General features: G+C 40.9%; 1 protein-coding gene and 1 pseudogene across 4 annotated transcripts; one reads left to right on the plus strand and one right to left on the minus strand.

Moving 5' to 3' along the window:
- Nucleotides 1–6,549, plus strand: part of LOC115039964 (dual specificity testis-specific protein kinase 2-like) — a 17,587-nt pseudogene extending 11,038 nt beyond the window's left edge.
- Nucleotides 6,550–20,403: 13,854 nt separating this feature from the next.
- On the minus strand, nucleotides 20,404–48,002 carry LOC115040780 (zinc finger protein 638-like). Of its 4 annotated transcripts, none has more exons than XM_029497818.1 (25): nucleotides 47,905–48,002; nucleotides 41,082–42,717; nucleotides 39,411–39,472; nucleotides 38,925–38,951; nucleotides 38,225–38,418; nucleotides 37,817–37,933; nucleotides 37,288–37,415; nucleotides 34,898–35,113; nucleotides 34,301–34,399; nucleotides 34,100–34,137; nucleotides 33,974–34,020; nucleotides 33,679–33,710; nucleotides 28,635–28,754; nucleotides 27,642–27,773; nucleotides 27,457–27,498; nucleotides 25,055–25,192; nucleotides 24,738–24,902; nucleotides 24,197–24,607; nucleotides 22,854–23,294; nucleotides 22,604–22,768; nucleotides 22,150–22,345; nucleotides 21,779–22,057; nucleotides 21,101–21,241; nucleotides 20,861–20,982; nucleotides 20,404–20,666 (listed from the first exon to the last, which is right to left on the minus strand). In XM_029497818.1, the coding sequence occupies exons 2-25, from the start codon at nucleotides 42,426–42,428 to the stop codon at nucleotides 20,616–20,618; spliced, it is 4,710 nt and encodes a 1,569-aa protein (XP_029353678.1). In that variant the 5' UTR covers nucleotides 42,429–42,717; nucleotides 47,905–48,002; the 3' UTR covers nucleotides 20,404–20,615. The 4 variants fall into 4 exon arrangements, with proteins under 4 accessions (XP_029353678.1, XP_029353687.1, XP_029353670.1 ...); XM_029497827.1 differs by having other exon boundaries at nucleotides 21,101–21,217; nucleotides 41,082–42,801; nucleotides 47,905–47,997; XM_029497810.1 differs by having other exon boundaries at nucleotides 41,082–42,801; nucleotides 47,905–47,997.
- Between the last annotated feature and the right edge of the window lie 24,087 nt (nucleotides 48,003–72,089).

Consider the following 72,089-nt stretch of genomic DNA (forward strand, 5'->3'; position numbering starts at 1 on the left):
ACTTTGACAAGTTTAAAAACACAAATCTCCTGAAACTTAGGCAAATGTGCTGATGCCCTGTTAGTTAGTTTAAGATGTGTGGGAAGATTTTACTTGGATGAGCCAAGCACTCTAAACCCCAGCTCTTAGCGCTGGGGCCTGTATCATGAAGCTGGTGTAGTGGCAAAAAGTTAAACTTTGGAAAAAGAGTCTGCACACATCAGCTGTCTTTCTCGAGTTTAATAGCATTTAATGTATGGAATCACACAAACACAACCGTATGGGGGATCTGTTGGGTCTCTGTAATTAATTTTATGAAGAGTTTGGTCTAGACCTGCTCTATATGTAAAGTGCCTTGATGCAACTTTGTTATGATTTGGCACTATACAAATACATTTAATTTAATTTGATTTTATTTGATTTAGAGGTTACCTCACTAAACTGAAATCCAGCTTTGTGATAAAGGCCCCTGGTCTCAGTCCTCCAGCACCCAGTAGCCAAAAGTGAACTGATGGCCACCCTCTCTCTGGATAGGTGGATGTGTTTGCATACGGTATCATCCTGTGTGAGATCATCGCCCGCACTGAAGCTGATCCTGATTTCTTACCCAGGACAGAGGTAGGAGTCTGCATTATGCGTGTGTGTGTGTGTGAGTGTTTTGTGTACACACTAAGACACTAATTAGCTGGTGTTTCTTTCACATTAGAAACTTGGATCTGTGGAGTCACAGAGTAAGATGATCATATACATTAATAGTTTATCTAAAATTAAAATGGTGGGTATCATGATGCCATGAGGGGTGGAGTAGCAGTTAGCATTTTAGCCTCATAGCGAAAAAGTTTATGGTTGGAATGCTAAGTGAATTTCCTCCAGCTTCTGTGGATTCCTCCCACAAGCCAAAAACATTGTATGTTTTGGGTTAATAAAATTGCTTGTAGGTGTGAACATGTCTGTATGAATAGATGCTTGTCTTGTTCTCCCTGTGCCTGCGTGGGTGTCCTCCCACCCTCCAACAACATGCAGTTAATTGTCAATGAGTGTCAATGTGAGTAGTTGTTTGTCTCTGTCTGTCTCTGTGTGTTGGCCCTGCGATGGACTGGCAACCTGTCCAAGGTGTAACCTGCCCTCGTGTCTCTTATTTAACCTGATCAATTTAGCAATTTTTTGGCCTATCTGCACATTGGGTCATGACTCACTACTTGGTCCGATGATTTTATAAACACTAACCGGAATAATTGGAATGGAATGGAATGGAATAATTTTGACCTAAATCAAGCTTAATTTAACTTTTAATAGCCTACTTTTGGCTTTGTTGAACCTACTGAGCCATAGTGCTCATCCTTTACTACTGTGACTACTGTAACTGGTGTGGTTGTGAGACACTAGTTTATTCCTTTGGTGCCTAAAGTGATGCCACTTTCAAGGCCTCCCCCCAACCCCTTCCCTGAAACACTGTATATATATATATATATATATATATATATATATATATATATATACACAGAATCTTTTAATAATCCAAAGTAATTTAACAAAGAAAATAGTTTTTTCAACTTAGTTATTGTAATTTCAAAGAAAAAAAAAACAACAACAGAAAAACTGCATGTACAGCAATATTGGCACCCCTCCTTATTATTTGGTTGCACACCCTTTGGCAACAATGACAGCCTCCAAACGTTTCTTGTATCCATCTATAAGCTTCTTGCACTTATCAGGTGGTATTTGCTCCCACTCTTCCTTTGCAATTTGTTCAAGCTCTTAAACATTTGCATTTGGTTTCTTTTCCCCAGTGGCACATTTCAGCTCCCCCCAAAGATTTTCAATTGGATTGAGATCAGGACGTATTGCTGGCCATTGTAAAACAGTAAATTTTACCTTTTCAACCATTCCTGTGTGCTTTGGGTCTTTGTCCTGCTGGAGGACCCATGATCTTGTACGGTCAGGTGTGATTCGGACCAAAGATGCAGACGCTGGGATGGTGGCAAGAATAAGGTTTATTTGTGCTGAAGTGATGATGGAGGGGAATGGAGTCGGGGAGAATGGGGAGATGCTGGTGAGCAGGGGAGCTGATAGTAGAGTGCAGGTGGAGTGGAGACAGTTCCATTGAGGAGGAGGTGGAAGGCAGGTGACGAAGAGTGGGAAGCGAAAGCGGGTCCAGGGAGGCAGCAAGCAGGCAGGTCTTCCTGAGGAGAGATCGGAGAATGAGGGTTGCTGGAGAGCGCAACGAGTAGCAAAAAAACACACTAAGAATAAATCGATGAGAAGGTTTACAGTTCACTGGTTACTGCTTAGACAACTGTAACAATCTGGCGATGAGTGAGTGAAGAGCCGGGACATTTAAACAGGACTGATGACAAATGAGACTAAGGTGTGTGATAAGGACTTGCTGCTGTTGCCTGCGCCTGGAACCACACTCCCTATAGAGGGTGATAGAACACACGGGGCCGGGATAAGACCAAAACATACCACACGTGCATAGAATGACTCATATGACAGATCTTCGCCACAAACCAAGTTTTCTAACACTGGGTAAGACTTTTAACTCTAAAATCTCTTGATAATTTTCAAATTTCATGATACCTGTGATACGGTCAAGGTCTCCAATAACAGATGTAGCAAAGCAGCCCCACAGCATTATGGATCCTCCACCATGCTTAACTGTTGGTAGGATGTTCTTTTCCTTAAAGGCTACATTGCGCCATCTGTAAACATACTGTTTGTGTGCATAGCCAAAAAGGTCTTTTTGTTTCATCTGTCTATAAAACATTGTCCCAGAAGGAATGTGGCTTGTCCAGGTTCTCTTTTGCAAAGATCAGTCGTTCCTTTTTATGTCTTATCTTCAGCAATGGTGTCTTCCTCGCTCTCCGCCCATAAAGCCCTGCTTCGTTTAGTGTGTGGCGTATGGTACTTGTTGAAACAACAAACCCACACTGTTCCAGGTTGGCCTTCAGGTCTTCAGATGTTTGCCGTGGTGTTTTTTCCACCATTCGCATCAACCTTCAAAGACTTCTGTCATCAATTTTTCTCTTCCCCCCATGTCCAAGGAGGTTCTTGACTGTTCCATGCTTGGCAAACTTCTAAATAACATTATGCACCATTGAAACAGGGATACCAAGGTCTTTGGAGATGGCCTTATACCCTTTGGAGGTCTTGTGTTTGCTAATAATAGCATTTCTGGTGTCCTCGGACAGCTCCTTTGTATTCACGATTGTGACAAAGGAACAGGGAATAACAGGTAGCCACAAAACATACAACATAACATACATTGGCTAATTCATGTCATATGGGAACAGGCTGTCAGGTTTTGAGCTTAGTCTGTCTAATGTTCTGTCCTTGTAACTTCCTGCTTTATTTTTGTGTTCCCCATTACTTTACTTCCTGGTTGTGTCCCATGTTGATTGCCTTCCCTGCCCTAATGTGGATCACCTGTGTCTTGTCTAGCACTGTATTTAAGTCCAATTTTCAGTCTAGTCCTTGTCAGATCCTTGTTGTTTTGCCCATGTTTTCTCGTTCAGTTTATGTTGTAGCTTTAGTTCAGATTAAAGTCTTTTTTTTTTCCTCACCTGCCTGGTTTCTAGCTCCTGTGATTGGGTCCTCACCCTGCAATGCACTCGCACCACGTTTCCCGTTGTAACAGAAGGATCCGACCAGAACAAGGACAAAGCGGAGTCTATGCTTGCCTGCGGCCCTTTTTGGGGAGCCTGTCTGGCCCGGGACGGTCCTCGCTTGGTTCGGCAGGCACTGGGGACCGAGCGGCTGCCCGTCCCGCCTGCTGTTCCCCAGCCCACGGGACTTGGTTTTGTGGGTCTCCGGCTTTCTCCCCAGGAGGATGTTCGGGAGGTGTGGATGGTAGAGGTTGGTTGGATGTCGTCCCTGCTGCAGGAACTGCAGGGGCACATGCGGCGGACCTCCGGCCCACCCATGCAGCCACCTCCCACTCCTGACCCTGTGTTCCTGTCCAGGCTGGGCCGCCGCAGCCACCCTGTGTTCCTGTCCCTGCCTCGTCTGCGTTGCCGCCGCCTCCTCCTCCCCCGTCTTCCAATGGCCCTCCATCCCATGTTTGTTTTTTGGTTTTGGACGTCTGGTAGCCGTCCTTTAAGGGGGGGTTACTTTCAGGTTTTGAGTTTAGTCTAACTTCCTGTTTTATTTTGAAGTCCTGGTTCTGTTGTGTTCCCCATTACTTTAATTCGTAGTTGTGTCCCATGTTGATTGCCTTCCCTGCCCTAATGTGGATCACCTGTGTCTTGTCTAGCACTGTATTTAAGTCCAGTTTTCAGTCTAGTCCTTGTCGGATCCTTGTTGCTTGTCCATGCCCTGCCTTGTTGTTTTGCCCATGTCTTCTCGTTCAGTTTATGTTGTAGATTTAGTTCAGATTAAAGTCCTTTTTTTTTTTTTTTTTTTTTTCGTCACCTACCTGGTACTGGCTCCTGCAATTGGGTCCTCACCCTGCAACGCACTCACACCGCGTTGTGACACAGGCAATTTATCACAGGTGTGGTGATTTACCACACGTGAGTCAAATTAGGTTTCCATACTGATTTACAGCAAAGGCTGCCAATACCAGTGAAACAGCTAGCTTTACATTTTTTATCTCTTCCTCCCATAGTTTTTTTTTTTTTTTTTTTTTTTTTTTTTTTAAATATCTTTTGCACTAAACGCAAGCTCTCTCTAGAAAAATGTTGTTTCACTTCACTTTTCACTACCAATTATTATAATAAATTAAAAATTGATCTCTATACTATTGTCTCTGTGTTGGCCCTGAGACTGGTGACCTGCCCAGGGCATACCCCACACCCCACCATGGGCTCTGAGAGTTAATGGTGTGTGTGACTGATTTTTCTGAAGTACTTTGTGGTGTCTGTGAAAATAGCTCTATAAATAAGCTTTGTGTTTGTGTGCAGGACTTTGGTCTGGATGTGGATGCATTTGAGAACATGGTTGGGGATTGCCCCCCTGCATTCTTCGGCCTTGCTGTTACCTGCTGTAATGTAAGAATACACTTTCACCACAGCGCCTTTTTCAAATCTCCAGATAAGATACCGATATTAATCAGGTGCTCAGTCAGCATTATATATGTGCACGTATTTCAGATGAGTGCAGAAAGGCGCCCTGCCTTCATTGATATTGTCTTCACACTGGAGGGCATGGACAGAGGAGAAGGGAGAGAAGCCCATCACATTTGGTTAGTCAAAGCACCAAGTCAGTGGGTTTTAAAACCAACCTTCTTTGAATAATACTTGTGATGTGCCACGCAAAGGTGTTAATTGTTTTTGACTTGCACTGCAGTCCAGTTCATGATGAAGATAAGATTTGAAATAGTGAATGTCATGCTTTGACATTTAGAAATTGTGATGACGTGAGCAGAGAAACGAAATAGCAATGAAAGGGAACACCACAGCTACTTTGTCTGATCATCAAGGGCACCAGACATCCACTGTGATTAAACCAGCCTGATGGGACTGTGATATAGAGCATTGCCCAAGTGGCTATTAGAAGATGGTGAACTGTGGCAATACCAGATGAACATGGTCAGACTCAGAAAGCAGAGCTTGGTTTGGCTAAGGCTAGCTTATGTAGACTAACATCTTATAACATGGGCTGAGCACTCACAATCTAGTCTGTCCGAGAATAAGAATGACTTTTAAACTGCTGCTCTGCACTGACTGAATTGTGTGTTTAACATTTTTTGCAGTGTGTGTTATTTATATTTCATTGTCCCTCCTCCTTGTCTACCTCAGAGTATGTCACACTGGGCATCAGCCCCTACCGGCGCCGCAGCTCTCCGTGTAACCCCCGTGACGGCAGCCAGCAATGGCAAGGCTTGACAAGGAGCCAGTCAGACAGGTTAGACCCAGCAGCTCTGACACATCCTCTTTTCAGGACCCCTGTGAGGGTCAACCCCTTCTCTCTTAGACAGGATCTGAACGGGGGACGGTGTAAACTCAAACAGCAAATCTGTCATCTCCCTTACCTTCGCGCTTCCAACTCTGTGTGACCCGTTTGTCCCCCCACACCTCCTCAGAGGGTCACAGGGAATGCGACCACCACAGAGATCACTACCCTGTACCCCAGAGCTCAGTTGGACTGTAACCTCACTTCGAGACTTGAAGGGGAAAGAGGAGGAAGAAGAGGCAGAGGATTTGGAGGACAAAAGCTGGAGGACCAAGTTCTCAGATACAGTGGAAAGGTTGCTGGATGATCAGATGGGAATAAGTGAGAGGAGAGACCTGATACAGGAGGAAGAGGGAAGAAGAGCGGATTCAGGCCTTCCTGTTGAGGTGGAGATGATGTTTCTGGAGTGTTTGGAGGAGGAGGAGCATGTGAGGCTCACAGAACCCATGGACTGCACCAAGTCTCCAGAGCCAAACAACCCACCTCGAAGAGGTGTGTCTTCACATGTTTCCTGTGTGAATGTAAACATTTTGATGACACTGTTTTAACTCAGCATCTGAAGCAGAAGGGAATATTTACTGTATAGATCATTCCACACACTGTGTGGACATGCGTCTGAGTGGAAAGGTAGAGTGGTCACTCCCATTGTTTAAGTTCAACAATGATTCTTTGCTTTATTTCCATGTTTTTTTTTTTCTTCTACAGTTTACACAGTGTACACTATTCTGGTAATAAAGAAACATCACTGTGAAAAACTGGTGTCACCATTTATGTATTTTAAAACCATTCATAAACAGTTGGAATCAACATAGCTGCTGGAGTACATACATAGCAACATCTCACCTTATTCTTTCAGTCACCTGTTGAGCATTAGAAACCCATTTTTAAAAAGTGGGTCCATCGCTGACCCTAACCTGAACCCTAACCCTTTCCATAATGTTAAAATTTCAGAGTAAAATGAACTCAAAATTTAGTTAATGAAACTTAACACTACAGGTTAAATAACTATGGAGAGAGTAAATATGATTCTCAGCAGACTTGAAAAGTAACCTGTTGCAGAGCGGCCCGTACAGCGGCTACGTGTCGTGAACCTTGACAGCACCAAACATACAGGAAGAGAAGGGGAAAAGAAACATGAGGCACTCTGCTGCGTGGTATCACACTCACTCATCCCAACTAGCCTCAGCTGTGTGCAGGAGGGCTTTTTATTAATCATACCCACCGCACAGGTGGCTCATGTGCAGAGGGGAAAAATAAATAAACAATAATTGAGAGCACTATTCAACATAAATCTACTGTGGTGACAACTTGACTCTGATTCTAATGCTGTTTAACACTGCATTGAGTTATTGAAGGTTAACACTGGAGAGTCATATAACTCTGATAAGTGTTAATTTTATACACTACTGTGTTGATGATTTACTCTGCTGCTGTGAAAAAACAACTCAGATAGAATCTACTTGTACCATTGAATAAAACAAGTTACCACAAAAATGCATTTAACGCTTCACTTTTTATTGTACAAAAGCACTTAAACTGTTCACGCTCTGTACTTAAAAGATAAAGTGAATAGTTGTGAAATGGCTGTGACTGCAGTGCCAGGCACCCCAGTACAGCAACTTGTTCTCATTCACTTTTGGAAAACCTTCGGAAAAACACAAGCCACAATGTAACAGTACTTACTTGCCATGCCATTGCAGTGCTCCAAGTGAACTTTAAATATAATATTTATGAGGTTGATGGTTGAAGGTGTGCCTCAAGTCTGCATAAAAACACTACATAAAAAACAACAGTTAACTTTTGGTCAGCCCAACAACGCCACTACTTCAGAACACTGACCCTAGGTCTGCATAAAATGGCAACACAGAACAGCATAAGGCCATAGATGTCGTACCATATTTCATTCAAACATCAAATGGTTAGAAAAAAAAAAAAATAATTTACGTGCAACGCGTTTATAGAACCTTGTCTGGCTGCAGCTTGACCTTATAAGCGTGGTATTGGTTATCAAAACATATGGTTTCCATCAATTTTCCACATAGTAATCACCACAGTCATCTTTTACAGCAATCGTGTCAGTCTTACCAAATACAGGCATCTCACATGCTACATCAGTACATATAATGATACCATGATATTTTATCCATTGGCAAAAAACACTGGTTGACAAAACAGTTCCAAATTTTGCAGCAGTCGCTGTACCCTGTTTTCACTCATTAAGTGTCACTGATTTTCCTGGAAAATTAAAATGAATCTTTCCTTGGTAAAAGATGCATTGGCATATAAATCAAATCAAATCAGTTTTATTTGGATAGCGCCAAATCATAAAAAAGTTACATCAAGGCACATATAGGGCAGGTCGAGACAAACTCTTTGTAAAATTATTTTAAAGAGACCCAACAGATCCCGCGATGAGCAAGCACTTGGCAACAGTGGCAAGGAAAAATTTCCTTTAAGAGGCAGAAACCTCGGGCAGAACGAGGCTCAGGGGGGCAGCTATCTGCCTCGACCGGTTGGGTTGAGAGGGGGAGAGAGAGAGAGAGAGAGAGAGAGAAACATTCGGGTTTTCAAGCCTGAGTTTGATGACTGCGAAGAGTCTGATGTATATAACCCAAAGATATGGTCAAATTAATCAGATATAAGATGAACGGCTTAATTAAGTTAAAAATCTCTTTTCAGAGGCTAGTCAGTCCTGGGTCTAATAGACAGGTTGATGATCAGACTATAGAAGCTAGCTCTGAGAGATTCAGAGGTGAGAATGATTCCACATGTACACTAGGCATTGCAGTTGATTCAGGAGTTGCTGTATTCAGTAGAAGATTATTGTCGAATGTAGGTAAGAGCTGATGAATTCTTTCTCTGACTGTGAGCATTGTATCTGTAAAAGAATCCTTAGAGCCTAGAGCTAAGAGGATCACTGGTTCAATTGAGCTATGACTCTCTGTCAGCCTGGCTACAGTGCTGAAGTGAAACCTGGGGTTGTTCTTGTTTTCTTCAATTAGTACTGAGTAATATGAAGTTCTAGCACTGCAGAGAGCTTTTTGTAAATAAGTTTTTAAGCTAGTCAAAAGAGTGTTTTGGAAAGATTGTTAACTTGTCAATTTCAATGCCATATGTTAGAACAAGCTCAAGGATTTGATTGTAGATGTGAGTGGGTTCATGGGAAAAGCCAACTGAGTCTAGTAGGGAAAGAAACCCAGAACTAAGGCTGTCGCTTTCTACATCTACATATTTTCTTACATATTTTGAAATCTCCCAGTATAATGATTTTATCTGTGCTGAGTACTAACTTTCTAAACTCAGAAAACTCTGATAGGAATTCTGAGTACAAACCAGGTGGACAGTATACTGTAACTAACAGTCTTTCCAACTCAAAGTGGAAAGGTGAAAAACCAGTTCTAAGAGTAAGGCTTTCAAAAGACATACAGCCAGATTTTGGTTTCGGGTTGATTAATAGGCTTGATGGGGAGCCAGTGGAGCTGAACAGAATGGGTGTGATGTGATAGATGGATGGGGTCCTTGTGATGACTGAGCTGCTGAATTTTGTACCAATTGAAGTTTATGGAGAGTTTTCTGAGGGAGGCCAAACAGGATAAAGTTACAGTAATCAAGCCTGGAGGTAACAAGGCTGTGGACCAGCTGTGTGAAGTGTGAAAGAAGGGTGGAGGCAGTTGATGGTGAAGGGATGGAGGTAGGGTTATGGGGTTATGTTGTTGATATGTGATGTGAAAGAAATTGTGCTGTCAAGGATCACACTCAGGAGAAATGGAAGAGTTGTCAGTGGATAGTGTGAAATTGGGGAATTTGGATAGAGTGGATCTGGTGCCCTGCAATGGACTGGCAACCTGTGCAGGGTGTTCCCCGCCTTAGGCCAGAACATTGGATGGGATTTTTATTTATTTATTTACTTAGTTGGATCCCCATTAGTCACTACCTAGGTAGCAACTACTCTTTCTGGGGTCCACAGAAGTAAAATACATCACAATGCAGAACAATCATCTATTTAAAATACAAGACAAAAAGAAATAACTTGAAAGAGAAAACAAACAACTATAAAACATATAACTGCCAGACTCCTCCCTCTTCAAGAAGTTTGGTTTCCTCTACCTGCTCCCTGTACAAATAACTTTAACTGTGGCTTATGTTTAAGGCTAAAATTAGCTCCAAATACAATACTTGTTTTTTTTTTTATATATTAAGGACCAACTTATTACTCCATGCCCACATAACTACTGATTGTAATTCCCTATCCAAAACACTAGACAATTCCTCACATGATACTGCTTGTAAATATAGTGTTGTATCATCTGCATACATAACTGCCTTTGCTTGTTTTAAAACAAGAGGAAGATCATTGGTGAAGATAGGGAATAATAAGGGCCCCAAACAGCTTCCTTGTGGTACACCACATTTCAACTATTTCAAATTTGAAAAACCACCATTGTAAAATACATACCGTTTCATATTAGACAAATAACTGTTGAACCAACATATCATGTGAGGTGCAAATCTATAACATTTAAGTTTATCCAACATTAATTTATGGTCTAATACATCAAAAGCTAAACTAAAATCTAGTAGGAGTGCTCCCACTAAGTTATTATTGTCAATATATTTAAGGTAATCATCTGTCAGCTGTGTTAACACTGTTCCAGTTGAGTGTCCTTCACGATAAGCATGCTGAAAGTCAGTAGTTAAATTATTTTGCTTTAAAAAGTACTGTATTTGTTCACAAACCATATTTTCCAGCAGTTTGCTAAGAATAGGAAGTTGATTGCGTTCCCTGCCCTAATGTGCTTCACCTGTGTCTTGTTTAGTCACTGTGTATTTAAGCCCTATTTTCTGTTTTGTCCTTGTCAGATCCTTGTTGTTGCTCCGGTGTCGTCTGCGCTGTCTCCAGCCTTGTCGTTTGTCATATTCGCATTGTTCTCAGCCTCATTTGTTTTTGTAGTTTTTGGTTTAATCATTAAAAATTCACTTCTGCACCTCAACCTCAGTCTGCGGCTACTACATTTGGGTCCTCATTCCCACACTCCAGCACCCCAAATGTGACAGTTACTTTACTCACTCACTCACTGACAGGTCCAGTCCATCGCAGGGCCAACACACAAGGACAAACAACCAGTCACGCTCGCATTCACACCTACGGTCAATTTAGAGTCTCCAGTTAACCCATACATGCATGTCTTTGGACGGTGGGAGGAAACCAAAGCACCCGGAGGAAACCAACGCAGACACGGGAAGAACATGCACAGAAAGGCCGGGAACCGAGCTTTCTTGTTGTGGGGCGACAGCGCTAACCACTACACCACCGTGCTGCCCAGTTACTTTATTTAATTCAAATTTCAAGGAAGACTTGTCTTTCATAAGTTGTTTAATTCTGCACTCATGGGATGGGATGTAATTAATGGATGACAGTTGTCTCAAATGATCCACTTTATTGATAAAAAAAATAATTTAGACAATTTGCAATTTCATGTGGTTTTGTTAGAAATGTCACCTGTAGCAATGAAAGATGGAGTTTGGGACAGCTGTTTTCTCATTATTCTATTTAGGGTGCGCCACAGTTTTAACCCATCATATTTACATACATTCATCTTTTTCTTTTTCCTATTAATTTTAGTAACTTGATTTCTCAATTTACAATATGTTTCCCAGCCATCCTTAGTCACAGTCCTCTTTGCAATACCCTTTGTCACATCTCTATCAACCACTTCGCAGTTCAGTATCGAACCACGGTGCCCTGAGATTTTTTACTGTATGTTTTTTGATAGGTGCATGTTTGTCCACTATAGGGAAAAATGTGTTTTTAAAAGCCTCAATGGCATTATCAGGAACATATTGCTTGTATACATCAGACCAGCATATATTATTTACATCACTACAGAATGCATCCTGACTGAATCTCTTACATGATCTTTTGTAAATTACTTGTGATTTCCTGTTGGGTACCTTTACTTTCCTAGTTATAGCTATTATGTTGTGATCACTACACCCAATGGGGCCGATGTCCTTGGAACACATATCCACAGTATTTGTGAAAATGTGGTCTATACAGGTAGATGTTCTCTTGCCAAAACTGTTTACATAGATTCTTGTTGGTTGATAATATTTGTGACACTGGAAATTAAATATATCTAATCGCTGACCTAAACATTAATTGGATGTCACATGACTGTTATAAATCAAAAGTAGTTATAAATCAATCATGTCACACAATTCACTCAGATACATGCTGTTTACACATGGTGGCCTGTAACAGCATCCAAACGATAGTGGTTTGACATATGGTAACTGAACTTATAACCACAAGGTCTACACACCAGCAGACATGAGGTCTTGTCTCATCTTTGCTGGAATATGACTGAATGTATATGGCGACCCCTCCTCCATGCACATTCCTATCTTTTCTATAAACATTATAACCTTGTATACTTAGTACATCATCTGAGAATGTATAATCAAGATGGGTTTCTGAAATTGCTAAAATATGAATATTATTTGTTTGCAGTACATTTGTTATTTCACCAAGTTTGTTCCTGAGATACCTTTAAGGTATTTTGCCCTCTCCAGCATTGTTTCCTTATCCTTATACCTGAGAAATTTCACCACAATGGGTCTAAGCCTGGTGGAATTCTCATTCTTATGTCTTCCTGTTCTATGTGCTTTTTCCAGAATAATTTTACTGTTATCAAGTTTTAATTTCTCTGAATCAACTGTCTAACTCTCTCTTCAGAGTCACTCCATTTCTCATTCGGAGACTCAGGGATGCCATCCACCACTATATTACAATATAAGTAGTTGGCAGTAGTTTTGCTACAGTTACAATTCATCCACCTCCTTCTGAGTAAACCGAAGACTTGTTTTCAAGTCTTGTACCTCCCTCATGACTTCATCCACTCTTTGATCAGTAGAGGACATGATCATTTGTGTGAAATTTTTATAACTGTGTTCTTGTTGCAACATTAGTTCTTTAAAATGTGTTCTTTCATGTTCAAGCAACTCCCGTACCTGAGTTAGGGAGATTGTATTCTCATTGCCATTATTCCCATTCTTAGGCATAATAGTAGTAGTCCCAGTTACTGGCAGCTAATAACAGCAAGTCTTAGCAGCAGTGTGTGTCCTGGCAACCGTATGTAATGATCCAAACAGGGTCAGTTCACACCTGCTTCATTGTTGTGTGCAACCACTGTAGGGAAACCTCAGCTATCTTCTACAGACTGTTGAACAACTCTCAAGGCTAAAGCCCAATGGAGGATGTCAAGAGCTGGCCAGATGTAAAAGAGCCAGTTAATTTCCCTCTCCCAAAGGTTCAATGCAGATCGGGGGCCTCAGCTAGAAATATGGATTGGCTTCAGCAACCCCTGCGATTCAGAAACAGAAAAGTGGTAGAAGATAGACAAACCTGAAATGTTACTCATCGGCACCAGATCCATCCATCCATCTATGTTTCATTTGAGGAAGTTGAATGAAAAGGAGACAGTTGGTGAGGGAGGAAGTTGGGAGGGTGGAGTCAGATTTGGTGGAATTATAGAGCTGGGATAGATGTAGCCATGGTAAGTAAATGATGAAGAACCCTGGGGCACACCTGTGGTGACTGGGAAAGGGTGTGATGTGAATGATTTAAATTGAATGAACTAAGAACGGCCAGAGAGGTAGGATTTAAACCAGTTGAGGGGTGTTTGTGTGATGCCAATAGATACTAGAATAAGCTGCCAGGAAGAGATCATTGGCTGTTTCAGTACTGTGGAGAGGGCGGAAACCAGGCTGGAATTGTTGATTGTGAATTATTGCAGGACAGGTGGGAATGGAGCTAAGAGGAAATTATCTTTTCAAGAATCAGATAACACATAACTCAATACAAGATGCATAGAATTAGTTCGCTCACTCCGATATACGCATGCAATGCACTCAGAACACATCAGACACATATTTCCACGCTCTCTGGCTCTGTTCACCTGTGCAGCACTTCAGGTCAATGGTAGCTCAGAAACTCTACTCCATCTTGGACTGCAGAATCCTACTGTTTTTATTTTATTTATTTGTTTGTTTATTTAACAGGGACACTGAGCATTAATAATACTGTTGTAAATGTGTCAGAGTTAGCCAAGAGGCTATTTTTCATTTGTTGTGACTGGACAGATGTTACAGAGTCGCCGGAAAAACAGAACAGAATAAATTATGAAAATGATATTGAAATTACAAAGTTACTGAGGTCATTTATAAACATTTGGAATAATTAATAAAATTAAGAAAGAAGAACATATATAATGAAAAACATCGTTCAGGACATCCTCAAAACATGCAACACAGAGACTCATGATACAAGTTATGCAAGGCAATAAATACATGAAGATATTAATGTTAATTGAAAATGTAGATTGAATTAGTCTACATTGAGCTGCATTGTTAGACAATAACTAGAACATGCAAAGCAGAAGCACAGACATAAGACACAAAAAGCATGCACAGTATGTAAAATATGACACAAATACAAAATCATAATAAGACATGCATGCGGGTACATGAAGGCAGACTGACAGTAGCAAGATGGCAAGATAGTGACAGGTGACAGAAGGCAGCAAGGGAAGTTCAGCACAGACAGACTGAGGACAGGACAAGTGTGACTAAGTCTTGGTGCTGACAAAGCTGACTAATTAACCATTTCTTTAAATGAGCTCTAAATGAACTATACGTATCCAGTTCTCTAATAGTTGCTGGGATGGAGTTCCATTCTAGTGCAGCTTTAACAGGGAATGCAGACTGATGATGCAATCCCCTCTTGCTGCACCTCTTGTGAACCCATATGCAGTTGTTGACAAACTGTCTGAGCGGAGGAGACCATGAAAATGAAATGACCATGGAATACGGATACATTTTAGCCGCCTCTGTTGACATATAATCTGGAATGAACCTGAAATTTGAGAGATTGGATTTGACCCGGTGACAGAAATTTTTCACCTGAGCCCTGAATGAAAGTTTGGAGTCAATCAAAAAAACCAAGGTACTTGTGTTCAGATATAACCTGTAGCCTCTCCCCCGACACAAAGACATCTGGCTCTACATTAGAACTGTTACTAGAACTGTCTTGGTGAAAAACATACATAGTGTTTTAGACACATTCAGTTGCAAAGAGCATTGCTTTAACCATGCTGTAACATAAGCCATGCAGTTTGTGAGTTTATTATCAACTTGTGTCATGCTGCCACCATGTACATAGATTACTGTGTCATCAACATACATTTGGATGTTGGTGTCAGGACATACAATTGGGAAATCATTGCTATATAATGTAAATAGCAACGGGCCCAGGATGGATCCTTTTGGGACTCCTGTGGACAGACAGTATGTCCCCTATTGTGCGTGGCCTCTGTTACATGCTGAGTCAGCCCAAAGTTGTCCAAAGTGTTACTCAGGTCTTTGGTCCTTTTGTCCTGAGAGTTGTCCACATGGATGTTAAAATCACCAACAATAATTATATGGTCAAAATCAACACAGATCATAGACAGCAGTTCACTGAGGTCATCACATAAGTCTGCACAGGGGGTCTGTAAACATTCAGGATACCGGAGTACCCAGAGGAAACCCATGCAGACACGGGAAGAACGTGCAAACTCTGCACAGAAAGACCGGGAACCAACCTTCTTATTGTGAGGCAACAGTGCTAACCACTACACTGCCGTGCTGCCCAGTGATAAAATCATTAATTGAAAATGTTTTCCCAGCCAGCTAAAGGCCTAATATTTAATAAAGCCAACTTAAGTATTTTAGAGGTATTATTTGAACCCTCATGTTTGGGAATAGTCTGTGGCTCACGAGGTATGTTTACTTTATTTAAAGATCTTTTAGGCCACAACTTTCTGTGTTTTGACTGGGCCACATTTCTCCTTCTGTCATCTAAAAGTACAGACATTTTAAAACTTTCTAATAAACAGGGTTCCAGCCTGTCCTGGGAAATGTCACAACTGCCATAATCCTCGTAGCCCGGACCCTCCACACATCAGACTGCAGAGACAGAACATGATGGAGGTGTGGAGGGACAGGAGGGTTTGGGGCTGGGTGCCTTCGGCTGCTCTGGTGGGGATGGGGCTCTGTGGCGAACCTTTGACTGCTCTGGTTGGCGGTTTATGAGGGACAAAAAGAAATTGGGCTGGGGGTAGCTCTGAGCCCAGCATCGACCTGTTCCATCATCTGCTCAGTGAATTTCAGGGAAAAAGTGAGAGTGAGGAGTGCAATGACCTATCACGGGTTTGGGGGGCTGGGGAAGCTCCTGGTCCCTGGTCCTGGTCATTGTTGCTGTTGAGAGGGTTGGGGGCAAATAAGGACCCCTCTTCTTGCCTCTGATGTCTCTCCTTTCCGAAGCTCTTCCCGGGTGGGGGCAGATGGAGCTTCTCCTCAAGGTTTTGCTGGGCTTTGTTTGTTCCTCTCTATGAGATAACTCCTCGTTTAGCTCAGCCTTGGCGCACAGATGCACAGATGGACAACGCAGGAAAATATTTTGGAGGGGAACAGTTTCATCCCTGACTTTTTCAGATTAAATCCATTTGCCTTAAAAATATGCCTGCGTTATCAAAAAATGTTAAAATTATTCTTGATATGAAATGAGTGGTCAGCACATGCCGATAAAAGTCATTTATTCAGTGCCAACAGCCTGCTGAATCTTTCCTCTCCTCTTTGGGTGGTACAGGTCCACTACAACTGCATTCAGAGAGTTCACTGTGTTTAATAATCCAGTAAAATCTGTATCAGAAGCTCAGATTGTTTCTTGGACACATCATTCGACCCTGTATGCAGAACGATGTTTGTCAAAGTTGGATATTCATCTGCAATTTCAAGAATTCTGTCCTTCAGATCGTTGATCATATGCCTGGGAAATCAGAGCACTTTAGTGTTCTTACCGCACATCCTTTGTACAGATTTTATGGTAGAGTCACGTACGAGTTTCAGGCCCAGCCTTTAGCTTTCATTGTGGCCTTTTACTTTTTAACAGGTTTTCATTCCGTGCCTTGCTGCTTTGGGATGGATGGTCATCCAATAGAGATCCAGAGTCCTTTGATAGTGGCGCTAATCTGTTCTGCACTTTCACACTCGGTTGTTTTGGAGGTTTGTTGTTAACCTTTCCACTCACAGTTGTCCAGTTCTGTTTCTTCCCATGTACAGGGGTAGAAGAGCTCCTTTGTCTCGTAGGAAGTGAAGGCCAGTCGGTTTCATAGACTTCAGCTCACTGTGCCCTGCCTGTGATACGTCCTCCCACTACCAGGGTACATGATTTACTTTTTGGCTTTGCACCGAGACAGTTCCAGGGAGGATTATCACTCAATGATTTATTATAATGCACAGAGTCTGCTATCTTGGTCATCTTATCTGTGCTCCTTAGCTGTGTGTTAGCTTGCTCATCTCCACTGTTTTGAATCAATGGCAAGGTTGTTTCATTTTAACACAGTCCATTTACCTCTGCATTTACTTCTAAGCGAATGAATTTTCATCTCCAGTGCTGCAATCTTTTGCAGGAGGCTGTAGTAGTCATTTTGGGGCTGATCAACTGGTAACCTGACTGCACTGGTATCTTTCTTCCCCATTTCCTCTCCTTCAGAGCTGGAGGTATATTGTGTACTCGTATTGTATACTCCATCTGATGTGAAACATGAAAAAATGCAATGCCATTTCTGAAAATGTATCCGTCTTCTCGCTCACTGCTGGCTCCAGCCATGAATGGTTTGATTTTAAGAGCTTCACACATCTTTCTTAAATCATAGATGTAGACAGCAATCCATTGCCAGTTTTTTGTCTTAAAACGCTTGCCCTGTCCACAGATATGGCTGTTTGGACTTTGGCTGTTCTCACGCCTGGTCCCTGAACCAAACTGTGGTTCTCCACCTCTCACTGTGGACCCTGGCCTCTAACCTTAGTGTTTGTGCCAGGACAAGATTTTGAGACAATTTCAGTGCCAGTTCTCAACCTTCAGATTCTGAATCTCTGATTCTGATTCCATTAATGGTAATTTGAAAATAATCATTAATTTTGCACTTTCATTACTCACCTGCAGTGTTGGGATTCTGGGATTCTGGATTCTGGGTGTCTGTATTCTGCAACAGAATATATTTTGAAAGTATCCTTTCAAAATATATTCTGTTGCAGAATACAGAACACTTACCCAAAAATGTAATTTGTAACATATTCTGTTATAGCACTTTTTTTTGTGTAGAAATTTGGCTAACTAAACAGGCCTCTTCTGGTGTGTTCTTCTGTTCCAACTGGCTCAGTGTGTTAGGCCCAAGTCTCCCCAAAAGTACAATATATTATAATTTGCTGTAGAGGATAAAGGATGATAAGGACATCTTTATGTAAAAGATGTTTTGCTTGGTTAGAAACAAACAAACAAACAAACAAACAACAAAAAAAAAAAAAAAAAAACTGAAGAATTTAACAAATTTCATTTATTCAGCTGTCAAGGTGCAGAATTGATACTTTTGAGTTGATACATGACATGGGGGGTATGAATGTGTGCGTGTGTCTGTGTGTGTATGACCTATTACGCACACCTGCCAAAGTAGAAATGATATTTCCCGCGCTGTGGAGGCATTCATAGTTAAACAGCTCTTTAACAGTGAAAGTGACATAGAGGAGAATGTGTCTGAGACAGAGGATTGTGTTGAGGAAGTCCCTGATTTGGAGGCATTCTCATTTGATGAGAATGAGAGTGTTGACCCTCTTGTCGTCACCAGCAGACATGATCCCCTCCAAAAATGGGCACCATGCACAAAGATGCTGCCCTGAGCAGCAGAGAAGACAAAAAAAACACAAATGGTGCTGGACTACAATGAGACAAAGGGAGGGGTGGACAACCTGGACAAGGTCACAACTACATACAGCTGTTGACACATGACTGCTTGTTGGCCCCTTGTCATCTTCTTCCACATCATTGATGTGAGTGCATACAATGCATTTGTGATATGTTGTGAAATAAACAAGGACTGGAAGAGGGGAAAACTTAGCTGAAGGAGGATTTTCCTGGAGCAGCTTGGTAATGGACTGGTGAAACCTCAGATTGAGAGAAGATGGTGCCTTCCAAGAGCATCAACAGCTGCTGCAGCTATTGTGAAGGGCGTACAACTCCTCCAAAGGTACAAACCGCAGGCAAGAAACGTGGCAGGTGTCAGGTTTGTCCCACCCGAAATGATTCTAAGACCAGCATGACCTGTTCATTATGCAAGAAATATGTCTGCAAGGAGCATGCACACACTCTCTGCACATCCTGTGTAAAGTAGTGCAGACTAGAAGCTTGACTGTGGGCCTAAAGAATGGTTCCGTGTTCTGACTATCTGACTGATGTTCTCATTCTGATTTTCTGTTTCACAAAGGGATGAATTTTCCAACATGTAAACCCCCTCACAAACATCAAAAAAAAAAAAAAAACTTCTTTAACTCTGCCACTGCCAGTCCCAAGCCCGGATAACCAAAGAGGAGGGGTGAGTGAGAGGGGTGGGGACGTGGGGGATGAATCACTATCGTTCATTCTGTGAAAATCATGAATGTGCACCCCAAATTAGAAAAGATTTGGATGAAAGATTTTCAAGATAAATTATTTCTATATTTCTAATTTCTAGTCATGTCTGTGTTCCGGTTTTGAAGATTTTAACTGATCATACTGTAAGAGAAATGATGGGTATATTTTATAATTTCATCCAGAGGGAGTGTCTCGCCCCAGGTCACAGGTTTAAATATATTAAAAAAGTCGTAAAAAAAGTCGCAAGTACAGAAATTGATTTGATGACTAATTTAGAACTATCTCTATTAATGTCACAGTTAGCTGATGTTAGCCTGCTACCACTGTTAACTAATTTTCCTCTTTGACAGAATCCACCTTACGTCCATCTTGTTTGTGTTATAACAGTGTTTGACCAAATTTAATTCAGCTGCATCTGCAGCAAGTATGTTTCTCTGCGTGTATGCAAGCGAGACGCTGTCGGCGGTCATGAAAAAGTGGACTGGAGTTTCATTGACATGTATTTTCACCCAAAAGATATATATAAAAATGGATAAATGGATAAAGAAGCCTTGACACTGCTCTAAAAAAGCATCGAGTGGACACACAGATGTACTGATCATCAACATGATGTAAGTGGAGGGGTCCAAACTAATAATTTTAGGAAGTAATGGTAAGTTTACAATTCTGGATGTGAACAGGTTCTTTTTTCAAATGTCTTGGCTTGGTTCTAGGTCCCCCCTAACTGATAAACTAACACAATTGATAATATTTTCCATTTGGATGGTTGCAGTAGACAGCCACCCACCCTGACTGTGTTAGGGGCTACTTCCTGTTAAAAGTGTGGTTTCCCTACCCACCGTCACCAAGTGTTGCTCTTTCTACTCCTGACCCTGTAAAGTCCTTTCAAATAGATTGTGGTGACCTCATGGCATAACCAGCTCACATTGTCTACCATTTTAAAAGCATGCTGTTAAAACAGCGAACGAACATTATCAACCTTGTTAGATAACAAAAAGAAACAAATGAGTGACAATGGATAATTTAGTCCAGACACTTTATTGATTGTGCACGTTTCATACAGGCTTCCAACTATATATATATATTTCTATTAATTTCCTCTTAGTTATACAAGCTAGATACACAGACAAGACATGAGACATATCAACTCCTACATACAGTCTGGACCTTCAGTGGAAGAAAAATGCAGAAGGAAGGGAATGACAAAATTCAGTTTTCAGTCAAGTTTTGTGGCCATTCAATAGGGTTTGGCAGTGTCATTCACTGCTGTGGTGGTCTGCAGGTATTTCTAAAAAAAAAAAAAATAATAATAATAATAAAAAAAAATAAATAAATAAATAAAAGACACTGGAGTTGTGGCCTTGTGAAAGTGGACACATACTACCTTCATTAAAAGTTAGGGAGTTAAGGACTATTATATTTCCCATATATATATAAATGCTTTGATATAGTATCATGAATAAAATCAATGTGTTTGCTCACCTGTAGGTTCTTGTAGTGTTTCACCGTTTTGCAGTGGTTGATCTCTACCTCTTTGGTTCCGCTAAAGAATCGATTACACACCTTACAGAAGAAACCGGTTTTTGGGACTAAGAACTCCATACCTTAGAGGACAAACCCGCAAGGACATATATGTTAACTCTATCAGCTCTTGCTTTCACATAGATGACGTGAACAAACATAAAAAGCACAAAACCACAATAGTGAATAAGTTCCTCATACCAATTGGCTTGCTGGGGTCAAAAGGAAGGAGGCCATAGTCTGTGCTCATGGGAGTTTTATTCTGTAGTTTCTTTGCGCTCAGCTCTGTTTTGGGTTCAGACAATCTCTCTTGCTTTCCTGGGAGAGACATAAACTTATAGTCTTCAGGAAGTGAGGCAAGAAGAAAAACAGGGAGAGAGTGAAAGGGAAAGAAAGAGGGAGAGGTGAATCCCCATGCAGTCTAGGCCTGTAGCAGCATAACTTGCAGAGCAATAATTAAACTTTAACAATATGACTGTAGTCTTTGTCATAAAAGAAGGTTTTAAGCCTGATCTTGAAAGCTGTGAGACTTTGACTTTAACCCCCTGGACCAGCTCCATAGAAGAGGAGCCTGATAGCTGAGATCTGCCTACCGATTTACTCTTGGAGACCCTAGGAATCACAAGTAAAACTAAATGAAAAAAGCCAAGTGACCTACTGGGACAGTAAGGAACTATGAGCTCTCTGAGATTTTATGGGGCTTGGTCATTAAGAGCTTTGTATGTCAGAAGGTTTTTAAACGCTATTATGAATTAATTATGAAAAATTGTGCTGCAGCATTCTGAACCAACTGAAGGCTTTTCAGAAAGTTTTTGGGAATTCCATACTACACTGAGGCAGGTGATCCTAAAGCCAGAAAAGAGCTGAAATTAACCGTACCTTTATCTGCAACAGAGACCTCTGGTTGCTTGATCTCCCGATCTTGCATCTCCTCCTCCTCCTCTGTTTTGCTTGGTTTGGTCCATACCTTGACCTGGTTTTGATTGAGATTGCTCTCCTTTGTCTTATCTCTCAGACCCTCTGCAGTCAATTGCCCTGTGGCTGGGCTGTTTGATAAGGACTCTACTGGGGCATCTTCAGGTGGGCTGCCTACCCAAGCAGGCAGGGAAAGTTGTTCAATTTCTGAGGTGGACTCATCAATGTATTCTGGTGGTTTTTCTAAAAATAACACAATGTTTTAATGGATTTTTTAATGGATTTTTAAATTTCATAATAATTGATTGTGTTTGCTTCAGTTGATGGGGCTGTACCCGCCGCTTCTTGTCGATATGATGGCTTGTGTGTTTGGCTGGGAGGAGAGTCAGTCTGTGAAGTCGGGACACAGGCTGCTGCAGCGTTGAGGATCAGTACTGCACTCACAGTTTCACACTCTAATACTTCCAATTTCTCTCGGGTCACAGCTGCATCTGATGTTGTTGTTGCCATAGCAACCTCCATGGGTGTGGCCTGGAGGGAGAATACCAGAGAAATCATTATGGTTATCGTTATGGTTTGACACAAATAAATTTGCTTTTCAACTTTGCTTCGCTTTACTTTACAGAGTTATATCAAGGCACTTTACATGTAGAGCATGTCTGGACCAAACCAAAATTAAGTTTAATTATTAAAGAGACCTAACGTATCCCTCCATGGGCAAGCACTTGGTGACAGTGGCAAGGAAAACTTGAGAGAGAGAGGAAGGTTGGGGGCACAGGAGTAGTTTACCCTGCAAGTGACCTGTGGGTCAGAAGTCACAGCATCCTTTTTGCCTTCTGTGGTCTCCATGACAACACCAGGTGAAGGAGAACATGGAAGGTTGGTAACATCTCCTACTTCATCTACTGTCACAAAGTCAGTCATGTTAAATGGGAGCTCCAACCCTTCTTCCACCTGTTTGCACCAAATAGATGTAAGGATGAGACAGTGGAGCAAAGATTTTAGTTTCTACATGTTCAGACAGACACCAGTTCCTCACCGCTTTATTGTTGTTACTCTGTCCACACCTCCAGCTCTGCTTATATCCCTCTGACCTGCAGGATGACTTTGATCCTGACAAACCATCCCCATTTGCTCTCTTTCTCTCCTTTCTGTCCCACTCCCTTCTTTGCTCCTCCCATTTCTCATTCTCTCTCCTTGCCCTCTCCTCCTTATCCCAGGTCCTCCTCTCCCTGTCCTTCCTCCCTCTTGCCTTTGCTTCCTTCTCTTTTCTCACTTCCCTCTCCTGCTTCTTCATCTCCTCCGTGTGGCTCTTTGTCAGCTCTTTCATATCCTCTGCTGCCTTGTAACTGATCAATGATTCCCCTTGTGACCCCCACTTTACTCCACAGGAGGAACTTGCTGTGTTGCTGCTGTTGATATGGCTGGTAGTTCGTGTCCGGCACTCTTCAAGCAATGCATTGACCATTTGTTGAGTAACCTGGTGTATCAGGAATTAAAGAGAAATGTCCAAATTAGGGCTGGGCAATTTGGAGAAAATGTCTAAATGCAATTTTTCTGACAAATATTGTGATTGAGATCTGATTTTGCGCTGTTTCAGGTGTTGGTGAAGGTTTGTTGTCCCTCATGATGTGGCTCCCAGTTAGTACTGTCAAACATTAGATCATTGAGTAACGGTTGATGAAATTGCAGTGCCTCTCAGGCATAAGGAGGATATTTTTCTTAATAAGAAAAATAATGAATTATAAAAAATTAATCTACTCTGATTTACTGAGACATGACTCCATGAGGATAACACAGACATTGGGTTTGATGGATTTACACTCCTAATGGCAGACTGTGCTATGACAAGATCTCGCAAATCCATTGGTGGAGGACCGTGCATCCTGTTAGGCCCTACTTGAGCCACACATTTAAATGTGCGTGAAAAAGTTACTGTTGGTATCTTTCATGCTGTTTATCTCCCACAGCAGTTCGGATATCATATTGTCTAAATTGCAGGGCCAAAAATGAGGAAGCTACAGGAATTATAAGTTTCTTCATCGTCATATTAACCTGTCTTCGTGTTGGGTGGTATGAATACATACGAGCTGTCATGTCACCTCCCAACTGGACATAGAGGCTGGAGCAACTTTGAATTGGGTAATATGCCAGTTTACTCATTCCATTGCTTTGTGGGGTTAGCCATGATTTTGCTCTGGGTATGACTTGCTGCATGAGGCTCTTTCTATATTACAGCCTTTTGCTATTTGCTTATTTGTTAACTGCAATATCTGAAATTTCTATTATAATTCGGAATTATTATAATCATTTTCCAGCCCAAGTCAAAATGCAGGAAAACCATCTACTTTCAACAGTAGACTGCCATTTTTGGCAACTTACCTTTGGCAGCTCAGGCATGAAAGTTGAAGCTGCATCAGTGCTTGACTGCTTTGTCTTTTCACCAGATCGAGCCTTGTCTTTTCCTGTTTTGGACCCATTAACTCCTGTGTCCTCCACTGTTGTCTGCACAACAGTTTGAACAGTTGATGTTTCCCTTGCATCTGTATCCATTGCTGCCTTGGGTCTGGTGTTAGGTGCAGCACCAGGTTGCCCTTTTTTTTTTATCTTGTCTTTGCTCCTGTTTTCTCCCAAAGCTTTGTGTTCACTAACCATTTCCACTGTGTGCTTCATCTTCTTCTCTGTCCCAATAGCGTTTTCCATACCGTCTGGAGCAGACCTCTTTTTAGGGGTCACCTCCCCTTCTTCTGCAGCTGCTACTGTTTGGCTGCTCATGCCATTTTTAGGTGTATCCTAGAACCAGACACGAGGAGGAATTGATTAGTGTCATATCAAATACATTTACTCCAAGTTGACACTGCAGGATGTGATCCCAGTATTAGATTATGACTGATAATGCTAATTAGTTGTCAAAGATACAGACCTCAGATGAACTCAGGTATGCAGTGATGACTTTTGTCAGCTTGTCGGCCTTGGGGTCAGGTTTGCGGGAGAAGAACAGAGGGTTGTTATGGATGATGCATGGAAACGTCTGGAAGCGTTTGTAAACAGACAAGGCCATGGCTGCAGTTGCCATCTCACAGATGACCTAGGGAGAAAGAGCCATTATGTCAGGAGCAGGTGACACTGAAGCAGGACACAGGCATAGCTGTGTCTGAGGTAACAGACATTCAGAGCAAGGATGGCTCAGGATACAAAAAAATTAGCATATTTGCAGCCCCACAGACAAACAGGCCTCACCATGTTGTTGAGCACTAGGGTCTTGATGACAGTACCAAAGCGTCGCACCAGTTTCTGGACCTCAGAGGAGCCAGATGGCGTGTTGGGAACATTACCGATCACCAAGAGGGTGTTCCAGCTGACTGGTACCATACTCTCCTGAAGGATCCAGAACATCTAGTCACGATATGCCCAGGGGATAGCTACTCACTGAATGTGCATGTATGGCAATTGGAGTAGATTAGTGGTTAGCACTGTTGCCTCACAGCAAGAATTCTGTGGGTGTGATACGCGGGTCTCGGGCCTTGCTGTGTTTTCATGTTTCATCCCTATGCATACAGGGTTTCCTCCCACAGCCTGGGGATTGCCTGATTGTTGATCATCATTGTAAAATGTCTTACCTGTAGTGCATTGAAAGCGCAATGCACTACAGCAAATGCTGGGGGCACTATTGCTTCCACTGCCTGCATTCTGCATGGTGCCAAAGAAGAAAAGTGAATGAATTATGGAAGAAGCGAGAGATGAAGAAGCAAGAAAAGTAAGGCCAAAAGTTTCTGAAGGTCATTATTTTTTTTTTTTTTTGAAAATGTGATACCATAATTGGTCTTAAAGGAACTGAATATCTAACTAATTCGATAACTAAAAGGTATTTCCGTTTTTAAAATAGTATGTGAGAGTGACACAGGAAATCAATGTCCATTGTCTTGTGTGAAGCAGTGTATTTTGGTTGTGCTTTACTGGACATAACATAATAACACCAAAAGAAAAGTAAAAAATTATTAGATTCATGGCAACAAAACATTGTCGGCACAGCACTTCTACTTTGCATCGAAGGGAAAAACTGAAACTGGAGTTGATACGACTACTACTACCAAACCATTAAGAAACTGATGAAAAGCTGGTTCTGCTTGCTTTTTCTTCGAGTTGCTACAAAAAGGTACACTACAACTGCTGTGACTCTGAGAAGTTGCGTTTGTTATCAGTGAATTCATGCCCACTGTCATGTTTTCCAATTGTTTATCCCTACTATGACGACTTCCGTCAGAGTGGAATGCGGAAGTGTGAAAAGGGTCCATTGAGTATTCTATCAATTAATCAATTTTTTTGCCTAATTAATTAGCATTGGTATAAATTTTAAAAGGACAAAAAAAAAAGAAAAAAGAAAAAAAAGACACGTCTCAACCAAATAAATGAAAACGATAATTGCAATAACAAAACAGATGGAACGGCATTTCACTTTGTTTCCTTGAGCTCAAGTAAGGAACATTATAACTAATAATATAACTAATCAACATCAACTCATGTTCTTCACTAACCATTACAAGCAACCAATATTGCTGTATGTTCTAACGAGCGTTCATCTCGATTAACAATAACAATAAATCCGTTCAGTGCTTTTGCTTCAAGTGCTGCATCCTGGAAGACATGTTGTTACGGTTTTGCAAATTCTATGTTACAGTGGACACATAGCACAATGTTATTGTTGTTTTGCAGGATGAATTTTCTTTGGCTTCACTTTATAATATCTATGATTGCACCACTGAATTCAGAGACGTACATTAGTAATAACTGTCTATGTGAAACAAAAGCAGACGGCACTGATCAGGCCTAACATTGTAATCACTGACAGGTGAAGTGTATGACACTGGTTATTTCTTCATCATAGCAGCTATTAGAGGATGGGATATATTAGGCAGCAAGTGAACATTTTGTCCTCAAAGTTGATGTGTTAGAAGCAGGAAAAATGGGGAAGCGTAAGGATTTCAACTAGTTTCGCAATGGCCGCATTGTGATACAATGCTGGAGAACTGTGGGGCCTGCCATCCATGCGAATATTACTTTGACAAATACCATTTACCTAAGCATTGTTGCAGACCATCTAACCATCTAACGCATCAGGAATGGTTTGAGGAGCACAACAAGGAGTTGAGGTGTTAACTTGGCCTCCTACTTCCCAAGAGCTCAATCCAATCGAGCGTCTGTGTGACATACTGGAAAACCAAGTCCTATCCACGGAGGTCCCACCTTGCAATTTACAGTACTTAAAGGATCTACTGCACATCTTGGTACCAGATACCTCAGCACACATTCAGAGATCTGGAGTCTGGAGTCTATGTCTCAACTGGTCAGGGCTGTTTTGGCAGCAAAATGAGACCGGCACAATAATTGAAAGGGGGTTAGAATGTTATGCCTGGCTTAAGTATTCTCATTCGAGTGAAAATAATGAAATTAAGCGTTTCAAAATTGCTTGAATAACTCTTTGTAATCAAATTATTCGAATAACTTCAGTAATCTTTGCAGCTCTAGATCCTATTGATGCTAACATCCAAAACTACACTTACTATCGCTATTTGGTGGTCAATCGCGCACCCCAACTGTTCTAAAAGCTTTGACCAGGAATGTACAATAGCAGAAATACTCACTAAGGGGTCCACTGAGCCCATCAGCAGATTGTACAGAGCCACCTGTAAGAAGAGGTTTAGTATCAATCATCATTTTTGCTGAAGAAGAATACTTTTCTAGGAAGTAGTGACTGAAATGTCTTACTAATACAGAAGAAAGTGATTAATGTACCAGGAAGGGTATGTGTTGATGGTGAGAGCCCTACCGGTGTACTGATCCCAATACGCTGTTTAACTTGAATTATCTTCAGCTCAGAGTCATTAATCTTGGCAGGAATAAAGGTGTGAACTTTCACTATCTCTTCAGCAATATCTATGTCTGGCACTGACACCAACACCTAAGACAAACAAAGCATGTTTTTATTATTGTGTAATAGGTACATAAATCATTTAACAAATAATTTCACTCTAAATAGTCATTCTCATACACCAGGGGATATATTCACTATTAACTAAACCTGGTTAAATCAAAACATCTCTGATTCTTGTGTGTAACTACCTGGCTTCACTCTCATACGGATGGACACTAAAGCTAATGGACAGAAGAAAGGAGGAGGACTGGCTTTGTTACTGTCAAGGAGAAGATGTTCTGTCCAGATATTGAATTATTGGCAGTTGGTATGAGACAGACTAAACATTCTGAGGTACTTGTATTAATATCTGGAGATGCTGACTGGATAATGTTTTTTTATTATTTTTTTTATTTTGATGAGCTCCTGACTAAGTGAATTTCCCCTTGGGGATTAATAAAGTTCTATATATCTATCTATCCATTAATTAATATTTACAAAGGTAAAATTTACGACAATTCCAGGTTGAGGGTTAGAGTTTCAGGCTTGGTGGAATATTAAATTGAGACAAATCATACAAAGTGCAGCAAAGCCTGTGCTCTCAACAATCTATCATTTGGATTTCAATAAACTCACTGCCTGTCTCATTATTGCTCAAGGGAATCTGTATGGCAGGCCATGCTCACTAGCACATATAAATTTGTTACCTGTTGTTACTGCTCACATCTTTTCCATTTGTAGAGCCAAATTTCATGGGACCATCTCAACCTATCTGACAAAGGCAATTAATGCTAACAGGTTAAGTCAATGAAGACAGCCATTACCGATGTGTAATAACTGGCATCACTTTGACTCTTCTCTGCTCTTTTAGAATCAGTAAAAGCCTGCAATATGACTGCGTGTACCAACCTTCCCAATTTGTGTTGCCAGGATGATGTCAGTGGGTGTGCCAAAGGGTTGCATCAGCCTGATAATGTCACCCTCTGACCAGCTATTCTCAGGGAGACCTGTTATCAGCAACATGCCTTTCTGTGGGAGAAATTGTTACGCTGAGTTAGAAAAATGCCACAGTATAGATTATACATTTACATAGGCATTTATATCAGACTATTACAGACTATTGTGTGTACAATTATTAGCCAAGTGATTATTTTGACCATATCGTATATCAGTGTATCCATAATTTCCAACTCCAAGCGGTATAAACCTGAATGCTTATTGGATTTAATGCATATCAGGTGATGGGTATTTATGTAACAAGGGAGGGTGTGGCCTAAGGAGATCAACACCCTATATCAAGGTGTGCATAATTATTAGGCTGATTCTTCTCCTCATGAAAAATGGGCCAAAAAAGAGATTTAACTGACTCTGAAAAGTCAAATATTGTAAAAAGTCTTTCAGAGGGATGTAGCACTCTTGAAATGTCTAAGATATTGGGGCGTGATTGCAGAACCATCAATGTTTTGTTGCAAATAGTCAACAGGATCGTGCGAAATGTGTCAAGAAGAAAAGAAGCAAATTAACAACCAAAGATTTGAGAAGAATCAAACATGAAGCTACCAGGAACCCATTTTCCTCCAGTGCTGCCATATTCCACAACTGCAACCTACCTGGAGTGGCAAGAAGTACGAGGTGTTCAATTCTCAGAGACATGGCCAAGGTAAAAAAGGCTGAAACCTGACCACCTCTGAACAAGACACACAAGTTGAAACATCAAGAATGGGCCAAGAAATATCTGAAGACAGATTTTTCAAAGGTTTTGTGGACTGATGAGATGAGAGTGACTCTTGACGGACCAGATGGATCGGCCCATGATTGGATCAGTAATGGACACAGAGCTCCACTTCGACTCAGACGCCAGAAAGGTGGAGGTGGGGTACAGGTATGGGCAGGTATTATTAAAGATGAGCTAGTTGTACCTGAAAATAGCCTCAAAATCAACTCTCAGACCTACTGTCAATTTTTAGAAGACATTTTCTTCAAGCAGTGGTACAGGAAAAAGCCTGCATCTTTCAAGAAGACTTTGATTTTTATGCAAGACAATGCTCCATCACTTACATCAAATTACTCCACTGCGTGGCTGGCCAGTAAAGGCCTTAAAGATGAAAAACTAATGAAAAGGTCCCCTTCTTCACCTGACTTAAACCCGATTGAGAACTTTTGGGCCCTTGTTAAGCAGGAAATTTACAGTGAAGGTAAACAGTTCACCCCTCTGAACAATGTCTGGAAGGCTGTGGTTGCAGCTGCACAAAAAGTTGATTCTGACCAGATGAAGAAACTGACAGACTCCGTGAGTGGACGGCTTGTGACTGTTATCGAAAAGAAAGGTGGCTACATTGGCCACTGAAGATTTTTTTAATTTTAAAAATGTTTATTTGTAAATTTTGAGTTTATTATTCTCACGTTAACAGGGGAAAATAAACAAATGAGATGGGAAAATATTTGCTTTTTATTTAGTTGCATAATAATTCTGCACACTAATAGTTGCCTAATAATGGTGTACATACAGATATTTGCTTAAGAAAGCCGAAACTTCACTTTTACTACTTAAATGTTCAGTTTAACACGCTGTTTAACACCGAACACCGAACATTCGGTCATTATCATCAAAATCTCTACTAGTAAATGATCTCATTGCTGATCATCATATTGATTTATTTTGTATAACTGAAACGTGGCTGCAGCAGGATGCAATATTTCAGTCAAGCCTATTAATCAACCCAAGACCAAAATCTGGCTGCAGGTCTTTTGAAAGCCTCACTCTTAGTCTTTCCCACTCAGACTGGAGAGGTGAAAAATCTGTTCTGTTAGTTACAGTATACCGTCCACCTGGTCCGTACTCAGAATTCCTATCAGAATTTTCTGAGTTTATATCAGAGTTAGTACTCAGTACAGATAAAATCATTATACTGGGAGATTTCAATATACATGGTGATGTAGAAAGCGACAGCCTTTGTTCTGAGTTTCTTTCCCTACTAGATACTGGCTTTTCCCAGCATATGAATGAACCCACTCACTTCTACAATCATATCCTTGATCTTGTTCTAACATATGGCATTGAAATTGACAAGCTAACAATTCTTCCCCAAAACTGTCTCCTGACTGACCATTACCTACATTACATTTCAGTTTACTTTAATGGGCTCCACAGCATTGAGGAATAAATTCAGCTATAGAAGATGTTTATCTGAAGCTGCTGTGGCTAAATTTAAAGAGAACATTCGGTCATCATACCCAACAATGCCATATCTAAATTCAAATGAGGATTTCTCCCATACGCAGGTTGATGACCTGACTAGCACTATGGCCACACTGCGTTTGAATCTCGACAATGCCGCCCCTCTCAAAAAGAAAGTATTCAATCTGAGGAGGCTGGCTTCCTGGTATAATTACCAAATCTGTGCCTTAAAGCAGACATCAAGGAAATTAGAAAGAAATTGGTGTTCCAGTAAGTCAGAAGAGTCTCACAGAGCCTGGAAAGGCCTAAAAGCCTAAAAACATATTAAAAAAAAGCTCTCTGCAGTGCTAGAAGTTCATATTACTCAGCACTCATAGAAGAAAACAAGAACAACCCCAGGTTTCTCTTCAGCACTATAGCCAGGCTGACAGAGAGCCATAGCTCAGTTGAACCAGTGATCCCCTTAGCTCTAAGCAGTGATGATTTTATGGACTTTTTTACAGATGAAATTCTCACGATCAGAGACAGAATTTATCAGCTCTTGCCTACGTTAGATAAAAATCTCCTACTGAATACAGCAACTCCTGAATAAGCTGCGACTCCTCTTTTTACATCTGGAATCATTCTCACCTCTGAATCTCTCAGAGCTAGCTTCTATAGTTTCATCATCCAGATTAGATTAGACCCAGTACCAACTAGCCTCTTTAAAGACATCTTTTATTTAATTGCGCCGTTCATTCTAGATTTGATTAATCTGACTTTATTTCTGGGTTACGTACCTCAGGCACTTAAGACCGTGGTCATCAAACCCCAGCTTAAAAAGCCTAATCTTGATCCAGATGTTTGGGCAAACTATAAACCCATATCGAACCTTCCATTTACAGTATCAACTTCCACTGCTATGCATACGATACTCAGCTGTACCTATCAATGAAGCCAAATGAAGTCACTGAGATAGTCAGACTGCATGCATGTCTTGAAGATAAAAAAGTCTGGATGACTGGAAATTTTTTACTTCTCAACTCTGACAAAACAGAAGTTATTTTACTTGGCCCTAAGCACCTCAGAAAAATTCTATCTAATCATCTCATCAGTCTGGACGGCATCACTTTGGCTTCCAGCTCCACTGTAAGAAACCTTGGAGTAATTTTTGACCAGGGCATGTCCTTTGTCCCTCACATAAAACAAGTTAGTAGGTCAGCTTTCCTCCACCTGAGAAACATTAGGAAAATCAGAAACATCCTTTCTCAGGATGATGCAGAAAAACTAGTCCATGCATTTGTAACTTCTAGGCTGGACTACTGTAACTCATTACCATCTGGATGTCCAAACAAATCTCTAAAAGGCCTTCAGTTAATTCAGAACACTGCTGCACAAATATTAACAGGAACTAGGAAAAGAGATCACATCTCTTCATTGGCTGCCAGTAAAATATAGAGTAGAAATCCTTCTTTTAACATATAAAGCTCTTTATGGCCAAGCTCCATCATATCTCAGAGAGCTCATAGTTCCTTACTGTCCTAGCAGGCCACTCCGCTCTCTAGAGGGAGGTTTACTTGTGGTTCCAAGAGTCTGTCTCTCTCTCTCTCTCTCTCTCTCTCTCTCTCTCTCTCTCTCTCTCTCTCTCTCTCTCTCTCTCTCTCTCTCTCTCTCTCTCTCTCTCTCTCTCTCTCTCTCTCTCTCTCTCTCTCCTCTCTCTCTCTCTCTCTCTCTCTCTCTCTCTCTCTCTCTCTCTCTCTCTCTCTCTCTCTCTCTCTCTCTCTCTCTCTCTCTCTCTCTCTCTCTCTCTCTCTCTCTCTCTCTCTTCCCCCCTTGCATGCGCTGATAAGAACCATCCTTCTTCAAAAACACAGTTCTAAGCATTTATACTACATTTACTAACCATGTTCTGCCAAAGTCTCTGTCTCTCCCAGTTCCTCTCCTCTCTCTCCCTGTCCTCATCCTGCAGGTGGTGACTCATCTCCATCCCATGTTCCTGCAACACCTGCTGGTCCCATATAGCATGAATTCTGTATTACAGCTCAACTCCATGAACTTCATGCAGCAACATGTTCCTGCCTACACCCCCCTGCAATGCCTATCTCACTCTCTCACTCTCTCACTCTCTCTCTCTCTCTCTCCCACTCTCAACCCAACCGGTTGAGGCAGATGGCCGTCCCCTCTGAGCCTGGTTCTGCTCGAGGTTTCTGTCTCTTAAAGGAAGTTTTTCCTTGCTACTGTTGCCAAGTGCTTGCTCATCGGGGGATCTGTTGGGTCTCTTTAAATACATTTATAAAGAGTTTGGTCTAGACCTGCTCTATATGTAAAGTGTCTTGATGTAACTTTGTTATGATTTGGTGCGATACAAATAAATCTGATTTGATTTGATTTGATTTGAGGTTTGAGGGTTTGTTAGCATTTTGGATTGACCAATAGCACTGCAGTTGCACAATAACAAAATTAATCCTCAAAAATACAACTTGCAGTGTATAAATTAACGCTTAATCTTCCATCCCCCGTAGTCTGCTGACCTCTCCCTCTCTGTCTTTATTCTGCAGGTACTAAATCATCTCCTGAACACATGCTACTCTTAATTAGTAATTTTGTTTTATTGTCAACTAAAGCACCACTGACGTTGCTTCCTTTATTTTAACTTACTGCTGATATTTACACATGTGCCTTGAGCAATATCAGTCATTAATACTCTTCTACATGCATAGTTTTTGTTTGTATAGCGTTGTATTTTCTTTCCTCCTGCTCTTGTTCTCTTAATCTCTTTCTCCATCCTATCATTACCTCATTGGACATCTTCTGGGTGGCCTTGCCTCCTGGAGCAGGGAGTGGGAGAGGAATATGGGAATGGGAGACAAACCACACTCAGTATTCTCGGATGAATTACAGCCCAGTAAAGTATGACATCATAAATCAATCCAAAAATGCCAACATTACAGAAGCCACAAAAGTGGCAGTGTTTAATAAAAAAGTAATATTAAGTAAATTATTTGATTTACTGAGCATTTCTCAACAGTTCTAGACAGAAAAAATGATATAAACTGACCACACATCTGCAACAAGTTTTTTGGTGTCCCACCTGAGTCCTTTGCAGCAGTTGTCTTCTCTTTTCTTGAAGCAGGTTTGCTGTGAATTCAAAATCATTAATAGTTGTAGTTTTTGTCAGCATTAGCTAGAAAAATACAGGGGTACAGAGTTGGCAAACCTGTTGCTGGTATCAGCAGGCTGTCCTCCTTTAGGTTTCTAAAATAAACAAAGCATATATATAGACTAGAGTAGATAAGGCAACATGCAGGAACTGAAACATATTCAAATAGCTTCAGAATTAACAACTTTTTAAAAGGTCTGTCCTCTTTTAAGCAAAGGACACTGTTAGCGCCACATGTGCATGTTTTTCGCCTGGTACCTTGGCTATTGAAGCTGTGATTTGCTTATCTCTGATGGACAAACTTGTGGTGTTAGCCAATGCCTGGGCATCTTCTGCCTTGACCATGCATATGGATGCCTGAAAGGGGGACACATTGATGAAGTGGTACAGAGAGCACCATAACTACTCGCAATCACATCACATACAGTTGCCGTCATTATCTGCCACAGAGACAGACAGAGACAAATAAACACTCACACGTACGGACAATTTACAGTCACCAATTCACCGAAACATGCATGTCTTTGGACAGTGGGAGGAAACCGGTGTACCTGGAGGAAACACACACAGAAAGGCCCCAGGCCCAGGAACTGCACCCACGACCTTCTTATTGTGGGGCAACAGCACTAACCTCTTTGCCGCCATGCTGCCTATATTATACATTATTTATATTGTATATTTTTACCTGAAGAAATTATGGGTTTATGTATTGAGTGAAGTTTTTGTGCTCCTTCATACTTGCCAGCAGGGTTTATCCATATTGCCTTTAAACCTGTCTCTGCCTTATATCAAACAGATCTTTTACAAATGCATGCAAAACACATGAATAATCCCAGTGGTAAACTTTAATAGCACCTTCTGTCCATCGCCCGTCTTGCTCTCTTCCTCAGAGCATGGCATGAGGATGACATTGTTGATCCGTCCAAAGGACCCAACCAAGTTGGCAACTTCCTGCTCAGAAGCATTACTTGGGATGCCTGACAGGTAAACCAGACGATCAGCAACAGAAGAGTCTTGACAAGCCTGAGTCACCATCTTCTTCTTCTTCTTGGACAGTGGAGCCTTTGCAGACTAAAAACCCAACAGCACAAATTTTACATAAGTTTGAGACAACCTTAGACAAAACAGGTCAAGTTCAGTTCTTTCTCAGTAAATCAAGCGCTTGGCCATGATTTTTTACATAATTTTTTTTAATTGGTAAAAAATCACTAAATCAACCTGTCAAACCAATTAGAATTCAAGAATTACTGAAATCAGTTAGAAGCATCTGTAAGAGCTCTCATCTACTGCACTCATCTCAAACACATGAATCAGTAAATATTCTACTGCAACTCTAAATCGAGTTTGCTCCGCTATCTACAGGAGCTGTTTGTACGTTGTTGTACTGCTGAATGAGGTTTTCATTTTTGCACAGATCAGGTGATGAGCTTCAGCCATTGAGAGTAAAATACAACACATTCTGAATATCTATGTCTTCAGGGCAGACTGGAGGGTATTGCTAAGTGAAAAGATGTGCTGGAGTTAGTTAACAAACTTAGTTAACTTTACATCATGAGATAGACACTTATTCACAATTTTCAAAGATATTACAGAAGATCTTCACTGCCAGATTAGATAGGTTCATAGAGAAATAAATTGTTAATAGACAGTCAACATGGGTTTAGAAGAAATAGATCAATCTCACATGCACTTATTGATTTAATTGAAGAAATTACGACCCAGATTGATAAAGGGAGGTTTACCCTTGGAGCCTTCATTGACTTTAAAAAGGCTTTTGACAAATAAATCATGATGTTTTGTAAAAAAGATGGAGAGATATGGCATTAGGGGAACTATACTTGAACTGACTCAGAAGCTATTTAAGAAGCCGGCAACAGTCTGATCAAATTGGTAATTATATTTCCATTGGTAGAAACATTATGTGCGGTGTACCTCAAGGGACAATATTAGGGCCAATTCTCTTTGTTCTCTACATTAATGATACTGATGTAGTACCAAAAATCATGAAATTCATACTTTTTGCTGACAATACTAATATTATCTGTTCTGGTAAGGATTTGCAGCAGCTTTTACAATAGATCTCAGATGAAATGAACAAATTAAAAAACTGGTTTGTCACTTAATTTGGAAAAAACAAAACTCATGTTATTTGGAAGATGAAAAAGTGACAATCCGGTTCAGATAATATTAGATAATGTAACCACTGGAAGAGTGGACATTACATCTTTAGGTGTGATAACTGATTAAAAAAATCTGCTGGAAACGGCGTATCAGCAATGTATGTTCCAAAATAGCAAAGAGACTGGGTGTTATGAGGAGAACTAGGTACTAACTCAATCAATAATCTTTACTTATTTTATATTATTCTCTCGTATTACCATATTGGAGTTACTGTGTGGAGGTCTGGGGCAATACTTATAAGACCAACCTGCCCCCTCTGTATATATTACGAAAAAGAGCCAGCTGGTTACACTAATCCACTGTTATTGAAATAATTTGACCTGGTAAAAAGTGCAAAATCAACTCTCTAAAGTATGTGTATTTCTCGTGGCGGGGTAATTTTATGGAATAGTTTAGATGTAGAGGTTAAACTCAGTAAAGATGTTGATCAATTCAAAAGGTAGTTTAGAAAAGGAATGTTTTAAATGTGTAATAGAGAGTTGGAAGAAAATGATGCAAACTGATGAGTTGATTGTTGAGAAGAGGGGTTTCAGAGAGTGACTGTGAGAGAGAGTGTGTGTTTATATTTGGAGTCTATTTATATTTGTCTGTCTGGGGGTTGGAAACATATAAGCTTTGCTTCTTCCATCCCCTTTTCAAACCGTGTTTGTTTTTAGTTTGTGGTTGTTATATGGTTTGTTGCCTGTGGTGTCTTGTGGAGTTGCTTGTTTGTCATCTTGAATGTATGGTATCTTTTTGTTTGGTTTGAAATTAATGAATAAAGAAATACAACACATTCTGAATAGCTATGTCTCCTTTCACAAATGTGATTCAAAATTATTTGAATGTTTCATATTATCTTTCATGTTTATTCAGGAGTAAAGTGTTTAGTGAACATGGAAGACTGGAAAAGACTATAAATTCTTATGCCCGAAAAACCATTTGTACCTTCACTCCTTTGTGCTCATCAGTTTAATTAGTTGCAACATTGTTGCTGATGTTGGTCCATAACTGTGGCTTTCTACAATATGTTTTACATAGTTTAAGTGTGAAACACCGACTGGGTCAGTGGCCATGGCACTTGCCGTCTTAGGCATCTTTGTTCCATTCTTTACCCCAGTCTTGGTGCTGAACTGGGACAGTCCATGTTTTGAGGTTGGATGACAGTTGGTGTCATTGTGTAGACGCTTACCACCACTTCGAGAGGTACCCCCTGTGGACACATGAATTAGTATCATAAATAAGCCATTACAACCCTAAATTTATAAAGGTGAAGTCCTTTTAATGTTCGATCAGTTAAAGATCCCACACTAATATTTCTCAGCCTGATTCTAATTTGTGAAACATTTATGTTGTTTATATGTATTTATAAAAAGGCAGAAAAGTCTGGAAACCCGATGTCAAAGACAGACACCCACCTGATGATGTAATTGAAACATTTTGAACCAATTCCTTTTCGAAATAGTAATCGGCAATGTTAAAAAAATCTAAGACTTTTCAGTGATGTTATGTCTGTCAGTAAGTCAGCAATAATCTGTAGACAAGATGGACTGTTGTATCCATAAATCTGGCTCTGCTCCTGTGATCCAGCCAGAAACAGACAAATTGACTAACCTGATGGTTCCCCTTCCCTCCTGTCAGGTCGATGCTCTCTGGAGGAAGCATAAATACGATGTGACTTAGAAGGACTCCGTGAGGAACCATGGTGATGCGCTGACCGATGGCCACGTTCTTCAGAGAGCCAATAAAATAGGTGATTTTAGAAATACTTCTATTACGCAATAGCTATGTTCTTTGAGTTACATGCCAAGAGGGTTTGGGTAATGTTTGAACAACCTCTCTCCACCAACAGCATGAAGAAAACACTGACTTTGTGGTGACCTTTCCACTAGTCACTGATCAGCGGGTTAGGTAACAGCAGCACAATACACAATGATGCATTTTCAACCCTTTTGCATATATAAGATAAGGGCATAGTAAAATATTAAGCATGCTACTTCTTTACTCCAACATTTGGCCTACCTGTGTGGTGGGGGTAGCGAAGGTGATGGCGAAGAGAGTACAACTTCCTGTTTGACCTGTGGGTATAGACACCCACCCCATGCTTGCTGTGAGGAGAGCCTGGAGTAGGAGAGCCAGAGAGGGATCGGGAAATGGAATGGGATGGAGAGTGATCCTTGGGATCCCACAAAGCCTGGCTTCCATGTCCTCTCCAACTAGATAAATGACATAATTCATTGTTGTAATAAGTGACAGCTCGAAGGCCTACATCACAATTAGGGATGCAAATGAAAATTCTTGACCGAAAACCGAAACACTGAAAGAAATTATTATGTCAATTATTAGGACCATGCCATTTATGGCTACGATGTGAACTAACCTCATTAAAATCAAGCCATCGCAATAAATCAAAAGTATGAAAATATTTATTTAGCACTGATATTACAACAATGCACAATATAAATTAAAATTCCAAATAAAATGTTTAACTTGACCTCACTCGTGTACAATAAATAATAATGTACAGGCTTATAACTGACTGGTCTGCTGAAAGACTCAGCCGAAGATTTTTGATGGCCGAATTTTCAGTGCATCCCTAATCACAATGGATCAGTGTGTTTCTTTTCCCTTTTGCCTTATTTGTAATCTTTTGGAGAAGCAAACCAACAAGAGTGCGCAATAAACAGATTATTGGAAACAGAAGAACAAAAGTCCAACTGACCTTGGAAGAGGTTTCCAGTGTGGGTACCTTCGGAGACAAAATAATATTTATTTGCAAATCATCTTAACATATTCTCTATCAATTCTATGCAACAAAACGAAACAGTGGTTTATTTACTCTGATTCTGCAGCCTATATGTCAGCTCTATGAATAAATAACCAATTACACCAGTTTTTCAATATATGGCCAATGTAGAGGGTCATGTGTGCCCCAAGATAAAACCCAAAGATGATTTTTTTAATATATGGTGAATTGAACAAATTCAAAAATGCAAGTGCATTGAGAACAGTACTTGGGTAGCATGTGGCCTGAAAATTTTCAGTGAAAAACGTTGGTTTTCACTTTGTATAAACAAATTAGTATGTCCTTTTTCAAACTATTCAACACCTTGTGACAGTTCACTCAGAACACTCATCTTCATAACAATGATATTATAGTTAAGGCTGTAGATAAAAGGCTACAGCATCACATTAAAAATGTCCTCACTTGTTGCGCAGGTCTCTGCAGGCAGCAGTGTGGTTGACAGTGTTAATGTGGTCAACCCAGTCCTGAAGAGAACAACAAATGGGAGAAGATGATGTCACAATCATTCAGAAACAGCAACACTCAAAACTAAATATACAGTCAGCATGGATGCACAAAATAAGTTACAGCTAAAGAAAAATGTAACTCACTTATTTATAGGTAATTTAGAGTTCATGTAAATCTTTGTTAACGTCTTAGTACAATTAAAGTTAGAAATCTATTTTTGATGTCATATCTAACTTTAAGACATCACTTTTTGTTGTAGAAAATCTGATAATTTGCTTTTCATTTATTTTATTTCCAATTATCTTAAGTGTGACTCAGTGGTATTATATATTAATACCACAAAAACATAAAGAAAATAACAACATTTTTTTTCTTGTCCTTGTAAGTGCTCCGGAGATTACTCATAAAAATAAAGTCTCGTGTCCAGAAGAGGACATATCATTTGGTAGACTCCCATTGGCTCACCAATATATCTGTTGCCTGTGCTATTTTAGTTCATTTAGTTCACTATTTAGTTAAAAATGAAACATCTCCTATGGGACACAACTTAAGTATATCTAAGATAGTTGAGCCAAACCAATACAGGAGGCTTTTTCAGCGTATTGGTCTATAAAATTTGTGACAACATAGCAATATTTTGACATAATGTATTTTTCAAGCATTTCTGAAGTTTTTTTGAAAACAAGTACTCCATCACAGAACAGCTTTCACATGTATTGGCATCATATGGAGGATCTGCACTGACTGAATTAAGTACTCTATCCATCTCTGCTCACTTTCTGAAGCAGAGTTTAAACCATTTTAAAATGTTTCTCCTGCATTTATATTGTATCTTTTGGACATCCACCTTATGATTAAAACACCACGATACACCTTTTACGGCTCATAAACTCTAATGGCATGTGAAAAATCATATCTAGATCATAATTAAACTATGTACAGGGATTGGTCCAGAAAACAGATGTAATTTCAGTAGAGAGCAGCAGTTTAACTTAATAAACATACGAGCCTGAGAACTTTTTCCCCATTTGCACAGCAATTTTTCAAAAGTTAATGCAGTGTGACTTTTTATTTCAAGAAATTTCCAACACTGAAAAACAAATTAAATAGTTGTGCAGAAATTTAGGAATCACATTCAGTCCAATTTCGTAAATCCCTCCCTGTTGTGCGTTAGCTTAACACTGGGGTGCAAATATTCTCATAAACAATTTGTGGGTCCCCCTAACATTTGTATATTCCACACATATGCCACATGCTTTTATTATACATTTATATTTTAAAAAAATAAAATAAAAAGCAACACCACAGTAAAAATTGAAGAAAAGCAGATTTTACATTCCATGGGGCTTTTTTTTTTTTTTTTTTCACTTCAAAAGTCAACAGTGTCTACTTTGACCAAGGGTGGCCAAACATTCATGGAACTGTAGTTTATTCGTATAGGGCAACGGTGCTGGTGTATTCTATGGTTATAAACCATGTAACCATGTAAATAACAAAAAAAGGATGACATCAGAATCACTTGTTTGTACAACTGTCTGGTGAAGAAATCATGTGAATTACTAACATGGGAAGATATTTCTTTCAGGAGACTGCTGGACATTTGGGTAAAAGCACGTTGACACTCACCTTTTCCTGATCACACTGTGTGTGGCACAGGGAACAGGTATGGGGATAGACCTTTGGAGACACAGCTGAGAAATCACTTATCATGGTAGGGGTAGGCAACTTCTTGCTGCTCCGGAGGGTTTTTGTGCCATATGAAGAGGAGACAAACCGTTTTGAGCAATCATTGCTCCTGGTCTCAGATGAGGATCTTGGTTTGAGTCCCTTGTGTCTATAGTCTTGATCCAGATTACGAGATTTAGATGGTGTTAATTCTCTCCCAGGTGACTGACTGCTCTTGCCATGGTCACTATTTGTTCTGCGATAGTCACAGTCCCCATGCTTGCTTGCTTCAGTATGTTCCATATGAACCTGGTGCCTTTCAGCTTTTTCCATTTTTGATGTTGATGGGTAAATTGTGACTGTCCTTTCATTGGAGAGAGGCTCTCTTTTGAAAAATTCTCTTGCACTATCTTCGTCCTTTGCACGGCTGGCATGGCCATAGTCAATGACTTTACCTGCTGTCTGTGTAATGGTTAGAAGACTAGGCACTTCTGCAGAGCAAAAATGTGCAAGTGTCGACGAATGGGAAGGTTGTAGTGGCATATCGTGGATGCTGCATGAGAATGAGTTGGTGGAAGAAGTCCCAGTTTTCTGATTGCCTGACTTGTTGATCTGAATGTCACGCAGTATGAATGGCAGAGTATCTGGGGTTAGCTGATCATCAGGGTAGTGACTCAACACTTCTAAGTCCTCATTTGAAAGTCCAAAACTGGCCAAAATACTGCCTGCACTCTCTGGTGTGTACAAACCTGGAACATCCACACCACCACCACTTCCACCACTATGCGGGTACTGGACTTGAGGCGATATCGAGTCACTAATGGGAGCAGTCCAGCTTGGAATGCTTGGTCCTGTGTGGCTGTTCTCTGGCTGTTGAGGACCTTGATGTCGTTGTGACTGGTGGCTTGTACTTGGTGGAGGACTGGCAAACAGTTTAGCTGGAGGCTGATAGCTTGACCAGTCTATTCCTTGCTGATGGCCTGGCTGACTATCAGAGGTCAATGTCACTTGCTTAGCGCCATAGGTTTCATGCTGACTGATGCTAGTACCTGAGGCTTGGTTCTGGTGTTGGTTTAGTGGGTTCTTGTGGTCAATGAGACGGTGATCCATGTCCCTCACACTCCTGATAGCCAGGGCAGACTCTAGCTCATCAGGGAGTTGAGTGGGTCGAGGAAATTGGAAACCAATTACACGTGACAGCAAGTCAGAAGGTGTGCAATTCTGATGTTGATTTGGATGTGGCTGATGATGAGGCCTAGGCCCATTAGAAAAGGGCTGTGGCCCCTGTTGTTGTTGGTGGTGGTACATGGCAACAGGATGACAAAGTCATACGGTTCTGTAGGTTTTGTGGGTTGTGTCCGAATTAATCCCAACACCTGACACCTCTTGTCTATTTAGAAGACTCAGGACAGCCAGGTGAGGAGGTAACGCTGCTTCAAATCTGTTGTTGTGATACAGGTTGCCAACAGTTATGGTTTCAAGAGAGGCAAGCTGCTGGAGTGCAATCTGGGCATGAGTCTTAATCTGAGTCAAATGGAGAGCTGTCACTGCAGCAGCGCCAGCCACAGGTCCAAATATGAAATGGGTCCCTCTGGTACTGTTGGAAATGGAAAATGTTGCAATGGGTTCCAAATGAAGGAAAGGAGCAAGGTGCGACTAACTGCCTGTGTGCACAGCGAGACTGTGAGGTGGAAAGCAAAAATATACTATTATAGACAAAAAAAAAAAAAAAAAAGCATAAATGCTTTTTTTTCCAAAAGTAGTCCTCAGAATGTTGTTTTCCCCACACTTTTTTAATAAATCAACTTCTGTTCTTCCTGTTTGGGGTTTCTTCTGTTAACGTGTCAAAGCTCAAAGAGATGAGGTCAACTTTGAGATCTATTGTGGTCTATCTCGTGGTCGTGTGGCCACCATGCCCTCCTTTCAGGGTGGGAAACCCAAGCAAAATTATCTAATGACAGTGAATCAATGAAAAGCAGTATAACCTGAAATCTATGTTTCCCATATATATATATATATATTTTATTTTTCTTAGCTATACCAACATTGTAAAACAACACTGCAACAGGCCTCAATTTTACTGTGCCTGGAGGACCCATGCAGCCGTTGCTGTTGTAGTTGTGGCCATGTGGAATGGTGCAGACAAGACAAGTTCACATAGGCACAACAGACAGACTGCACATGCCTCACATGGTCATGGTGCTTGATTACCAGAGGACTTTGAAAATATAAACAAAGCTTTTTCTCTCATTACCTTACTGTCTCTCATTCAAGTGTGTTGTATGCATTTGTTGAGACTGAGTTCACTAGCTGATCGCAACCCCCGTCAGGAGATACATACTTATTTTAGAAGGACACTATAAAGAAATCTAAAGCTAGTGTGATTGAAAAAGAACTGTAGTTATTCTTAAAAAGAAACATTTCAAATCGTCCAACTTACGTTCAACAATACAACACCAAGGATGCAAGCTTCTTTCAAAATTTCTGGGGCATAACAGAACAGGTAATCTCCAGACAAGTAATGTCAGTTCAGTGCAATGTATTCAAATTTATAAACGCAAGTATATATTAAGACAGATTCAAGTTAAATACACAAATTGTAAATCATAGCACACTTTGCATAAAGTTACCCCCTTCAGTTCAGTTACATCTTCAACAACACTGAGGCTTGTTTGACATTATAATTGCTATGCAAGCCTTCCTCTGAATGTATTTGCATTTAATTTGAATCAAATATGATAAAGATCCATGTGATCTAAATATTTAGCTTAAATTCTGTCTTTGGGTTTTTTTCCTTTAATGAGATATATAAATGTTCTGGTTTTATTTAAACAACACTCATGTCAAAAGTTATGGAATATTACACCATGCCATCTTGTTCTGTCACACTCAAAATTCTTCCATAAAGTCAGACCCACACATGCGCAAAACAGAGTAAACTATTTGGTGTAGGAACCTTGGCTGAATATTGTTGGGAAAATTAGAGTTTGAATGCTGGGGATAAACTACACACAAAAGACAATTGGATTATTGGAGTTAAATACTCGCTAGAGCGCAGTCTTGAAAGTGACATCACGTCAGGCACCAGGTCAGAGTAAGAGAAGTGTAGTCATGAGAAATAAGGCAGTGAATTACCAGAGAAAAGGTAGACTTATTAGTCAACTCAGTGATGCTAACTTGGGTAAACTAATTGATAGCATTAAGCTAATATCTACACGTCATTATGTATTAACTGCTGACTGCATTTTCATGTGAAATTGTTCAAATATTTCTCTAAGAAGAGAAAGACAACTAGAAAAGATGATGGTCGTCAGGTATCTTTTTTTTTTTTTTTTTTTTTTACTTGATCTGACATTGTATATGGCTGAGATGTACATTTGTGTTCAAAATAATAGCAGTCCAACATGAATAACCTGTTTTTGGTAGAAATTATATTACTGCATGGCAAATAATTTACCAGTTGCTGTAGTAGGGTCATAGAAAACCAACAGAGCCAACATTCATGATATGTATGCTCCTCAGTCTGTGTAATTGAATAATGAATTGAAGTTGCGTGTTCAAAAAAATAGCAGTGTGGAGTTCAATTGGTGAAGTCATTCAATCTGTGAAAAAACATGTGGTCATCAGGTGGCCCTTATTTAAGGAAGAAGCCAGCACATGTTGCTCATGCATTTCTCTCTGAAAACCTGAGAAAGATGGGTCGTTCCAGACATTGTTCAGAAGAAAAACGTACTTTGATTAAAATGTTGATTAATGAAGGAAAGACGTATAAAGAAGTCCAGAAAATGATGGGCTGCTCGGCTAAAATGATCTCCAATGCTTTAAAATGGAAAGCAAAACCAGAGAGACATGGAAGAAAACGGAAGACTACCATTCGAATGGATCGAAGAATAGCCAGAATGGTGAAAACTCAGCCAATGATCAGCTCCAGGATGATCAAAGACAGTCTGAAGTTACCTGTGAGTACTGTGACAATTAGAAGACACCTGTGTGAAGCTAATCTATCAGCAAGAAGCCCCCGCAAAGTCCCACTGTTAAAACAAAGACATGTGCTGAAGAGGATACAATTTGCCAAAGAACACATTGGCTGGCCAAAAGAGAAATGGAGAAACATTTTGTCGATGGATGAGAGTAAGATTGTTCTCTTTGGGTCTAAGGGCCGCAGACAGTTTGTCATACGACCCCCAAACACTGAATTCAAGCCACAGTACACTCTGAAGACAGTGAAGCATGGTGGTGCAAGCATCATGATATGGGGATGTTTCTCTTACTATGGTGTCGGGCCTATTTATCGCATACCAGGGATCATGGATCAGTTTGGATACATCAAAATACTTGAAGAGGTCATGTTGCCTTATGCTGAAGAGGAAATGCCCTTGAAATGGGTGTTTCAACAAGACAACGACCCCAAACACACCATTAATCGAGCAGCTTCTTGGTTCCAGACCAACAAAATTAAAGTCATGGAGTGGCCAGCCCAATCCCCGGACCTTAATCCGATAGAAAACTTGTGGGGTGACATTAAAAATGCTGTTTCTGAGGCAAAACCAAGAAATGCAGAGGAATTATGGAACGTTGTCAAATCATCCTGGGCTGGAATACCTGTTCACAGATGCCAGAAGTTGGTCGACTCCATGCAACACAGATGTGAAGCGGTTCTCAGAAACAGTGGCTATACAACTAAATATTAGTTTAGTGATTCATAGGAATGCTGAATCCTGGATATTTTTCAGTTTATACAGTAAATATTTGAGTTTGTAAAGTAAAATGCAGACACTGCTATTTTTTTGAACAGCCCAATGTTCATTTTTCTTCATTTAAAGAATTTCTGCTTTTTTCTTCATGTTTTGATTTAGAATATAATGTGCAGTGTCCCCAATGCATGGAAATAAAAACCATTATAAGGATTTTGGGCTTTACTCAATTTTTTAAACAGACTGCTATTATTTTGAACACAACTGTATAGGTTGTAGTGGTTGTAAGGGAAAAAGCCATTTTCAACTAGCCAGTCAATAAATAGGTTGTGAAAGTAAAATCTGCAGTCAAGTGCCGTTTGTTTACTCCGCCACGCACCCCAGAAAGCCTGCTGGCGCTGCTGAAAAAAATTCCAGAGGAAACACTGGCTGTTTCTGAACCTTTTAAACAAACATTTTTCAGAAATGTTGAGTTACATTTCCTGCTTAGGAAAGTTACTCAACTCAAAGAGAAAAGCCCTATATATAGATATATCCAAACACAAAAATTACGATGATACAAGAATTAACATGTTATAACAGTGCAGCCTTCTCACTGTAATTTCTTATTTATTGAATAAATACAACATTGTCCATCGCACTTTGACAATAGACACATCTGTGTATATTAGCAAACATGTAGATTTGAGGAATTGAGTGAAAGCATCAACAATATTGGAAATATGATCCAATTCCATAAATGCCTGAAATACATGCAAGAGAAAAAGCAAAAACTAAATAAAATCTGGCAGGGTATAGTTCAAGACTGAGGTATAAAAGATACTTCAATGGTTATGACATCGAAGATGTTTTGAACAACCACAAGTCTACCTACAGTTGGCTGTCTCACCAAGCCAAGTAAAGGAGCAGAAGGGCTTCAGGCAGACAGGTTATTATTCTAATTGAGCTGCAAAATCCCTCTCCAGAGCAGGTTGATCTGCTAGAAGAATGATCATATCAGCTGGCTTCTGCCAGTCAGAACTTTATGTTAGAAATTAGAAAACAATTCTCCAGTGTTACAAGACAAAAACTGAACCAAAGGGCTATGTCTAGTGATCCTATCCCTACACTGAAGCATGTGGGTGGTAACAACATGGTGTGGAGTTGCAAGTCAAAAGCAGGGTCAGGGACACCAATCAAAAATATTGCTCAAGTGTGCATGCCTTGCATCACTGTAAGGCGGCAGACACTTATGTGAATTGACAAATGCATTCTCGTCTGTTCCCTTCAAATCTGATGGTGTTCAAGAGGAAGTACTTGAATGTTAAAGGGCTACCAGTCACTCAACATGCTCTTTCCAGTCCAGGCACTCTTTATTCATGCATTTTCCTATTTGGTATCTATTATATCTAGTGACTAGTGAGTTTTGTTTAATGTTTCTGCATTCACTCTTTAATGCGATTTGCCATTTGGGGCCACTTTATGCAAATGACACAAGGACTGACTGCTTTTTGCATTATGTTGCGAAATAGATGATATACAATGGTCAACTTAGCAGTCTTGAAAGAAGCGACTATTATGACGTTCCATTAAAAACTACGGAGAAACTCAAAGCACTGTTTTACCAGGGGAGTATTAATTAAGATTTAAAGGCTCATGTTTCTTGCAAGGAAAAACCTGTCGCCTGTTTCAGTTTTGATTCCCCTCCTTGATCTATACTTTGCACATATTCATGGCACTACTATACTAATTTACACAACTCTCACACTGTCGTTCAATGTGTGTGGCTGCATGACAGCCGCTATGGGCAGTGTAGCCATGTAAATATCGTTGAGACCTCGGTCTTGCCTCTAAGGCTGAATGTCAGCGACAACACACCAAACCACATGCGTTATGGCCCCACAATGATATATTAAATATATCTGAACATATTTTTTCAGACGAATCATGATGTAAATAGGGAGACACAAATGCAGATTTACACATGATCAGCCATTTTGGGTGTTAGCTGCCAATAGCTTAGTAGCTAGCCACTAAGAGGCTAAAATGACAATTACGTTACATTACTAGATACTCTTTCTACTTCCGAGTTCACCACATTCAACAAATACCTTTCACAGTGAGTCCAAGCGGATAGTCGATGTTACCATAAGAAACATTGATTCCTTTTCGACTTGTTGTCATTGGTGTCAGGGTAAACCAGTTGTACGCCATTGAAGACAAAATACACTTCCGTCTCTGGGTTTTCAGAATAAAACTGCGTCTAATAAACACATATCGAACAAAAACGCAATGTTATCTCAACGTACGTCGTTCTCATCTCAACGTGTCTCAACTGTAGCCGTATTCGTGTTCGTTGCATTCAGTGGATATAGGACAAAAGGAAGATGTGTAGTCCTTTTTAGCCCACTGTGTACATTGTGTTTTCTAGCAGTGTGTGACACACGGTCTTATATCCAGGGGCGAATCGAAACATTTTTGATGATGGAGCCAGGTTAGGGCACAGAAGGGCACACATTAAGCATATGTAAAAAGTGCAGAAAAAGATCGTGGCTCAAAATAATAATAAATTATAATAAATGACAGTATAAATACCAAAACTGTGATTTCCACATCACACACAGCATACAGTGTCACAGTATGTTTGAAAGTTATGAAAAATAAATTAGACCAAACATTATCTATTCTTATCTGTTTCTGTTTTTTTTTTTTTTTTTGACTTTCACACAGAGATGCAAGTGGTGAAAAGTTTTCACAGCTTGTCAACATTCGGCAGAGGGATGTGGTGCCACCTTGTACAAGACAGTGAATGCAGATCAGACATTAAAATCTGTCCACACATTCATTCATTCATCTTCCTCTGCCTATCTGTTTCCAGGTTGAGGAGGGTGCTGGAGCCAATCCCAGCTCAAACTGGGCGAGAGCAGGGTACATCCTGGACAGGTCAGAGACAGACAGAGACAAACAACCACTCAGAGTAGCTGGAGGAAACTCACGCAGGCACAGGGAGAACATTGAAACTCTCCACGGAAAGGCCCCAGGCTCAGTAATTTAACTTCTTATTGTGGGGCAACAGCGCTAACATCCATGAGACAGAGGCCAGATTGGATAAAGGAGTGATATGCAAACAATCAAATAATATGACAAATATCAAATCACAGTAAATAGTTCATTTTGGGTTTGAAAAAATTTTTACCAGTAGAAAATGAATATCAAGCAATTAGCATTTAACCCTGGCAGGGAGAGCACCTGGGATTGCCAGTGTCACTCCCAGCCACCACGTTGGATTAGAGGGAGTTATGCAAACATATTGTTAGGTAGGTATGTAAATTTTTTGGTATTGTTTTAAGTAACTTGTTAACATCACAACTGTTAAAGACAACTAAGACTTTTATGTAACACTAATGTTCAGTGTATAACTGAGGCTGTACTGAATTAACAAAACTGTGCGCCTACACACACATGCACTTAGACACATGCACACCTTTTAAAGCACTATGTTGCCTGCAGTATTTGCCTCCTATAATAATGGAAGAGATGAGAGGCACTTTTGTGAACCATAAATAGAACTTCATCAGCTCTTTTTCTTGAAACGCCACATCAATATCTCCCACTCTCTTGCACAATGTGTGTTATTAAAATGGTTATTTCTTGATCTAATGGAGGGGGTATTTTTCTGAGAGAATGACCTCAATGGTGCAAGACAGAGAGAAAATATATGACAGGGGAGCATGTGTGACAGTGATCATACATGTTAATCATCTCAGGTATGATCATATTTGATTTAAATCATCTTAAAAGGCAGCTGCAATATTTTTGCCACTGAATTAAGGAGAGAGTCATTAGCTAACATTGAGGCTGAAGAGAAAACAAAGTGACAAAATGAAGTGGAGAGGTGCAGATGTATTTTTGTGACAGTTTATACTTGCGCTGGAGGTTTGTAGGGGCAGATATGGGGAGACAATAAAGAGTAGGAGAAGACACCCAAGTGCAGTTAATGTAAATTTACATCTGGAAACAAATCATAAGAAATCCAGAGCATGTGTTTCAGTCAAAAGGGTTCTACCAACTATTAATACCTCATTAGCCTAATTCCTGAATGGTAAATGTCCAATGTTTGTACTGCTAAAAGGCTCAGAGGATAATTTACAACACAGCATCTCAACAGGAGGAAACTGAAGGATAATTTTTGATCATAGGGTACCACTGGTACTGATAACACATTCTGCAACAAAAGGCATGTGAAAAGGCATGCAATATATAAAATTTTTTGCCTCGCTATCCATGCAGTAACTGAGAGTATAGGCGTGGGTCTTCTAAATGGACATGTGCAGCTAACATGATTAAATTATTCTAGTTTTTTTATTTATGGAGTTCTGAGGAGTGCAGGAATTGTGGTAAAGTTTGGTCTGGTTTGTGTTTCACTGTCGGGGTTTGAGTTCTATCATGTTTCGAGTTCTGTCGTGTTCCCCGTTGATTTACTTCCTGGTTCACTTGGTGATGTTGTCTTGATGTCTCGCTGCCTGTGTCCCTTGGCCAGTCCCTCTTTGTCCATGTCTCTCTGCTTGTCTTCCTGTCGTTCCCTCCATCTGTCTGTAGTTTTTGGTTTTGTTCATTAAAAATATTCATTTCACCTCAGCCTGGTTTCTCTTGGCTCCTGCATTTGTGTCCTCTTTCCCACACCACCACCCTCAACATCAGCACATCAACGTGACAGTAAGTGTCACATGACATCATTCTAACTGTGAAAGCACACAACCAGGATATTCCACCAGTGTGCTACACCACCTAACAATCGTTAGATAGATTATCCTAAATAGATTCAATCACACAAATGTCTTTTAATAATTTGCATGAACTCATTGACCTGTTGGTATTGAAGCTATATCAAATCATATCAAAAATCTGGGGCAGAACTAGGCTCAGGGAAGGCAGGCATCCACTGGTTGGGTTGAAGAGAGAGACAGAGTGAGAGAGAGAGAGTGTGAAGGAGAGGAAAGGCAGGGATGGGGGGAGTAAATCAGAAGGAAAGATGATGCAATAAAAAAATGCAAGCAAAATATTCAGATGTAAGCAGTGATTTAAGTCTGTTGTGATTTAAGACTGGTTTGGGGTCGCGGGGTTGCCGGAGCCAATCCTATCCAATATTCCGGGCAAGGGGCAGGGTACACCCTGGACAGGTTGCCAGTTCATCACAGGGCCAACACACAAAGACACACAAAGACACACAACCACTCACACTCACATTCAGACCGACAGACAATTTAGAGTCACGAGTTAACCTAGACAGGTATGTGTTTGGACAGTGGGAGGAAACCCATGCAGACACGGAGAGAGCATACAAACCCGCTAACCACTGCGCCGCTGCGCTGCCCACAAAGTTTCCAATGATATTCTAATGGCTTCAGACAATGGATCTGTGTCCATGCTTCCCCTCCTAGATCTTAGTGCTGCATTTACCATAATATTACCATAATATTTTATGACAGAGACTGGAACATGAGATTAGGATTAAAGGAACTGCACTAAAATAGTTCAAATCCTATTTATTGGATAGATATCTGTCAGGGTCTGGGTTTTGTTGCTTTTGTTTTGGGTTTTCTTTTTTCTTTCCCCCTCCCTCTTGTGTGTTGTCCAGCTTGTGTGGCAGGAGGCAGGAGTCTGGGTGACTTGTAACCTTTTACTTCTAAATTCAGACAAAACTGACGCACCTCAGAGAAACTGTATATGATAATTTCAGTCTAGCTGGCATTACTTTGGCTTTCAGCTCCACTGTAAGTAACCTTGGAGTAACTTTTGACCAGGACATGTCCTTTGTCCCTCACATGAAACAAGTCAGTGGGGAAACTTTCTTCCACCTGAGAAACAATCGGAAAATCAGAAATATCAGAAAAACTAGTCCATGCATTCGTAACTTCCAGACTGGACTACTGTAACTCATTATTATCTGGATGTCCAAACAAATCTTTGAAAGGCCTTCAGTTGATGCAGAATGCTGCTGCACGAATATTAACAGGTACAAATTTTCAAGACCAGGCTTAAACCCCCCCCGCATGCGCTGACAATAATAATGCTTCTCCGAAATCCCCATTTCTCCCAGTTCTAAGCATGTGTACTGCATTCACTAGCAATGTTTTCCCGAAGTCTCTGTCTCTCCCAGTTCCTCTCCTGTCTCTTCCCATCCTCATCCTGCAGGTGATGACTCATCGCTATCCCATGTTCCTGCAACACCTGCTGCTCCCATATCCTCATGAATTCCATACAGCATCATCTCCATGAACTTCATGCAGCATCACGTTCCTGCCTACACCTGTTTTGAATATCCCTTTCTCCTGCTCTCATTCTCTCCTGACGCTCACCCCCCCTGCCTCTGTCACTCTTACTTTCGCTCTCTCACTCTCTCCCTCTCTCAACCCAATCGGTCAAGGCAGATGGCCGCCTCTCCGAGCCTGCTTCTGCCCGAGGTTTCTGCCTCACAAAAGAAATTTTTCCTTGCCCCTGTTGCCAAGTGCTTGCTCATCGGGGGATCTGTTGGGTATCTTTGAATAATTTTATAAAGAGTTTGGTCTAGTTATTCCATCTTGAGTTGGATCTTTGGGTTTTGGCACTTATATTTTATAATTTATAATTTTATTTGGAGCATTATGTTCCAAGTTCAGTTTGTTAGATATATGATTAAAAGCATCTCAATGATAAACAGTTGATAGAATTTCTATCAACTGATAATTGATTATGTTATTTACATTAGTAATTCATGTTAAACACAGTTTTGCATAATTTTAGTAATAAATAATAAGTAATTGGTGGAAGGCAAATACGTAATTTGGAAAGAAAGACCTTTTTAGCAAACTTAGAGGCAGACATGATTTTCTACATATTGCTTCAACATATTTCAAGACATAATAGTAACAACCATTAACACAGTCCCTGAAAAAAGTCTTGTTAGGGAAGTTGTCAAAACAACAAATAATGCCTTATTTATAGTTGATCAATTGGAATCAGAAATGGCTTATATGAAAGGCAAAGGCCTTTAGATTATTTTTATTATACCACAATAAAGTCGTCTATCATTAATTTTTATCATTTAATTAGGACAGTAAGGTCAGATTTTGCTTGGGCAAAAGTCTTGTCGTATACAAAAATAAAATAATGTATGGTAGAAATTATACTTTATTTTGTATATACAAACATACTACAATAACATAAGAATATAAAGTCATGGTGCCTTGGGAAAAAGAATTATTATCGTGTATGACTCCCATGAGGTTGGAGGACTGCATCCATTCATCTTGGGAATGACTCCAATAACCTATTGATGAAGTCATCTGGAATGGCAAAGAAAGCAGTCTTACAGGACTCCCAGAATTAATCAAGATTCTTTGGTTTCATCTTCCATCTTCCTCCTTCATCTTAACCCAGACATGCTCAAAAATGTTCATGACTGGTGACTGGGCTGGCCAATCCTGGAGCACCTTGACCTTTTTCATTTTCAGGAACTTTGACATGGAGGCTGAAGTATGAGTAGGAGCACCATCCTGCTGAATTTGCATTCTCTTGCGGTTTGGAATGTAATGGGCAGCAAGAATTTCTTGGTACTTCAGGCTGTTGATGTTGCCATCCACTCTGCTAATCTCTCGCACACACCCATACTGGATGTAACCCCAAACCATGATTTTTCCTCCACCAAACTTGACTGTTTTCTGGGTGGATCTTGGGTCCATGATGGCTCCAACAGGTGCTCTGCAGTATTAGTGGTGATTGGGATGCAGTTCAATAGATGATTCATCAGAAAAATCAACCTTCTGCCACTTTTCCACTGTTCAGCCTTTCTGCAGGATTTGGGCCTTGGTGAATGCAACACAATTTATTCTTGTCTTCTGTTTAATGCTGGTTTGTGAGCACTAATTTACCCATTTGCCCACCACTGTGTGAGAGAATTTGACAAGCTATTCTTGTAGATACAGGGGTTTCTGGTTCCTTGTGATTTTGTACTGCCACCTGTGCTGACTGCCTACCTGTGTATCGAACCTGGACTGTTTATTAAAACACTTCTCCCTATCTGTTTGCCTCCGGTCTGCTTTGTGAGTCCCAGTCTGTTTGTCTGGCCCTGACATGGGAAAATGTGTGCACCCCTATACAAACTTTGACCCATGCGTATGAACAGTTTGGAGGAAAAGGGGAATTGGTGCCACAGATGGTATGCTGGTGAACTGAAATCAGACTGAAGAAATGAAGAGTTGGAAGAATGATGATGTTTTTATTATTGCATTTACACATTTAATTTCAACCTGTATCATGCGTTAGAGCCATGTCATCAGAATAATTTAACTGAACAGCATTATTTTGCATTGGACTGAGTAATTGTTTTGGAAATGTGGAAACGTGGAAATAACATAATATAGTCCTGTGATACTATAAAAACATAATCAAATGCCAATGTAATCCTAAGAGTGAAAAACAAAGCCATTAACAATCGTTATACTATATACTTTCCTGTTCTCAGTTTGTCAGCTCTACTTGATGCTTTTCATAACAAACCAGGCATAAAGAAAAGGGTAATGTTCACACACTTCAGTCTAAAAAATATTTTTTGTGGTGACATTTTTCTTTTTTTTTTTTTTTTTAAACCAAAAGTATGACCCAAAGGCAGCAACTATCTCCTGTCAAACACAATGCCAAACTTTTTCTGAAATGAAGAGTTTTTAGGAAAAAATCCCTTTTTATCATGCACAATGTTCTCCCTCTCCTCCTCCTTCTGGTGCCCTCTCAGCACATTGTCTCACAAAGCCCTCTGACGCTGACAAAGTTGACTCTTTGAAAGCAATCATGTGTCTGTGTAATACCTTTCACCCTAAGCACTATTTTTTTCCTAGTTTGATAAGCATAACTTTTAGGACCAGCGGCCACAAATTCCTGTATGCTGTCTCCCTCTAATTTGTCTGTCAAAACTCCTCGGTAATTATTCAGAGGCAGTGTGTCTTGTCTGTTTCTAGTGGTGTAAATGAGGCCTTCTGTGTCAAAATAAAGAACTCTGTCCTGCATAGGCTACAAATAACTGGACAATTTTAAATGGCTGTAGGCCATTGTGAATGCCGCGACAAAGACGTTGGCCCAGTCCCAATACATTCTCTACCCCTATATTTTGCACATTCCCGTGAGGGTAGTGGGCGTAACGAGGGGTGGGGGCTATGAATCTAGCCCTTCAGATCGAGGATTTTCCAATGCTGACTTCCTGAGGAAGGGCTAGTGAAAATTTCCCAGAATGCTTCACATCATCATTTGCACATTGAATCAAACAACAATGGCGACCCCCAGAGAGCAAGAGGATGTGGAGAAGTCTGAGAAGAAAAACCACAAAAAATTCACAAGAGACAACAGACGTCGATGGTGTATTCTTCTCCATGTCCCTCTTGGTTTATTTATCAACTGAAGCATGATGAATAATAGAAAGAAATAACTATTGCAACCAATCGCAACCATAGACTCCATGGTTTTTTTGTTGTTGTTGTTTTGGTTTTTTTTTTATTGACAAAATTTACATTGACGATACGAACAGGGTGAGGGGGTTACATATGAAAATAAAATAATGCCGATTGAAATTTACATGAACCGTAGACTCCATGTTGCTTTTGTTTTTCCTCTATATGAGCGATTTTTTTTGTTTGTACAATCTGTTATTTAGATTAATGTTCATAGCTTTTGTGTTTTTCCTCCTCGAGAGTGATTTTGAGTTTTTATACATTTTTATAGAGTTACCTTGATCCTCCGCTTAATAGCGCGAGTGAGTTTTCTTTTGTTTAGTCAGGTTTTCCTCCCTACGGAGAGTTTTGTGTTGTTCCCCTTTTTCCCTCGTGACTCCCCGCTACAGTTAAGGTTTCATAGCCTGGTTTCCTTTATTCACTCGGTTCTGAGGTCATTGCTACCAAGAATAAAGTCTGTGACTGACCAAACCTCTGCTCCTGAGTCCTGTGTGAGTCCCAGCCTGACAGTACACACTGGCCAGTATGGACTCAGCAGAGGCGGCCCAGCTGATGGCCACACTACGGTCCCAGGAAGCGCGACTGACCCACCAGGAGGCGTTCCAGGGGGCGCTGTTTGCACGGCTGGACCAACTGTCAACCCAGGTGCAGGCCCTGGCCGGACATCCGCGGCAAGCCGCCGCCGCACCCATTGAACCATCGGCTTCGAACGTGGTTGCCGTTCAGGCTGCGCCCGTTGCTGGGGTCGGCCTCAGACTGGCGCCTCCAGAACAATTCTCGGGGGAGCCCGGACTTTGCAAGGCGTTTTTGATAGACTGCTCTATTCACTTCGAGCATTCTCCCCATGCCTTTTCCACTGACCGAGCAAAGATTGCTTTTATGGTGTCCCATCTGACCGGGAGAGCAAGGGCATGGGCCACGGCGGAATGGGGTCGTGATTCCCCACTTTGTCACTCACTCCGAGATTTTCAAGCGGCTCTCCAGAGAACGTTCGACCCAGTAACCACAGACCGGGAAAAGGCCAGAGAACTAGTCGGGCTGACACAGACCGATGGGTCGGTCAGTGACTACGCCATCCGCTTCCGCACCTTAGCGGCAGAGAGTGGATGGCGGCTCATAGTTCCTTACTATCCTCGAAGGCCATTCCGCTCTCTCGATGGAGGTATACTTGTGGTTCCTAGAGTCTCCGAGATTAATCTGGAGGCATATCTTTCAGTAATCAGGCTTCTCTTCTACCAACTTGACCGACACTATCTACCAACTTCAAGTATTGGTCTGAGTCGCAATTTCATGACCAGGCTTAAAACCTTTCTGTATGACAGAGCTTATAGTTAAAAAGTTAAAAAGCTCATACAGCTATGTTGCTATAGGCTTAGGCTGCTGGGAGAAGGACTGAGCATCTCTCTCTCTTTCTTGCATGCGCCAACATACCAACAGCCATGTTTCCCTAAGTCTCTGCCTCGACCGGTTGGGAAGAGAGAAGAAGAGATTCTTCTCTCATCCCAATCGGTCAGGGCAGATGCTCACCCCGCCCCCCGAGCCTGGTTCTGCCCAAGGTTTCTGCCTCTTAAAGGAAGTTTTTCCTTGCCACTGTCACCAAGTGCTTGCTCATCAGGGGATCTCTTGGGTCTCTTTAAATAATTTTGTTTAATATTGCAATATTGTTTCCTCACACAAACACTAAATGTGTATTTTTGTGAGGGGTTTAGTAGTCACCATGTTCCTCTAGGTGACAGGGGAAGGGAAACCATTGCACCCAACTTTAACTTGACGTTTCGCTCTTTTCTGCTTTTGTCTGTTAATTTGTCAGTGGAAACGTCTCCCTTTATACATACTCAACTACTGTATCTCAGAACATTCACTCCGCTGCATTTGAATGTGAACATGAATAAATCAAGGGGTTGCGAGGTAACCTTTGTTAGTTGGATCCTTAAACCATCCAGTGGTAAAAAAGTAATTTCACATCTGAATCAACTCAATTTCGTGATTGCCTTCCTCCATTTGACCCATTTGAACAACTTTGATCATTTTAGAATAAGAGGAGGATGGGTGGGCCAATTTTACCATTCCAACTTTCACTCCAAATCTAGAGAAACTGCTATTCTTATCAATATTAATGTCCCATTTGTCATGTCCGGTGTTGAGGCTGACTCTGCTGGTCACTATATAATAGTAGTAGGCAAATTAAATTACACCCCTGTCGCACTGGGAAATCTGTATGGGGATGACAGCACTTTTTTTTAGCACTACTTGGTTTTTTTGTTTGTTTGTTTTTTTTCGCATTTACCCAACATAAATATGCAGCACCTCATATTAGGAGAGGATATGAACTGTGCGTTATCACCAACTCTGGATCACAGCTCACCCAAAACTACAACCTTACCTAAAGCATCTCAGGCCATTAAACTATTTCTTGATTCATACAGCATGGCTAACACTGGGCGCTTCCGAAACCCTACATACAGAGGCTACTCTTTCCACTCACCAGCATATAAAACAAATTCACGGATAGATAATTTTTTTGTTGACAGTGAAGTACTTCAGGTAATGTGAATGTCAAGACATAATGATATCTGATCATGCACCACTATTGATGCATACCAACCACATATGCTAGTTATCGTCCATGGCCTTTCAATGCATTTCTTTCTGATGCTGGTTTTGTACAGTTTATTTCAAAAAAGATAACTGAATATTGAGCGCACAATCAAACCCCAGGAATGTCCTGGAATTTGGGAATCAATGAACGTTTATCTTGGGGAACAAATCATATCATATAGTTCCCATATTAATAAAGTCCTAAGTGAACACCTCGAAAAAATAACCAAAGTTATCATTCAACCTGATGAGATATTGGCCCACACTCACCTGATTTGTTTAAGCAACAATTAACCCTTCAAATTGAATTTAATCTCTTGTCCACAAGGCATGCTGAAAATAAATAAATAAATCAAGGCATAAGACATACAAATATGGCGAAACGAGTGGCAAGACTTTGGCTCAGGAAATGCCACTCAAGCTATAACTGTGATAAACAATTTGGTGGGCGTTAAATTTACACAGTTACAAAATTTACAAATCCTTTAAAGATCAATGTTTCCACAGGTATTAATGAAAGCTTTATACCACAGAATCTAGTAATGGTGAATCTTTGTTTGACAAATTTTTAGCAGCCTTAATACTCCCATAATTGACAAGAAAACTGACACCAATTTAGACTGAGCAAATATCCAAGTGAATTCTTTAAAACATTTGCCAATGAACTTTGCTCCTGTCATACTTTCAGTCTATGAAGAATCATTTAACTTCGGCTCACTACCTGAAACAATGAGACAAGCTGTTATATCCTTAATCTCTAAAAAAGATTAAAATATTCTAGTATGTAACTGTTTTTGACCCATTTCTTTATTGAATGTTTACAGTAAATTGCTTGCCAAAAGTTAACCTTCCATTTAGAAAATGTTTTACCCTCTGTAGTCTCTGATGATCAGACTGGATTTATTAAAAGCTTCAGTAATTTTTTAATATTCGTAGACTAATGAATAGCCTTCATAATCCCACTCCATCCGACACTTCTGAGGTGCTTTTGTCACTCGATGCTAAGAAAGCATTTGATTTGGTGAAGCGGGATTAACTGTTTTTTTTACACAAAAAATTTGGATTTAGCTCAAGTTCACATCTTGGATTCACATTCTCTACTCTCTCCCTTGATCCCCAGACCGACAGGCTGGTGGAGTGGCTGAATAGGACTTTGAAATCCATGATCTGTAAGTTCGTGCATGGGGTAGGTGGCTAGACCCTCTGTTGTTTGAAGTGCGAGAGGTTCCCCAGGCCTCCACGGGATTTTCTCCCTTCGAACTGCTATTCAGCAGGAAGCCACAAGGGGTGCTGGACCTGCTTAAAGAAACCTGGGAGGATGGTCCAAGCCCCAATAAAAACAAGGTTCAATACGTCCTGGACCTGAGAGCAAAACTCAAGGCAAGGACCCTTTGTGGTCACACTCCCTTGTGACAACCTTCTCTCACCATTCCTAACCCCAGTTGCAGAGGCGTTTTGTGGATGTGTGCTCTCCTCTGCAAGGGTGCACTAAACTCATACAGCACCATGTCAAGACCCGCCCAGGCGATTACCTGAACACAAAAGAAAAATGGTTCATAGAATTAAAAGCCATGCTGAAGATGGGGGTAACAGAAGAGTCCCACAGCGCCTGGAGTAGCCCCATCATTCTGGTGCTGAAGAAAGATGGATCGATCTGGTTCTGTGTGGACTATCGCAAGGTGACTGACGTGTCACAGTTCGATGCCAACCTCATGCCCTGGGTCTATGAACTCCTGGATCAGCTAGGTACCACTCATTTTTTCACGACACTGGATTTGACCAAGGGCTACTAGCAGATTCCCTTGTCTCCAGAGTCCAGGGAAAAAACTGCTTTCTCCACTCTGTACAGTTTGTATCAATTTGTGGCACTGCCTTTCGAATTGTTTGGGGCCCCAACTACCTTCCAACGCCTCATGGACCGGGTGCTGCGCCCAAACGCTGAGTATGCTGCCGCCTACCTGGAAGATGTTATCATCCACAGCAACAGTTGGTGGAGCATTGTGACATGTGACAGCGGTGCTAGAGTCAAATCGAGCCAATCGAGCCAATTGAGGCAAGTGGGGCTCACAGCCAATCCGAAGAAGTGCGCTGTTGGACGGATGGAGGTACGGTATCTGGGGTACCACTTGGGCGGAGTGCAGGTGCTGCCACAAGTGGAGAAAACATTCTCAATTGCAGCCTGCCCTTGGCCCAAGACCAAAAACGAGGTGAGACAATTCTTGGGTCTGGCTGGGTATAAGTTCATTCTGAACTTTGCAGACGTTGCTGGCCCCTTGACTGACCTCACCTGTAAAAATGCCCCGGCTTCTTCTAGTATCCGCCATGGAAAGATCTCATTGGTTTTTTAGGGGAGTGGTTAAGGGGCAGGGAAAATTTCTCATTGGTCACCTAGGGCAGGGTCAAAAGGTCAACTAAGATCAATGGACCTGTCAAGTTTGACAAGAAGGGTTGTACTGTATATTACTCTCTGACGTGATCCACAGGCCGGGGCCACGATAGCCGTGGCCCACTTCCTGTTCCACTCTCAGGAGGAGGGAGGGGTGTTGGTTGGGCCGGTGGGCTCCCCGGCGTTAGTTGAGTGTTAGGGGTATGTGGAGGCTCTGCAGCGCCAGGTGAAAGGGATTAAGTTCAGCTGTATGAGAGCACATAGTAATGGGCTCTTTCTACCTGTAGTAGTAGCTGCAATAGAGAGTACATGGAAGATGTTTTCTGGAGGCAGAGGACCAAGCAATTTATGTTCAAAGTATTTTGTGTTCAATAAAAGGTCTTGCAGAAAATCAGTGGTGGTGTGGTCATTGTGTGGGGAGAATCTTGGCCACAACTTGTAAATATGGTGTTATTGTTATTTCTGATCATGCCCCCATTTCGATGAACATATGCTTTAAGAACGTTAGTTCTACACATGCACAATGGCATTTTAATACATGTCTACTTCTAAATGATAATCAACAAATTGATTCCTTTGTGAGCTTAATGTTAATTGAAAAGTAGATTGAATAAGACCACATTGAGCTGCATTGTTAGACAATAACTAGAATAACTAGAACATGCAAAGCAGAAGCACAGACATAACACAGACACGAAAAGCATGCACAGTATGTAAAATATGATACAATAAAAACAAAACCATAATAAGACATACATGAAGGCAGAATGACAGGCAGCAAGGGAAGTTCAGCACAGACAGACTGAGGACACTAGATAACTTAGACATGAGAATTCTATGATTAACAGTATAAAACACCTTCTTGAGGTCAAGGAACACAGCTCCAACGACACCACCTTTATCCAATAGAGATTTGATTTTTTTCTATTAGAAGACAGTTGGCTTTTTCAGTCAAATAATCGGCTCTGAAACCAAATTGCATTGGGTGCAGAGCAAATGAGCTAGTGTTCAAATGGCAGGTGATTTGTTCAGCTACCACTTTCTCTGCAGCCTTTGATACTGTAGGTAGGATACTGATAGGTCTGTAATTGCAGGTAGAAAGGGGATCTCCACATTTAAATTTTGGCCAACTTCCAAACACTTCAAAACATTCGCTAAGAAATCGAGAGGTTAAAAATTTTGGTAATGGGATTAGTTAAGTGTTGTACTGAGCTCTTCGATCATAGCTACATCCATACCAAGTATATCCTTTGCAACTTGCATTAGGTGCAGAGCAAATGAGCTAGTGTTCAAATGGCAGGTGATTTGTTCTGCTACCACTTTCACTGCAGCCTTTGATACTGTAGGTAGGATACTGATAGGTCTGTAATTGCAGGTAGAAAGGGGATCTCCACATTTCAATTTTGGCCAACTTCCAAACACTTCAAAACATTCGCTAAGAAATCGAGAGGTTAAAAATTTTGGTAATGGGATTAGTTAAGTGTTGTACTGAGCTCTTCGATCATAGCTACATCAATACCAAGTATATCCTTTGCAACTTGCATTGGGTGCAGAGCAAATGAGCTAGTGTTTAAATGGCAGGTGATTTGTTCTGCTACCACTTTCACTGCAGCCTTTGATACTGTAGGTAGGATACTGATAGATCTGTAATTGCAGGTAGAAAGGGGATCTCCACATTTCAATTTTGGCCAACTTCCAAACACTTCAAAACATTCGCTAAGAAATCGAGAGGTTAAAAATTTTGGTAATGGGATTAGTTAAGTGTTGTACTGAGCTCTTCAATCATAGCTACATCCATACCAAGTATATCCTTTGCTCTGGATGGCTTAAGGGATCTAATCATTCTGGCAACTTCTGATTCAGTAACATTTCTTAAGCTGAAAGCTGGTTCCATTGTATTGACTGGAAAAATATTAGTGTACTCTTGTGTACTTTCTGCACATTGTGCAATGGTAGCTACAGAATCAATAAAGTAGTGGTTAAGAGCTTCCGCTACTTCCCCAGGATTGTTTGTAAGCATTCTATTTACTTTAAGTTCAAGCAGTTTCTTTCTTTATTGTGATGTCCAATCAGTTTTTTTTAACTGGTTCCAGATAATTTTAGAGTTACCTACTGCCTTTCCTATTATGGTCAAGAAAAAATCTGCCTTTGCTTTTCTTAGTTTCTTTACCATCTTGTTCCTTAAACTAGCAAAATGTTGTCTTTCATGACTCGACTTGGTTTTTATTGCAGTTTTTAAGACAAGATCCCATTCTTTCATTAGTTTTAAAGTGTCTGCATTTATCCAAGGGATAGCGTTTTTGTTATTTTTGCGTCTAAATTTGCAGTTAAAATATGATCAGATCATCCCAATCAATCTGCTGAACAGCACTTTTGAGTTGTCTTGTTTGTTTTGGGAATTCCAAAAGATTCATATTCCCTGGCATTAGGGCTAAACCGCTGTGGGGAATTCACATAATATGTTTGAATCATAATCATAAGCAGAGCAGCTTACGTAATCATGGCCTTGAGGAGCTGCTCGTGCAAAGTAGAACAACCTATGTAATAATGGCCTTGAGAAAACTGCTCTGAACAAGAAAGAAGGGGAGGGGGATCCGAGAACTGCAAAGACTCACTGTCAAAGCAGAAAAACAACTCCATAATAGGATAATATACCAAAAAAACATAGGGGAATCCGGGGGTACAAAAGACTGGGACCTCTCTTTGTTGTTCAGAGCATTTTCACACAAAGCGCTTGCATGTAATGCTCTACAACGATCGTTGAATAAATAAGTGTTTATCCTCACCCAGTTTACCTGTCTTCTGTGATGACCAATGGATGTCATTACACTGGATACTATCTTTCACATAAATCATAACTCCTCCCACTCTATCTCTCCTCACTCACTCATCATCATCCGCTTTTATCTGTATCTGGGGCGCGGGGCTTCTGGAGCCAATCCCAGCTCACATCAGGCGAGGGGCAGGGTACACCCTGGACAGGTTGCCAGTCCATCGTGGGGCCAACACACAATGACTCACGCTCACATTCACACCTACAGACAATTTATAGTCTCCAGTTAACCTATACATGCATGTCTTTGGACAGTGGGAGGAAACTGGAGTACCCAGAGGTACCCACGCAGACACGGGGAGAACATACAAACTCCAGGCCAGAAACCGAACCTGCAACGTTCTCATTGTGGGGCGACAGCGCTAACCACAACGCTGCCATGCTGCTCTCAGTCGCTCCTGTAAATGTTAAAACCAGCTGCTGCTGATGGAGTGTTTCTATGAAGCTAAGTCTCAGATAAGCAAAGGAAGTTAAAATAAGAATCCAGTAAAAGATGATGGACTTGATCACTTTTAGATTTAATACTTCTTATGTTCAAATGCCCACCCAAAATACCCTTTGGCTTAGCTTTAGGATCCCAAACGGTTTTTGAGTGATAGACAGTCCGAAAAACATCCCACTTCCTGTTCTTTGAGATCGCCGGAACTAGCTCCTAACCTTTGCCTTATCAGTGATCTGACAACAATCAACTTACCAAACCATCTCTCCCAATCGGTTCTCGTAGGTCTAGCAATAACTAGGAAAATAATCCTCGTTAACTACAAAAATAAACATCTTTTAACTTCTCCCACTGGTTGAACATCATTGCAGAATATATATAATTAGAGAAAATGCCTGCTACCTGACAAAAAAAAAACAAAACAATTGACTTTCTTTGCAAAAAAACGGGCAGCTGTAAAGAACATACATAGTGACATTCATAATTCACCTTGCTTCTTAAGTGTAGTTATACGCACTTAATTATATATGCAGTTCTCGGTTAACATAGTTCTTCAAGCAATTGTAAAAGTAATTGGTTGCATACCATGTAAGTATGGTTGTTCAGGGATCACGGTCCCTTTAAATGTTTCATGACGTCTAGCTCTATGCCGGTTTTGTTGCTGGACAATGGCACTTTTGTTTCTGTTTTTTGTCTGTTTTGACATTAAATGACCAACACATTTGTGTGCTCAATGTGAGGAATTGTCTTTGATTGACTGATTAATTGATTTTTTCCAATTTCCACATTGGTGACCCCGATGTTAGTCTGCTAGACGTATCCAGAGACATGATCATGTCCACAAATGCTGGAAGGTCGGTACTTCACTGCTTTTGTTGACCACAAGACGCTGACTTTCGCCATGGCCAAGGTGACTGAGCCATGGTCCGCCCGCCAGCAACGTCAACTGTAGTTCACTACAGACTTGCAGCCCATTGCCTGTAAGAACAATCACATGGTGGACTCCCTGTCATGGTTTTGATTACAGCGGCATGGCAGCGGATCAGACCACAGACAACGCCTGAGGACCTCGACCTCAGATACAGGGCATGGTTTTCGGCAAGGCCGGCACCACATTGTTGTGTGACGTCTCCACAGGTAGTCCTCAGCCAATCGTGCCCTAAGAATGGCATTGACAAGTTTTTGATTCCATCCACGGTCTCTCCCACCCAGGTGTAAAAGCATCAAAGAGACTAATTTCAGCAAAATTGGTTTGGCACGGCCTCAGGAAGGACGTTAGGGACCTGTGTTGAGTGCCAGCAGGCCAAAGAACACCACCACACGAAAGCCCTGTTAGAATTGTTCCCAGTGCTGGAGAGAAGTTTCGATCACGTAAATGTAGATCTGGTCAGCCCTTTGCCCTCCTCATGATTTGATATATCCGTTGACCGTGGTTGACAGGACCACCCACTGGCCTGAGGCGGTTCCACTGACGTCAGCGGCATCTGTTGAGATGGCATTCATTGGCTCCTGGGTTGTCTGTTTTGGCAATCCTTTGGCCATATCCTCTGACTGGGGTGGGCAGTTCACTTCTGAGCTGTGGAATGCTGTAGCAGACAGCCTTGAAGTGGAAGTCCACCGGACAGTCGCTTATCACCCGCATGCTAATGGACTCTGGGAACGTTTTCATAGGTCGACGAAGGCTGCTCTTCATGCCAGCCTCAAAGACAGCAACTGGGTCGATAATCTCCTGTGGGTGATGCTGGGCATCAGAAATACTCCTCCTGTGATGCAGTGTTGGGTCTTCGGGCAGGTGGAAAAAAGCATTTTGCTACAACTTGGCACAAGGCATATCTTCCTGTTGTACAGGATATTTTTTTTTTTTTATTGTGCACTGTTGATGTTTTTGAAAAAATAAATAAATCACAAACACTACTGGTCAATGCAAAGCTTTTTGCACCCGTCCCAACTTCCTATTATGACCTCCCTCAGTTGCACATCCCTGCTAAACTGCAGACTGCAATGTTTTCATTCGCCACAATGCCCACAGGGGACTGCTCCACCAACCTTGTGAGGGACCATTCTGTGTGTTGGAGACAGGGGACAAACATTTTGTGGTGGACACAAAAGGCCCAGCCTTCACATCCTCCTCTTCATTTTTGTTTCTTTTTTTTTCTGTTGTGAGATTAAACAACACATATTTGTGTGCTCAATGTGAGGAATTGTCTTCTGTGATTTCTTCGAATTTCCACACAGCGTTCATTGACTCTAAACCTCAATGTACATCTTGACATTGCAAGCATATGCCATCTCTACACATACATGTATTACTCAGATCCAGGATCACACTGGTGATACTCTGTTCACCGCACCTTGAACATGCATTCAGGGTGTCCGTCTCCTCCTCAACATGATGCTCTGGGGGACCTCCCTCCCCTCATGTGGGTTGTGCTCTGGTGCCCTGCCCAGTGTGCCCCGTGGCTCCAGGTCCTGTTTTCCCTCCTGTGGGGGTCCTGGGGGTCGGGGATCTTCTTCCTGGGTCATCCTGCTGGCCTTGGTGGTGTGGGCCAGTGGGCTCTCCGCCTTCTCCTCTCCTCCACTGCTCCCTCCTTGCTCCCTCCCCTGCCTCCTCTTCCATCCCTCGGGGGGCTGGGCTCTCTCCAGCCTGAGGGCCCTCCTGTGCACTCGCTTGGGCGGTCCAGTGGTGCTTGCCATTATCTGCCAGGAACACTTGGGGCTGCGGTGTGCCACAGTGTGATGACAGTGTTATAATCAATATATAATTTATTAACATCTTGCTCACCAAAAAACTCACAGTAAAAACTTACCGCTTCTAAGTAGAATCTTCAAATCAATGTTTGTGTGAAAACTGTAACAGAGTTTGTGCCAATACTTATAAATTATCAATCAACACATGGCTAAAACTGATACAAATGTTTAATGGGGATATTTGTTCCACCAGCGGACCTGCATTGCTAGAATACAAAAAATCCCAGAAAAATATGTGCAAAGTGCCCAGACACACCAGGATAATTTTTTACTGTTTGGCAATCAAATCACATCAGATTTATTTGTATAGCGCCAAATCATAACAAAGTTACATCAAGGCACTTTACATATATATTTATAAACTCTTTATAAATGTATTTAAAGAGACCCAACAGATCCCCCGATGAGCAAGCACTTGGCAACAGTGGCAAGGAAAAACTTCCTTTAAGAGGCAGAAACCTTGAGCAGAACCAGGCTCGGGGCAGGCGGCCATCTGCCTAGACCAGTTGGGTTGAGAATGGGAGAGAGAGGGAGAGAAAGAGAGATAGGCATTGGGGGGGGGGGTGTAGGCAGGAACATATTGCTGCATGAAGTTCATGGAGTTGAGCTGTAGTACAGAATTCATGAAATATGGGACCAGCAGGTGTTGCAGGAACATGGGATGGCGATGAGTCACCACCTGCAGGATGAGGACAGGGAGGAAGAGGAGAGGAACTCGGAGAGACAGAGACTTTGGCAGAACATGGTTAGTAAATGTAGTATAAATGCTTAGAACTGGGTGAAACTGTGTTTTTTAAGAAGGATGGTTCTTATCAGTGCATGCAAGGGGGGAAGAAAGGAGAGCGAGCAAGAGGGAGGGAGAGAGAAAGAGGGAGAGGGGGAGAGAGGGTGACAGGGAGAGACAGACAGCGAGAGAGAGAGAGCGAGAGAGAGAGAGAAGCTCAGTCCTTCCCCCAGCAGCCTAGGCCTACAGCAGCATAGCTAAAGAGTAGAGTAGTAGACTTCAACTTTTTAACTATAAGCTCTGTCATACAGGAAAGTTTTAAGCCTGGTCTTGAAAATTACTAAAGAGTCTGTCCCCTCGACCGATACTGGAAGTTGGGTCCATAGAAGAGCCTGATAACTGAATGATCTGCCTCCAGATTTACTCTTGGAGACTCTAGGAACCACAAGTAAACCTCCATCTAGAGAGCAAAGTGGCCTGCTAGGACAGTAAGGAACTATGAGCTCTCTGAGATATGATGGAGCTTGGCCATTAAGAGCTTTATATGTTAAAAGAAGGATTTTGAATTCTACTCTATATTTTACTGACAGCCAATGAAGAGATATGATCTCTTTTCCTAGTTCCTGTTAATATTCGTGCAGCAGCGTTCTGAATTAACTGAAGGCCTTTGAGAGATTTGTTTGGACATCCAGATAGTAATGAGTTACTGTAGTCCAGCCTGGAAGTTACAAATGCATGGACTAGTTTTTCTGCATCATCCTGAGAAAGGATGTTTCTGATTTTCCTAATGTTTCTCAGGTGGAAGAAAGCTGCCAGACTAACTTGTTTTATGTGAGGGACAAAGGACATGTCCTGGTCAAAAATTACTCCAAAGTTTCTTACAGTGGAGCTGGAAGCCAAAGTGATGCCGTCTAGACTGATGATATGATTAGATAGTATTTTTCTGATGTGCTTAGTACAATAACTTCTGTTTTGTCAGAGTTGAGAAGTAAAAAATTTCCAGTCATCCAGACTTTTATGTCTTCAAGACATGCCTGCAGTCTGACTATCTGAGTGACTTCATTTGGCTTGATAGGTACAGCAGAGTATCGTCTGCATAGCAGTGGAAGTTGATGCTGTGTTTCCTGATAATGTTGCCTAGAGGAAGCATAAAGCGTAAAGAGGATTGGTCCAAGTACCGAACCCTGCGGGACTCCATGACTGACTACAGTACATGAGGAGGAGCTGTTGTTAACATGAACAAACTGATGTCTATCTGATAATTAGATTAGATTTGAACCACCTTAGTGCAGTTCCTTTAATTCCAATTTCATGTTCCAGTCTCTGTAGTAAAATATTATGATCTATGGTGTCGAATGCAGCACTGAGATCTAGAAGGAGAAGTATGGAGGCTGATCCATTGTCTGAAGCCATTAGAATGTCATTGGAGACTTTAACCAGTGCTGTTTCTGTGCTATGATGGGCTCTAAATCCTGATTGAAACATCTGGATCAAGATTAGGCTTTTTAAGCTGGGGTTTGATGACCGCGGTCTTAAGTGCCTGAGATACATAACCCAGACATAAAGTCAGATTCATCTAATCTAGAATGAACGGCTCAATTAAATAAAAGATCTCTTTAAAGAGGCTAGTTGGTACTGGGTCTAATAGACAGGTTGACGGTCTGGATGATGAAACCATAGAAGCTAGCTCTGAGAGATTCAGAGGTGAGAATGATTCCAGATGTAAAAGAGGCGTTGCAGCTGATTCAGGAGTTGCTGTATTCAGTAGGAGATTTTTATCTCACGTAGGCAAGAGCTGATAAATTCTTTCTCTGATCGTGAAAATTTTATCTGTAAAAAAGTTAATAAAATCATCACTGCTTAGAGCTAAGGGGATCACTGGTTCAACTGAGCTATGGCTCTCTGTCAGCCTGGCTACAGTGCTGAAGAGAAACCTGGGGTTGTTCTTGTTTTCTTCTATGAGTGCTGAGTAATATGAACTTCTAGCAGTGCGGAGAGCTTTTTTATATGTTTTTAGGCTATCGCCAATTTCTTTCTAATGGCAATGTAGAGCCATAAAAGTTCTGGGAGGATGTAAGTATGTAATTGAAAAAATAAACTCAAAACAAATTTTTTTTCCATTGAGTTGATTGAGTAGTTGTTGCTGTTGCCCCATAGCAAGAAGATCAGGGGTTTGTTTCCAGGCCTGGGGCCTTTCTGTTTGGAGTTTGCATGTACTCCCCATGCTTGTGTGGGTTTCCAGGTGCTCCCGTTTCTTCCTACTGTCCAAAGACATGTATTTTTAGGTCAATTGGTGACTCTAAATTGTTTGTAGGTCTGAAGTGTGAGTATGTCTGGTTATTTGTCTCTGTCTCTCTCTGCATGTTGGCCCTGTGATGGACTGACAACCTGTCTGGGGTGTACCCCGCCCTTGCCCAGTGCAAGCTGGGATTGGCTTCAGCATCCCCTGCGACTTGGAAATGGATAAGGGGTAGAAGACGAATGCATGAATAAATGAGTTGATATCAAGAGAAACACAATTCTATAAAAAGCAGAACAACACAACTAGATCATTAGTTTGGAAAATTTTTCACAAACCAACAATAACACATTGGACAGGCAGGCATGCCATTAGAGAGGATAAAATATACAGTAGCAAAGTGGCTAGAATGTGACCTCACAACAATAAGGTCATGTGTTTGGTTCCCGGACTCAGAGCCTTCCTGTGCAGATTTTGCATGTTCTCCCCGTGCTTGCGTAGCTGTCCTCCAGGTACTGTCCAAAGACATGCATGTCTAGGTTAATTGGTTATACTAAGTTAGCTGTATGTCTGAATGGGAGTGTGAGTGGTTGTTGGCGACCTGTCCAGTGTTAGGGTCAGTTTATATTTCACCAAAAGTCTGGTTTATATTTCTATACAAGTGTTGTTGCTTTTAATGTATGGTTCCTGTTCCTGTATTTCTTTTGGGGAGCATTTATTTTGTTAATTTAATTTTTCTATTGTGTGACCATTGGTGAGGTCACTTCCTGTTTTTCTTGGCCTTTTTTCGCGGAGAGAAAAAAGGCGATAGACCAATTCAGTCAAGCAGACCAATGGTTTTCCCTGCATCTCCACTCATTATAACGAAATACAACACAGTTTATAACAGACTGCAGTGTCAGGCTAGCCCTGCTACACATGCAAATCCCAATAAACAAAATGTGTTGTTATTTGTTTACTTTTTAGTTAACTTGAATACTTCCTATACTTAACATATGTTGCAAGCATCTAACTTTAACAAATTACCATCAGATCAGTTTGGAGGAAGCAGTCTTATTCCTAGTTGTTTTTGTGTGTCTTTGTTTGTTTGTTTTGTGTACATAAATAAATGATACAAAATGTAGGTTTGAGTGTGCAATTTCTTTTTCTGTTTGTATAGCAACTACTTTTCTATTTGATGGTGTAACAAAGTATATCTAAAAGGCTGTTTTGTTCATAAGAAAAGCAAAAAATAAATAAATAAATAACCCTTTGAGGCAAAAAAAAAAAAAAAAAATAATAATAATAACAATGAACGTTTTGTGCTATTTGAAATTATGAAAAGGTCACCAATTAACCGAGAAAAACTTCTTTTAATAGGCAAAAACCATGGGCATTGCAAGAAAATTTGTATGATAGCTGAAGGATCTGCTTCCTGATTAACTTTTCGAGACTATTGGAACCACAAGTAAATCGGCATTTAGAGAGCTATGTGACCTCTTGGGATAATAAAAAACAATGAACTCTCTGAGATACAGTGGAGCTTGGTCATTAAGAGCTTTTGTTTGTACTCGTAGGCAAGGCGAGGCAAGGCAAGTTTCTTTGTATAGCACAACAAGATGATTCAAAGTGGTTTACAGAGATATTAAAACATAGCATGATTAAAGTTTGAAAAGGGAAGAAAGAAAAGAAAGAAATAAATAAGAACAATAGATAAAATCAGATAAAATCAGTTGTTAAAATATAATTAGATTTTAAAACACAGGCTTAAAAGTACCAGTAGATTTGGAGCTTTATTCAAATGCAGCTGAGAATAGGTGTGTCTTCAACCTGGATTTAAATACATTGAGTGTTTCAGCTGATCTGAGGCTTTCTGGGAGTTTGTTCATGTGGAGACGTGGAGTGTAGAAGCTGAATGCAGCTTCTCCATGTTTTACATGCATGTAAAAAAAAAACAAATCCAGATGACCTGAGGGGTCTGGAAGCTTCATACAGGGTCAGGAGGTCACTTATGCATTTTGGTCCTAGACCATTCAGAGCTTTATATATTTATATATAAATTATATATAGCATCAGAACTTTAAAAGCTATTCTCTGATGGACAGGCAGCCAGTGTAAAGACCTCAGAGCTGGGATAATGTGGTCCACTTTTTTGGTCTTAGTGAGGACTTGAGCAGCAGAGTTCTGAATGAGCTGCAGTTGTCTAACTGACTTTTTAGGTAAACCTGTAAAGATGCTGTTACAATAGTCAAGCCTACTAAAGATCAATTCATGGACTAGTTTTTCCAGGTACTGCTGGGACATCAGCTCTTTTAACATTGATATATTCTTAACTTCTTGGTGCAGTCCCCCTAGTGGTTGGGACATCGGCATCCCAAACCAATAAACATATAAAAGGCGCGCTTCATGCAGCGACAGTAGGCGGGGTTTAGTGAAAATTTCACTGCAGTCGTCTTTAACACAGTTTCAGCTGCATGTGCAAGAATTTTGACGTTTCTGGGTGCTCCGGTTTTATCATAGTTACTGAAAATGTGTCAGACCGTCGGAGATGACGACAAGACAACAAGCGGTATCACGTCAACAACAAAGGGACTGTAAACATATGTGTACTGTCTTTACCCCGTTTCTTTCACCTCCTAAAAATCGTTTACAGTCACAGAAACAACACCAAAGTGCAGAAATGGAGTTTATTTCCCGATAAAGGTTTCAACAAGCCTGCTCACCAAAAACAAAAAGAGTCGCACGTAGTTTTCTGTCTCCGTGAAGTACGAACATTCTTCGATCTAACACTGACTAAAACACCAAATAAAACCACAAGCTTGGCCTCGTTTTAAAGCCGAAGATGTGCCCAATAATTAGACAGGACAGTCC

This window comes from Echeneis naucrates, chromosome 1 (assembly GCF_900963305.1).
Source record: "Echeneis naucrates chromosome 1, fEcheNa1.1, whole genome shotgun sequence".
Taxonomy (NCBI): domain Eukaryota; kingdom Metazoa; phylum Chordata; class Actinopteri; order Carangiformes; family Echeneidae; genus Echeneis; species Echeneis naucrates.

Excerpts from the sequence above, each read along its gene's own strand:
- LOC115040780 (XM_029497818.1), bottom strand. The coding sequence starts at position 42,428 with ATGTACCACCACCAACAACAACAGGGGCCACAGCCCTTTTCTAATGGG. Across the intron at positions 38,419-38,924 it reads CACTGGAAACCTCTTCCAAG|TTGGAGAGGACATGGAAGCC; the intron begins GTCAGTTGGACT and ends TCATTTATCTAG. Across the intron at positions 27,774-28,634 it reads TGGCAACACAAATTGGGAAG|GTGTTGGTGTCAGTGCCAGA; the intron begins GTTGGTACACGC and ends TGTTTGTCTTAG.